This window comes from Eleutherodactylus coqui, chromosome 5 (genome assembly GCF_035609145.1).
Source record: "Eleutherodactylus coqui strain aEleCoq1 chromosome 5, aEleCoq1.hap1, whole genome shotgun sequence".
NCBI lineage: Eukaryota > Metazoa > Chordata > Amphibia > Anura > Eleutherodactylidae > Eleutherodactylus > Eleutherodactylus coqui.
Genome location: NC_089841.1, coordinates 270,738,078 through 270,810,166, shown reverse-complemented (window position 1 = coordinate 270,810,166; position 72,089 = coordinate 270,738,078).

Genomic DNA, 72,089 nt, shown 5'->3' with positions numbered 1-72,089 from the left:
CGTAAGGGTACGTCATGGGAGCGGGGTATTTCCCGCAAAATGACGTACCCTTACGTCATGGGGATAGCGCGAGATCATAGCAGATTTCGCGCTATCCCACAGCGGGAGCCGGCTGTCAGTGATAGCCGGTGTCCCGCTGCAACCGCGGGGGGCATCGGAGATGCGCCCCCCCCCCCCCCCGCTGTTATCCCCTTCCCTGCTGCGATCTAAGCCTTTTTTTAATGCTTTTTCTCATATTAGCATAAAAATTTTTTTTTTAAAAATTAAAAATCACACATATTTGGTATCGACGCATCCATAATGACGCTTACAATACATTGAACATGCTTTTTATCCTGCACGGCAAAAAGCGTTAAAAAAATGCTTTAAAAATGAGGCAAAATGCTAATTTTTAGCATTTTGCCTCACAAAAAACGCAATAAAAGGGATTAAAAAAAATGTTTGTACCAATAAAACCTACAGCTCGTCTCGCAAAAATTAAGCCCTAATAGAGCTCCGTCCATGGAAAAATAAAAAAGTTATAGGACTTTGAATGCAGTGAGTTTAGAAAATTTGTTTTTCCAAAAAAAGGGTTTTTATTGTGAAAAAACCTAAAACAAATATAACAGTTTTGGTATCGTTGTTACCGTACCGACTTGCAGATAAAGATGTAGTGTGTCATTTAAGCTGCATAATTAACGCTTTAAAAAAAAAAAAAAAAATCTGTCAGAATTGATGCGTTTTCTCTCCCTACGATCATAAAAAAAATAATAAAAGTTTTACAATATAGTCTATGTACCTAAAAATGGTACCAATAAAAACTACAGTTCGCCACGCAAAAAACAAGCCCTTATACGTCCGCGTCGACGGAAAAATAAAAAAGTTATGGCTTTTGAAAAATGGAGATGGAAAAATACCAAAAATCGTTTGGTCCTCAACACCAAAATAGGCCTCATGCTTAAGGGGTTAAAGTACCATATAATGTACTGAAAAACAAAATTCTAAGTGGAGTAAAATTTTAAAAAATGACATTCCGCCATTTTTCAGTGCGTTTTGTTTCTATCACACAAACTGCAACAAAAATGACCCGATAACTTTATTCTGTGGGTCAGTGCGATTACTGTGATACTAAACTTGCATGTTTTTTTTTTTGCTGTAGCACTTGAATTTTTTTTAAAGACATTAAATTTTTTAAAATAATTTTCTGCTGCATCTTCTGCGCGCAATAACCTTTTTATTTTTCCGTCGACACACTGGAGCAAGGGCTCACTTTTTGCGGGATGTCCTGTAGTTTACGTTAGTGCTAATTCGGAATGCATACGACTTTTTGATCACTTTTTATTGCATTTTTTCTGGGAGACAGGGTGACCGAAAAGGTGCATTTGTGGCATTCTTTTTTTTTTTTCGGACGACGTTCACCATGTGGGGTAAATAATGCATTAGTCCAAATATGTATTTTTCTTTTATGATTTAGATTTTTTTTATTATAGATATGGCAAAAGGAGGTGATTTAAACTTTTATTCCTTTTTTTTTTAAACTGTGAAAAAGTAGCGAAAACGAAAAAAAAACAACATTTTAATTGGGTATTGCCATAATCGTACCGGCCTGTAGAATGACTTTACTATATTATTTACTAGCTGATATACCCAGCTTCGCCCGAGTTAATTTGGTACTGGTGTTTATCTGGTGTTCACATGGAAAATCTTATGAAGTCGTGGTTACTTTAGAGATACTGAGGAAAAACATATGTTCACCATTTTGTATAGTTCTCTGCGTTACCCAGGAAACACCACGGGGAGGTAACCATGCGATGTTTCCTTTATATAAAATGACATCAGGAAGTGAGAGAATTAGATTCCGTACGTAAAATTTGGACGCTAATTCTTTTGCGCATAGAATTGAATAATCGAGTTGGGACCCATTAGCTTTTCCTATTTATGACATAATCAATGCTCGTGCCAAATTTCACATTTCTATGACTTTGGGAAGGGAGAGATTTAGATTAAGTACGTAAAATTTGGACCCTAATTCTTTTGCGCATAGAATTGAATAATCGAGTTGGGACCCATTAGCTTTTCCTATTTATGACATAATCAATGCTGGTGCCAAATTTCACGATTCTATGACACCGGAAAGTGAGAAAATTACATTCCGTACGTAAAATTTGGACGCTAATTCTTTTGCGCATAGAATTGAATAATCGAGTTGGGACCCATTAGCTTTTCCTATTTATGACATAATCAATGCTCCTGCCACATTTCACGTTTCTATGACACCGGAAAGTGAGAAAATTACATTCTGTACGTAAAATTTGGACGCTAATTCTTTTGCACATAGAATTGAATAATCGAGTTGGGACCCATTACCTTTCCTATTTATGACATAATCAATGCTCGTGCCAAATTTCATGTTTCTATGACACCGGAAAGTGAGAAAATTACATTCCGTACCTAAAATTTGGACGCTAATTCTTTGGTGCTTAGAATTGAATAATCGAGTTGGGACCCATTAGCTTTTCCTATTTATGACATAATCAATGCTCGTGCCAAATTTCACGTTTCTATGACACGGTGAAGTGAGAGAATTAGATTCCGTACGTAAAATTTGGACGCTAATTCTTTGGTGCTTAGAATTGAATAATCAAGTTGGGACCCATAAGCTTTTCCTATTTATGACATAATCAATGCTCATGCCAAATTTCACGTTTCTATGACACCGGAAAGTGAGAGAATTAGATTCCGTACCTAAAATTTGGACGCTAATTCTTTTGCGCATAGAATTAAAAAATCAAGTTGGGACCTATTAACTTTTCCTATTTATGACATGCAATGCTCGTGCCAAATTTTAAGTTTCTATGACATTGGGAAGTGAGAGATTTAGATTATGTACGTAAAATTTCGACACCTATTCTTTTGCGCTAGAATTGTATAATCGAGTTGGGACCAATTACTTTTCCTATTTTGGAGATAATCTATGCTTGTGCCAAATTTCATGTTTCTACGACATTAGGAAGTGAGAGATTTAGATTCCGTACGTAAAATTTGGACGCTAATTCTTTTGCGCATAGAATTGAATAATCGAGTTGGGACCCATTAGCTTTTCCTATTTATGACATAATCAATGCTCCTGCCACATTTCACGTTTCTATGACACCGGAAAGTGAGCAAATTACATTCTGTACGTAAAATTTGGACGCTAATTCTTTTGCACATAGAATTGAATAATCGAGTTGGGACCCATTAGCTTTTCCTATTTATGACATAATCAATGCTCGTGCCAAATTTCATGTTTCTATGACACCGGAAAGTGAGAAAATTACATTCCGTACCTAAAATTTGGACGCTAATTCTTTGGTGCTTAGAATTGAATAATCGAGTTGGGACCCATTAGCTTTTCCTATTGATGACATAATCAATGCTCGTGCCAAATTTCACGTTTCTATGACACGGTGAAGTGAGAGAATTAGATTCCGTACGTAAAATTTGGACGCTAATTCTTTTGCGCATAGAATTAAATAATCAAGTTGGGACCTATTAACTTTTCCTATTTATGACATATGCAATGCTCGTGCCAAATTTTAAGTTTCTATGACATTGGGAAGTGAGAGGTTTAGATTATGTAAGTAAAATTTCGACACCTATTCTTTTGCGCTAGAATTGTATAATCGAGTTGGGACCAATTACTTTATCTATTTTGGAGATAATCTATGCTTGTGCCAAATTTCATGTTTCTACGACATTGGGAAGTTGGAGAACTTTTGGCGAGTCAGTCAGTCAATCAGTCAGTCAGTCAGTGAGTCAGTCAGTGAGTCAGTCAGTCAGTGAGGGAGTGAGTGAGTCAGTGAGGGCTTTCGTCTTTATATATATAGATACTGCTCAGAGAATGCAGTGAAAAATAAAAACCTTGCCAGAATTACAGATTTTGTTAATCTTGCCACTAGAAAAATTTTACATGTTCCTAAAATTGAGGGCGTCCCGCCTCCTTTCACTGCAAATAGTGCAGAGGGGCGGAGAGGAGGCAGAGAGGGGGCAGGAGCTCAGTGCATTGCTCCCGGCTGTTCTAGCCTTCTCCCCCTGCAGAGAGAGATGCCGTATATCGGCTGGGCGTGAAAACCCAGCCGATATACAGTCGTCTGAATGCACCCTTAGATAAATGAAGACTGGAGTTCGTCCCGCAAAAAATACGGCCTTCTAGAGCGCTGGCAATGGAAAAAAAATTATACGGCTCTTGGAATGTGGCGACACAAAAGCAAACCTATAAGAAAAAAAAATGTTTTAAATGTACAAAAATAGCAAAACATAAACTTGGTATCGCCGGAATCTTGTGACTCAGAGAATAACGTTATCACACTATTTATTCTGCACGCTGAATGCCGTAAAAATGAAATCCAAAAAAGAAATGGCAGAATTTCTTTCTTTTCCCCATTCTCCCTACAATTTTTTTTACAAAAGTTATACAATACATTATATATTCCCAAAAATGACGCCATCAAAAAGTACAACTTGTCCCGCAAAAAACAAGCCCTCATATGGCCGTGTCAATGAAAAATGAAAAAGTTATGGCTCTTGGAACGCGACTGCAAAATTAGTTGAAATTAAATGATTGGCCCATTTAAAAAACCTGCCCTGGTGGGTCTGACAGGGTGGTAAGAAACCCGCCACTGAAGGGGTTAAAGAACCTGCCCTGGTGGGTCTGACAGGGGGGTAAGAAACCCGCCACTCAAGGGGTTAAAGAACCTGCCCTGGTGGGTCTGACAGGGGGGTAAGAAACCCGCCACTCAAGGGGTTAAAGAACCTGCCCTGGTGGGTCTGACAGGGGGGTAAGAAACCCGCCACTCAAAGGGGTTAAAGAACCTGCCCTGGTGGGTCTGACAGGGATGTAAGAAACCCGCCACTCAGGGGCTTAAGCGTGTCCCATCTCAAAGCATGACCTATTTCAAGAAAAGAGGATAATTGGTCAGGGATTCGATCATCCGGGCCTTTCAATTTCAACCAGAAAAGATGTAAATTCCAGTTTGGAACAATTTCCAGGTTAGGGAATTGTAAATGTAATACCACATGGCTATGGTCTGACACACCACGTAGCCCGTGTTGTAAAGAAGAGACATAAATGGCTAGCGAGTGATTGCTAAACATACAATCCAGTCTTGATAGAGATTCCTGGCCAGGAGAGTGACAGGTATACTCAGATGCGTCCAGATGGTGCAGCTGCCAGAGATCTATCCAACCCACCCCGTTGATTAACTGTCGCATTGGAGATGCTGCACCATTAGCAGTGCATGAGGTTGTCTGAAACCTGTCCTTCATATAATCCATAATCTGATTATAGTTACCTCACCTCTATGTGTATATACTGAGGAGAATCTACCTCACCTCAATGTGTATATAATGAGGAGAATCTACCTCACCTCTATGTGTATATACTAAGGAGAATCTACCCCACCTCTAGGTATATATACTAAGGTGAATCTACTTGACCCCTATGTATATATACTGAGGGGAATCTACCTCACCTCTGTGTGTATATACTGAGGAGAAACTACCCCATCCCTATGTATATATACTGAGGAGAATCTACCTCATCTCTATGTGTATATACTGTGGAGAATCTACCTCCCCTCTATGTGCATATACTGAGGAGAATCTACCTCACCTCTGTGTGTATATACTAAGGAGAAACTACCCCATCCCTATGTATATATACTGAGGAGAATCTACCTCACCTCTATGTGTATATACTTAGGAGAATCTACCTCCCCTCTATGTGTATATACTGAGGAGAATCTACTTCACCTCTGTATATACTGAGGAGAATATAATTGATCTCAATGTGTATATACTGAAGGGAATCTACCTCACCTCTATATGTATTTACTTAGAATATAAGTGATCTCTATGTGTATATACTGAGAAGAATCTACTTCACCTCTACATATATATACTGAGGTGAATCTACCTCACCTCTATGTGTATATACTGAGGAGAATCTACCACACCTCTATGTGTGTATACGGAGAAGAATCTACCTCTCCTCTATTTGTATATACTGAGGAGAATCTACCTCACCTCTATGTGTATATACTGAGGAGAATCTACCCCACCCCTATGTATATATACTAAGGTGAATCTACCTGACCCCTATGTATATATACTGAGGGGAATCTACCTCACCTACGGAAGTGACGTCAGACGCCAGGAGCAGCGCGCCGAGGCAGAGGCACGAGCGGGGGTCTGAAGGGCAGAAGGGGACATCGGAGCAGCAGAGGAGCCGATACCGGCACCCGGAGGTGACAGGAGTCCGAGGAAGAGTCGGCAGGAGGAGTGCAGAAGCGGAGCAGGTCCCGAAGCAGGAGCAGGAGGGCAGAGTGAGCGGCCGCTGGGAGAGCAGGTGACGTCACTGTGGAGGAGCTGCAACAGGAGCCAATAAGTATCTTCTGTGTGTGTGTGAATCTAAGTGTTTGTCTTCTGTGTATCTAGTGTGTCCTGGTTGTGTTTTCTGTGTGCCTAGAGTAAGTGTGTGTGTCTGTGGGTCTAAGTGTTTGTGAGGAGGGAAAAAAATAAATAAATTTTTTTGTGTGAACGGTTGAGCTGAGGGTAAGCATCAGTGTGTGAGCGGTTGCGTGCAGGCGTCAGTGAGTGAGCGGTTGCGTGCAGGCATCAGTGAGTGAGCGGTTGCGTGCAGGCGTCAGTGTGTGAGCGGTTGCGTGCAGGCGTCAGTGTGTGAGCGGTTGCGCGTGAGCGTCAGTGTGTGAGCGGTTGCGCAGAGGCGGCAGCGAGTGAGCAACTGTGCGTGAGTGGTCTTTGCAGGAGTCAGCAGGTGAGTGGCAGCGTGTGAGCGGTTGAGCAGAGGTGACAGCGTGTGAGCGGAGTGTGAACGAGTCTATCTTCACTACTTCTACAAGTAAATTGTAGATCCCCATTAGGATGAGCTCCATGCCTGGCAATGCCATCCAGTGTGCTACTTGTGAAATGTATGCGGTCCTTGATCAGCCGACCGAGGATGCATGCACGTCGCACATTTAGAAGCCCAAATCCTGGATCTAAATGGGCAACTAGCAACACTGAGAGCCATTGACATCATGGAAAAGAGTTTGGTGCTCACTGAGCAGGCACTCACTGGGGTAGAGGCGGGGGCGGGTGGTAGTACGGAAGAGCAGGGGGAGCAGGCAGTAAGCTGGGTGACAGAAAGAAGGAGGGCTAGAGGGAAGAGAACCAGGGAGGTTAGTCCTGAACTGGCACAACCCAACAAGTTTGCAAGATTGGCAGATGAGGGGGATGCCATTACAGAGCCAGCACCACTGCAGCACGACACGCCCTCTGAACGCCAGGGGGATGACTGCTCCAGTGAGATGGGGACGGGGAGCGTAGGGCAGGCTAGACAGGTCCTAGTGGTGGGGGACTCAATTATTAGGGGGACAGATAGGGCAATCTGCCATAAAGACCGGGATCGTCGAACGGTGTGTTGTCTTCCTGGGGCTCGAGTTCGACACATCGCGGATCGGATTGACAGATTACTCGGAGGGGCTGGTGAGGATCCAGCGGTCATGGTGCACGTTGGCACCAATGAACAAATTGGAGGTCAATGGAGGGCCCTCAAAAATGATTTCAGGGACCTAGGGTCCAAGCTTAGGGCGCGGACCTCCAGGGTAGTTTTCTTGGAAATACTACCTGCACCTAAAGCCCCACTGGAAAGGCAGCAGGATCTTAGGGAGGTAGACAAGTGGCTCCGGAGTTGGTGTAAGAAGGAGGGATTTGGGTTCCTGGAGAACTGGGCTGACTTTGCTGTCGGCTACAGGCTCTACCGTAGGGATGGGCTGCATCTTAATGGGGAGGGTGCAGCTGTGCTGGGGGAGAAGAAGGCTAGAAGGCTGGAGGAGTGTTTAAACTAGGGACTGGGGGGGAGGGCAAAATGAGAAATAGTGGGGTAGCCAGTGTAGCTAGCGACCTGGGTCAAAGAAATGGGAATGAGGGTCGAGCAGGGCGGGGGGTTAGTACAGTTAGAAATGTGAAGTCGGCCATTAGTACGAATAGCAACAAAACGAATTTAAAAAACAAAAATAACGATATCAATTGTATGACCACAAATGCACGAAGTCTGATTGGTAAAGTGGGTGAGCTTGAAGCAAGAATGACTAATGAGAGTTATGATATAGTTGGAATAATGGAAACATGGCTTGATGATAAGTGTGATTGGGCGGCAAATTTACAGGGGTACAATCTCTTCAGAAGAGACCGAAGGAACCAGAAAGGGGGAGGGGTATGTCTGTATGTCGAATCGAAGTTAAATCCGAGACTACAGGAGGACATAGGGGTAGGAGAAGAACAGGTGGAATCTTTGTGGGTAGAAATACAGGGAAGAAAAAATAACAAAATCCTGATAGGGGTCTTCTATAGACCACCAAAAGCAACAGAAGAAACTGAAAATGTACTATTAAGGCAGATAGAAGAGGTGTCAAAGCGCAATGAAGTAATTATAATGGGGGGCTTTAACTATCCAGATATAATATCGCAAAATGAGACCTGCAAGTCTTACAGGGGTGATAAGTTCTTGAGAGTAATTAAAGATAATTATCTGAACCAACTGGTGCAGGAACCAACAAGAGGGAGAGCCATTCTGGACCTAGTACTAACTAACAAACCGGACCGAATAAAGGGGGTACAGGTTGAGGGGCACTTGGGGAACAGTGAGCACAATATAATCAACTTCCAGCTGTCATTCAATAAGAAACCTTATCAAAATTTGATCAACCTAGAACTACTATCGGTAACATTAATTGGGACAACATCCTCAAAAATGCCAGTACGGAGGACAAATGGGAAAAGTTCAAAAGAATCCTAATCGCCTCATGTGAACAGTTCATTCCCTTTAAAAATAAAAGAATCTCAACTAAAAGGAAACCAATGTGGCTCGACAAGACGGTAAGAGGGGCTATAAACGAAAAAAAGAAAGCGTTCAAACTACTAAAGCAAGAAGGCAGCGAAGAAGCGCTAAAATCGTACAGGGAAAAAAACACAATATGCAAAGATATGATCAAAATTGCCAAGGAGGAGGCGGAAAGACTGATCGCCAAAGAGAGCAAAAACAACCCAAAACTATTTTTCAACTATATTAACAGCAAAAGGATTTGCAGGGAGAGCACTGGCCCTTTAACAAATAATGCAGGGGAAATCATTGAAGATGATGGAGGGAAGGCAAATCTATTAAATAGTTTCTTTTCAAGCGTATTCACAAACGAAAAGGAAATGCCACACGAGATACAGGGGAATAAAATAAACCTCTCGTAAAATATTTCATACCTAATGCAGGAGGAAGTGCGGAACAGGTTAAAGAAGATTAAAATCGATAAATCGCCAGGCCCAGATGGAATACACCCAAGGATACTAAGGGAACTAAGTGATGAGTTAGCTAGGCCGCTATACCTAATATTTCTAGACACCATTGGATTGGCGCATTGCCAACGTGGTTCCAATTTATAAAAAGGGGACCAAAAGTGAGCCTGACAACTACAGGCCGGTAAGTCTCACTTCAGTAACGGGAAAACTTTTCAAGGGGATTCTGAGAGACGCCATCGATGAGCACCTCAAGGAGAACAAGGGAATAACTCCTCATCAGCATGGATTCATGAAGGGTCGCTCATGTCAGACAAATCTGATCAGTTTCTATGATGAAATAAGCTCTAAGCTGGACCTGGGAGAGTCTATTGATCTCGTATATCTGGACTTCTCTAAAGCGTTTGACACCGTGCCACATAATAGGCTAATATACAAAATGAGACAGCTTGGATTGGGTGAAAACGTGTGTAATTGGGTTAAAAATTGGCTCAATGATAGAAATTGAGGGTGGTAAAAAATGGCTTATACTCCGATTGGGCCACAGTCACTAGTGGGGTGCCATAAGGTTCAGTATTGGGCCCCATTCTGTTCAATATATTTATCAATGACCTGATAGGGGGGCTGCACAGCAAAATTTCAATATTTGCAGATGACACAAAATTATACAATATAATTAATGCAACGGAGGACAATGTGCGGCTACAAACGGACCGAGATAAGCTGGGGGCTTGGGCAGAAAAATGGCAAATGAAGTTCAATGTTGATAAATGTAAGGTTATGCACATGGGCAGCAAGAATGGATGGTACCAATATTCACTTAATGGGGTACCGCTAGGGAAAAGTGATATGGAAAAAGACCTGGGGGTACTAGTGCACTATAGACTAAACTGGAGTAACCAATGCCAATCAGCTGCGGCAAAGGCAAATAAAGTTTTGGGATGCATTAAAAGAGGTATAGGGGCGAAGGAAGAGAACATTATCCTTCCATTATATAAGGCACTTGTCAGGCCTCACATGGAATACTGTGTAAAGTTCTGGTCACCGGTGCTCAGGAAAGATGTTACGGTACTGGAGGGGGTTCAAAGAAGGGCAACTAAACTAATACATGGAATGACGGGACTGAAATACCCAGAGAGACTATCCAAATTGGGACTATGTACTCAAGAAAAAAGAAGGTTAAGAGGCAACCAAATAACCATGTATAAGTACATGAGGGGACAATACAAGGATCTCGACCAGGATCTGTTTATACCCAGGACTGCAACGGTAACAAGAGGGCATCCGCTACGTTTAGAGGAAAGCAGGTTTCATCACCAACATAGAAAGGGGTTCTTTACTGTTAGAGCAGTTAGACTGTGGAACTCTCTGCCTGAGGATGTAGTGATGGCAAAATTCTTAGAGGAGTTTAAAAGGGGACTGGATGTCTTTTTGGAGAGGAAGGATATTATAGGCTATAAATTTAAGGTTATTTGTAAATCCGTGTATACAGGCAGGTAGGAACTATTAGGGGTTGATCCAGGGAACAGTCGGGAAGGAATTTTTTCCCCAAAAGGGCTGATTGGCTTCTGTTCTTGGGGTTTTTTCCCTTCCTCTGGATCAACAAAATAGGAGGCTAGAAAGGCTGGACTAGATGGACATTGCCTTTATTCAGCCTTACGAACTATGTTACTATGTTACCTCTGTGTGTATATACTAAGGAGAATCTACCCCACCCCTATGTATATATCCTGAGGAGAATCTATCTCACGTCTATGTGTATATACTGAGGGGAATCTGCCTCACCTCTGTGTGTATATACTGAGAAGAATCTACCTCATCTCTATGTGTATGTGCTGAGGAGAATCTACCTCCCCTCTATTTGTATATACTGAGGAGAATCTACCTCACCTCTATGTGTATATACTGAGGAGAATTTACCCCACCCCTATGTATATATGCTAAGGTGAATCTACCTGACCCCTACGTATATATACTGAGGGAAATCTACCTCACCTCTCTGTGTATATACTAAGAAGAATCTACCCCACCCCTATGTATATATACTGAGGTGAATCTACCTAGTCTCTCTGTGTATATACTGAGGAGAATCTACCCCACCCCTATGTATATATACTGAGGTGAATCTACCTCACCTCTATGTGTATATACTGAGGAGAATCTGCCTCACCTCTGTGTGTATATACTGAGAAGACTCTACCTCACCTCTCTGTGTATATACTCAGGAGAATCTACTTCCCCTCTATTTGAATATACTGAGGAGAATCTACCTCCCCTCTATTTGTATATACTGGAGAGAATCTACCTCACCTCTATGTGTAAATACTGAGGAGAATCTACCCCACCCCTATGTATATATCCTGAGGAGAATCTAACTCACGTCTATGTGTATAAACTGAGGGTTATCTACCTCACCTCTATGTGTATATACTGAGGAGAATCTGCCTCACCTCTGTGTGTATATACTGAGAAGAATCTACCTCACGTCTCTGTGTATATACTGAGGAGAATCTACCTCCCCTTTATTTGTATATACTGAGGAGAATATACCTCCCCTCTATTTGCATATACTGGAGAGAATCTACCTCACCTCTATGTGTATATACTGAGGAGAATCTACCTCCCGTCTATGTGTATTTACTGAGGGGAATCTACCCCACCCCTATGTATATATACTGAGGTGAATCTACCTAGTCTCTCTGTGTATATACTGAGGAGAATCTACCCCACCCCTATGTATATATACTGAGGTGAATCTACCTCACCTCTCTGTGTATATACTGAGGAGAATCTACCTCACCTCTATGTGTAAATACTGAGGAGAATCTACCCCACCCCTATGTATATATCCTGAGGAGAATCTAACTCACGTCTATGTGTATATACTGAGGGTTATCTACCTCACCTCTATGTGTATATACTGAGGAGAATCTGCCTCACCTCTGTGTGTATATACTGAGAAGAATCTACCTCACCTCTCTGTGTATATACTGAGGAGAATCTACCTCCCCTTTATTTGTATGTACTGAGGAGAATATACCTCCCCTCTATTTGCATATACTGGAGAGAATCTACCTCACCTCTATGTGTATATACTGAGGAGAATCTACCCCACCCTTATGTATATATCCTGAGGAGAATCTACCTCACGTCTATGTGTATTTACTGATGGGAATCTGTCTCATCTCTATGTGTATATACTGAGAAGAATCTACCTCACCTCTATGTGTATATACTGAGAAGAATCTACCTCACCTCTATGTGTATATACTGAGGGGCATCTGCCTCACTTCTATGTGTATATACTGAAGGGAATCTGCCTCACCACTATGTGTACAGTATATACTGAGGGGAATCTGCCTCACCTCTATGTGTATATACTGAAGAGAATCTACCGCACCTCTATGTGTATATACTCAGGAGAATCTACCTAACCTCTGTGTATGTATATACTGCGGAGAATCTACCTCTCCTATTTCTGTATATATTGAAGAGAATCTACCTCACTTCTGTGCGTATATTCTTAGAAGAATCTACCTCAGATTCATGTGTATATACTGCGGAGAATCTACCTCACCTCTATGTGTATATACTGTGGAGAATCTACCTCACCTCTATGTGTATATACTGAGGAGAATCTACCTCACCTCTATGTGTATATACTGAGCAGATTCTACCCCACTTCTATGTGTATATACTGAGGAGAATCGACCTCACTTCTGTGCGCATATACTTAGAAGAATCTACCTCAGCTTCATGTGTATATACTGAGGAGAATCTACCTCACCTCTATGTGTATATACTGAGGAGAATCTACCTCACCTCTATGTGTATATACTGAGGAGAATCTACCCCATCCCTATGTATATATCCTGAGGAGAATCTACCTCACGTCTTTGTGTATATGATGAGGGGAATCTGCCTCACCTCTATGTGTATATACTGAGGAGAATCTACCTCATCTCTATGTGTATATACTGAGGGGAATCTGCCTCACCTCTATGTGTATATACTGAGGAGAATCTACCTCATCTCTATGTGTATATACTGAGGGGAATCTACCTCCCCTCTATTTGTATATACTGGAGAGAATCTACCTCACCTCTATGTGTATAAACTGAGCAGAATCTACCCCACCCTTATGTATATATCCTGAGGAGAATCTACCTCACGTCTATGTGTATATACTGAGGGGAATCTGCCTCACCTCTATGTGTATATACTGAGGAGAATCTACCTAATCTCTATGTGTATATACTGAGGGGAATCTGCCTCACCTCTGTGTGTATATACAGAGAAGAATCTACCTCACCTCTATGTGTATATACTGAGGGGAATCTGCCTCACCTCTATGTGTATATACTGAGGAGAATCTACCTCCCCTCTATTTGTATACACTGGAGAGAATCTACCTCACCCCTATGTGTATATACTGAGGAGAATCTACCCCACCTCTATGCATATATCCTGAGGAGAATCTACCTCACGTCTATGTGTATATACTGAGGGGAATCTGCCTCACTTCTATGTGTATATACTGAGGAGAATCTACCTCATCTCTATGTGTATATACTGAGGGGAATCTGCCTCACCTCTGTGTGTATTAACTGAGAAGAATCTACCTCACCTCTATGTGTATATACTGAGAAGAATCTACCTCCCCTCTATGTGTATATACTGACAGGAATCTGCCTCACCTCTATGTGTACATACTGAGGAGAATCTGCCTCACCTCTATGTGTACATACTGAGGAGAATATGCCTCACCTCTGTGTGTATATGCTGAGAAGAATCTACCTCACCTCTCTGTGTATACACTCAGGAGAATCTACCTCCACTCTATTTGTATATACTGAGGAGAAACTACCTCCCCTCTATTTGTATATACTGGAGAGAATCTACCTCACCTCTATGTGTATATACTGAGGGGAATCTACCCCACCCCTATGTATATATCCTGAGGAGAATCTAACTCATGTCTATGTGTATATACTGAGGGGAATCTACCTCACCTCTATGTGTATATACTGAGGAGAATCTACCTCACCTCTATGTGTATATACTGAGCAGATTCTACCCCACCTCTATGTGTATATACTGAGGGGAATCTACCCCACCCCTATGTATATATCCTGAGGAGAATCTAACTCACGTCTGTGTGTATATACTGAGGGGAATCTACCTCACCTCTATGTGTATATACTGAGGAGAATCTGCCTCACATCTGTGTGTATATACTGAGAAGAATCTACCTCACCTCTCTCTGTATATACTGAGGAGAATCTACCTCCCCTTTATTTGTATATACTGAGGAGAATAAACCTCACCTCTATTTGCAATAACTGGAGAGAATCTACCTCACCTCTATGTGTATATACTGAGGAGAATCTACCCCACCCATATGTATATATCCTGAGGAGAATCTACCTCACGTCTATGTGTATATACTGAGGGGAATCTGTCTCACCTCTATGTGTATATACTGAGAAGAATCTACCTCACCTCTATGTGTATATACTGAGGAGAATCTACCTCACCTCTATGTGTATATACTGAGGGGAATCTGCCCCACTTCTATGTGTATATACTAAAGGGAATCTGCCTCACCTCTATGTTTATATACTGGAGAGAATCTACCGCACCTCTATGTGTATATACTGAGGAGAATCTACCTCACCTCTGTGTATGTATATACTGCGGAGAATCTACCTCCCCTATTTCTGTATATATTGAGGAGAATCTACCTCACTTCTGTGCGTATATACGTAGAAGAATCTACCTCAGCTTCATGTGTATATACTGAGGAGAATCTACCTCACCTCTGTGTGTATATACTGTGGAGAATCTACCTCACCTCTATGTGTATATACTGAGGAGAATCTACCTCACCTCTATGTGTATATACTGAGCAGATTCTACCCCACCTCTATGTGTATATACCGAGGAGAATCTACCTCACTTGTGTGCGCATATACTTAGAAGAATCTACCTCACCTCTATGTGTATATACTGACAGGAATCTGCCTCACCTCTATGTGTATATACTGAGGAGAATCTGCCTCACCTCTGTGTGTATATACTGAGAAGAATCTACCTCACCTCTCTGTGTATATACTCAGGAGAATCTACCTCCCCTCTATTTGTATATACTGAGGAGAATATACCTCCCCTCTATTTGCATATACTGGAGAGAATCTACCTCACCTCTATGTGTATATACTGAGGAGAATCTACCCCACCCTTATGTATATATCCTGAGGAGAATCTACCTCACGTCTATGTGTATTTACTGATGGGAATCTGTCTCATCTCTATGTGTATATACTGAGAAGAATCTACCTCACCTCTATGTGTATATACTGAGAAGAATCTACCTCACCTCTATGTGTATATACTGAGGGGCATCTGCCTCACTTCTATGTGTATATACTGAAGGGAATCTGCCTCACCACTATGTGTACAGTATATACTGAGGGGAATCTGCCTCACCTCTATGTGTATATACTATGGAGAATCTACACCACCCTTATGTATATATCCTGAGGAGAATCTACCTCACGTCTATGTGTATTTACTGAGGGGAATCTTTCTCACCTCCATGTGTATATACTGAGAAGAATCTACCTCACCTCTATGTGTATATACTGAGAATAATCTACCTCACCTCTATGTGTATATACTGAGGGGCATCTGCCTCACTTCTATGTGTATATACTGAAGGGGATCTGCCTCACCTCTATGTGTATATACTGAGGGGAATCTGCCTCACCTCTATGTGTATATACTGAAGAGAATCTACCTCAGCTTCATGTGTATATACTGAGGAGAATCTACCTCACCTCTATGTGTATATACTGTGGAGAATCTACCTCACCTCTATGTGTATATACTGAGGAGAATCTACCTCACCTCTATGTGTATATACTGAGCAGATTCTACCCCACCTCTATGTGTATATACTGAGGATAATCTGCCTCACTTCTGTGCGCATATACTTAGAAGAATCTACCTCAGCTTCATGTGTATATACTGAGGAGAATCTACCTCACCTCTATGTGTATATACTGAGGAGAATCTACCTCACCTCTATGTGTATATACTGAGGAGAATCTACCTAATGTCTATGTGTATATACTGAGGGGAATCTGCCTCACCTTCGTGTGTATATACTGAGAAGAATCTACCTCACCTCTATGTGTATATACTGAGAAGAATCTACCTCACCTCAATGTGTATATACTGAGGGGAATCTGCCTCACCTCTATGTGTATATACTGAGGAGAATCTACCTTCCCTCTATTTTTATACAGTGGAGAGAATCTACCTCACCTCTATGTGTATAGACTGAGGAGAATCTACCCCACCTCTATGCATATATCCTGAGGAGAATCTACCTCACGTCTATGTGTATATACTGAGGGGAATCTGCCTCACCTCTATGTGTATATACTGAGGAGAATCTACCTCATCTCTATGTGTATATACTGAGGGGAATCTGCCTCACCTCTGTGTGTATTAACTGAGAAGAATCTACCTCACCTCTATGTGTATATACTGAGAAGAATCTACCTCCCCTCTATGTGTATATACTGACAGGAATCTGCCTCACCTCTATGTGTACATACTGAGGAGAATCTGCCTCACCTCTATGTGTACATACTGAGGAGAATATGCCTCACCTCTGTGTGTATATGCTGAGAAGAATCTACCTCACCTCTCTGTGTATACACTCAGGAGAATCTACCTCCACTCTATTTGTATATACTGAGGAGAATCTACCTCCCCTCTATTTGTATATACTGGAGAGAATCTACCTCACCTCTATGTGTATATACTGAGGGGAATCTACCCCACCCCTATGTATATATCCTGAGGAGAATCTAACTCATGTCTATGTGTATATACTGAGGGGAATCTACCTCACCTCTATGTGTATATACTGAGGAGAATCTACCTCACCTCTATGTGTATATACTGAGCAGATTCTACCCCACCTCTATGTGTATATACTGAGGGGAATCTACCCCACCCCTATGTATATATCCTGAGGAGAATCTAACTCACGTCTGTGTGTATATACTGAGGGGAATCTACCTCACCTCTATGTGTATATACTGAGGAGAATCTGCCTCACATCTGTGTGTATATACTGAGAAGAATCTACCTCACCTCTCTCTGTATATACTGAGGAGAATCTACCTCCCCTTTATTTGTATATACTGAGGAGAATAAACCTCACCTCTATTTGCAATAACTGGAGAGAATCTACCTCACCTCTATGTGTATATACTGAGGAGAATCTACCCCACCCATATGTATATATCCTGAGGAGAATCTACCTCACGTCTATGTGTATATACTGAGGGGAATCTGTCTCACCTCTATGTGTATATACTGAGAAGAATCTACCTCACCTCTATGTGTATATACTGAGGAGAATCTACCTCACCTCTATGTGTATATACTGAGGGGAATCTGCCCCACTTCTATGTGTATATACTAAAGGGAATCTGCCTCACCTCTATGTTTATATACTGAAGAGAATCTACCGCACCTCTATGTGTATATACTGAGGCGAATCTACCTCACCTCTGTGTATGTATATACTGCGGAGAATCTACCTCCCCTATTTCTGTATATATTGAGGAGAATCTACCTCACTTCTGTGCGTATATACGTAGAAGAATCTACCTCAGCTTCATGTGTATATACTGAGGAGAATCTACCTCACCTCTGTGTGTATATACTGTGGAGAATCTACCTCACCTCTATGTGTATATACTGAGGAGAATCTACCTCACCTCTATGTGTATATACTGAGCAGATTCTACCCCACCTCTATGTGTATATACTGAGGAGAATCTACCTCACGTCTATGTGTATATACTGAGGGGAATCTGCCTCACCTCTATGTGTATATACTGAGGAGAATCTACCTAATCTCTATGTGTATATACTGAGGGGAATCTGCCTCACCTCTGTGTGTATATACAGAGAAGAATCTACCTCACCTCTATGTGTATATACTGAGGGGAATCTGCCTCACCTCTATGTGTATATACTGAGGAGAATCTACCTCCCCTCTATTTGTATACACTGGAGAGAATCTACCTCACCCCTATGTGTATATACTGAGGAGAATCTACCCCACCTCTATGCATATATCCTGAGGAGAATCTACCTCACGTCTATGTGTATATACTGAGGGGAATCTGCCTCACTTCTATGTGTATATACTGAGGAGAATCTACCTCATCTCTATGTGTATATACTGAGGGGAATCTGCCTCACCTCTGTGTGTATTAACTGAGAAGAATCTACCTCACCTCTATGTGTATATACTGAGAAGAATCTACCTCCCCTCTATGTGTATATACTGACAGGAATCTGCCTCACCTCTATGTGTACATACTGAGGAGAATCTGCCTCACCTCTATGTGTACATACTGAGGAGAATATGCCTCACCTCTGTGTGTATATGCTGAGAAGAATCTACCTCACCTCTCTGTGTATACACTCAGGAGAATCTACCTCCACTCTATTTGTATATACTGAGGAGAAACTACCTCCCCTCTATTTGTATATACTGGAGAGAATCTACCTCACCTCTATGTGTATATACTGAGGGGAATCTACCCCACCCCTATGTATATATCCTGAGGAGAATCTAACTCATGTCTATGTGTATATACTGAGGGGAATCTACCTCACCTCTATGTGTATATACTGAGGAGAATCTACCTCACCTCTATGTGTATATACTGAGGGGAATCTACCCCACCCCTATGTATATATCCTGAGGAGAATCTAACTCACGTCTGTGTGTATATACTGAGGGGAATCTACCTCACCTCTATGTGTATATACTGAGGAGAATCTGCCTCACATCTGTGTGTATATACTGAGAAGAATCTACCTCACCTCTCTCTGTATATACTGAGGAGAATCTACCTCCCCTTTATTTGTATATACTGAGGAGAATAAACCTCACCTCTATTTGCAATAACTGGAGAGAATCTACCTCACCTCTATGTGTATATACTGAGGAGAATCTACCCCACCCATATGTATATATCCTGAGGAGAATCTACCTCACGTCTATGTGTATATACTGAGGGGAATCTGTCTCACCTCTATGTGTATATACTGAGAAGAATCTACCTCACCTCTATGTGTATATACTGAGGAGAATCTACCTCACCTCTATGTGTATATACTGAGGGGAATCTGCCCCACTTCTATGTGTATATACTAAAGGGAATCTGCCTCACCTCTATGTTTATATACTGGAGAGAATCTACCGCACCTCTATGTGTATATACTGAGGAGAATCTACCTCACCTCTGTGTATGTATATACTGCGGAGAATCTACCTCCCCTATTTCTGTATATATTGAGGAGAATCTACCTCACTTCTGTGCGTATATACGTAGAAGAATCTACCTCAGCTTCATGTGTATATACTGAGGAGAATCTACCTCACCTCTGTGTGTATATACTGTGGAGAATCTACCTCACCTCTATGTGTATATACTGAGGAGAATCTACCTCACCTCTATGTGTATATACTGAGCAGATTCTACCCCACCTCTATGTGTATATACTGAGGAGAATCTACCTCACTTGTGTGCGCATATACTTAGAAGAATCTACCTCACCTCTATGTGTATATACTGACAGGAATCTGCCTCACCTCTATGTGTATATACTGAGGAGAATCTGCCTCACCTCTGTGTGTATATACTGAGAAGAATCTACCTCACCTCTCTGTGTATATACTCAGGAGAATCTACCTCCCCTCTATTTGTATATACTGAGGAGAATATACCTCCCCTCTATTTGCATATACTGGAGAGAATCTACCTCACCTCTATGTGTATATACTGAGGAGAATCTACCCCACCCTTATGTATATATCCTGAGGAGAATCTACCTCACGTCTATGTGTATTTACTGATGGGAATCTGTCTCATCTCTATGTGTATATACTGAGAAGAATCTACCTCACCTCTATGTGTATATACTGAGAAGAATCTACCTCACCTCTATGTGTATATACTGAGGGGCATCTGCCTCACTTCTATGTGTATATACTGAAGGGAATCTGCCTCACCACTATGTGTACAGTATATACTGAGGGGAATCTGCCTCACCTCTATGTGTATATACTATGGAGAATCTACACCACCCTTATGTATATATCCTGAGGAGAATCTACCTCACGTCTATGTGTATTTACTGAGGGGAATCTTTCTCACCTCCATGTGTATATACTGAGAAGAATCTACCTCACCTCTATGTGTATATACTGAGAATAATCTACCTCACCTCTATGTGTATATACTGAGGGGCATCTGCCTCACTTCTATGTGTATATACTGAAGGGGATCTGCCTCACCTCTATGTGTATATACTGAGGGGAATCTGCCTCACCTCTATGTGTATATACTGAAGAGAATCTACCTCAGCTTCATGTGTATATACTGAGGAGAATCTACCTCACCTCTATGTGTATATACTGTGGAGAATCTACCTCACCTCTATGTGTATATACTGAGGAGAATCTACCTCACCTCTATGTGTATATACTGAGCAGATTCTACCCCACCTCTATGTGTATATACTGAGGATAATCTGCCTCACTTCTGTGCGCATATACTTAGAAGAATCTACCTCAGCTTCATGTGTATATACTGAGGAGAATCTACCTCACCTCTATGTGTATATACTGAGGAGAATCTACCTCACCTCTATGTGTATATACTGAGGAGAATCTACCTAATGTCTATGTGTATATACTGAGGGGAATCTGCCTCACCTTCGTGTGTATATACTGAGAAGAATCTACCTCACCTCTATGTGTATATACTGAGAAGAATCTACCTCACCTCAATGTGTATATACTGAGGGGAATCTGCCTCACCTCTATGTGTATATACTGAGGAGAATCTACCTTCCCTCTATTTTTATACAGTGGAGAGAATCTACCTCACCTCTATGTGTATAGACTGAGGAGAATCTACCCCACCTCTATGCATATATCCTGAGGAGAATCTACCTCACGTCTATGTGTATATACTGAGGGGAATCTGCCTCACCTCTATGTGTATATACTGAGGAGAATCTACCTCATCTCTATGTGTATATACTGAGGGGAATCTGCCTCACCTCTGTGTGTATTAACTGAGAAGAATCTACCTCACCTCTATGTGTATATACTGAGAAGAATCTACCTCCCCTCTATGTGTATATACTGACAGGAATCTGCCTCACCTCTATGTGTACATACTGAGGAGAATCTGCCTCACCTCTATGTGTACATACTGAGGAGAATATGCCTCACCTCTGTGTGTATATGCTGAGAAGAATCTACCTCACCTCTCTGTGTATACACTCAGGAGAATCTACCTCCACTCTATTTGTATATACTGAGGAGAATCTACCTCCCCTCTATTTGTATATACTGGAGAGAATCTACCTCACCTCTATGTGTATATACTGAGGGGAATCTACCCCACCCCTATGTATATATCCTGAGGAGAATCTAACTCATGTCTATGTGTATATACTGAGGGGAATCTACCTCACCTCTATGTGTATATACTGAGGAGAATCTACCTCACCTCTATGTGTATATACTGAGCAGATTCTACCCCACCTCTATGTGTATATACTGAGGGGAATCTACCCCACCCCTATGTATATATCCTGAGGAGAATCTAACTCACGTCTGTGTGTATATACTGAGGGGAATCTACCTCACCTCTATGTGTATATACTGAGGAGAATCTGCCTCACATCTGTGTGTATATACTGAGAAGAATCTACCTCACCTCTCTCTGTATATACTGAGGAGAATCTACCTCCCCTTTATTTGTATATACTGAGGAGAATAAACCTCACCTCTATTTGCAATAACTGGAGAGAATCTACCTCACCTCTATGTGTATATACTGAGGAGAATCTACCCCACCCATATGTATATATCCTGAGGAGAATCTACCTCACGTCTATGTGTATATACTGAGGGGAATCTGTCTCACCTCTATGTGTATATACTGAGAAGAATCTACCTCACCTCTATGTGTATATACTGAGGAGAATCTACCTCACCTCTATGTGTATATACTGAGGGGAATCTGCCCCACTTCTATGTGTATATACTAAAGGGAATCTGCCTCACCTCTATGTTTATATACTGAAGAGAATCTACCGCACCTCTATGTGTATATACTGAGGCGAATCTACCTCACCTCTGTGTATGTATATACTGCGGAGAATCTACCTCCCCTATTTCTGTATATATTGAGGAGAATCTACCTCACTTCTGTGCGTATATACGTAGAAGAATCTACCTCAGCTTCATGTGTATATACTGAGGAGAATCTACCTCACCTCTGTGTGTATATACTGTGGAGAATCTACCTCACCTCTATGTGTATATACTGAGGAGAATCTACCTCACCTCTATGTGTATATACTGAGCAGATTCTACCCCACCTCTATGTGTATATACTGAGGAGAATCTACCTCACGTCTATGTGTATATACTGAGGGGAATCTGCCTCACCTCTATGTGTATATACTGAGGAGAATCTACCTAATCTCTATGTGTATATACTGAGGGGAATCTGCCTCACCTCTGTGTGTATATACAGAGAAGAATCTACCTCACCTCTATGTGTATATACTGAGGGGAATCTGCCTCACCTCTATGTGTATATACTGAGGAGAATCTACCTCCCCTCTATTTGTATACACTGGAGAGAATCTACCTCACCCCTATGTGTATATACTGAGGAGAATCTACCCCACCTCTATGCATATATCCTGAGGAGAATCTACCTCACGTCTATGTGTATATACTGAGGGGAATCTGCCTCACTTCTATGTGTATATACTGAGGAGAATCTACCTCATCTCTATGTGTATATACTGAGGGGAATCTGCCTCACCTCTGTGTGTATTAACTGAGAAGAATCTACCTCACCTCTATGTGTATATACTGAGAAGAATCTACCTCCCCTCTATGTGTATATACTGACAGGAATCTGCCTCACCTCTATGTGTACATACTGAGGAGAATCTGCCTCACCTCTATGTGTACATACTGAGGAGAATATGCCTCACCTCTGTGTGTATATGCTGAGAAGAATCTACCTCACCTCTCTGTGTATACACTCAGGAGAATCTACCTCCACTCTATTTGTATATACTGAGGAGAAACTACCTCCCCTCTATTTGTATATACTGGAGAGAATCTACCTCACCTCTATGTGTATATACTGAGGGGAATCTACCCCACCCCTATGTATATATCCTGAGGAGAATCTAACTCATGTCTATGTGTATATACTGAGGGGAATCTACCTCACCTCTATGTGTATATACTGAGGAGAATCTACCTCACCTCTATGTGTATATACTGAGCAGATTCTACCCCACCTCTATGTGTATATACTGAGGGGAATCTACCCCACCCCTATGTATATATCCTGAGGAGAATCTAACTCACGTCTGTGTGTATATACTGAGGGGAATCTACCTCACCTCTATGTGTATATACTGAGGAGAATCTGCCTCACATCTGTGTGTATATACTGAGAAGAATCTACCTCACCTCTCTCTGTATATACTGAGGAGAATCTACCTCCCCTTTATTTGTATATACTGAGGAGAATAAACCTCACCTCTATTTGCAATAACTGGAGAGAATCTACCTCACCTCTATGTGTATATACTGAGGAGAATCTACCCCACCCATATGTATATATCCTGAGGAGAATCTACCTCACGTCTATGTGTATATACTGAGGGGAATCTGTCTCACCTCTATGTGTATATACTGAGAAGAATCTACCTCACCTCTATGTGTATATACTGAGAATAATCTACCTCACCTCTATGTGTATATACTGAGGGGCATCTGCCTCACTTCTATGTGTATATACTGAAGGGGATCTGCCTCACCTCTATGTGTATATACTGAGGGGAATCTGCCTCACCTCTATGTGTATATACTGAAGAGAATCTACCTCAGCTTCATGTGTATATACTGAGGAGAATCTACCTCACCTCTATGTGTATATACTGTGGAGAATCTACCTCACCTCTATGTGTATATACTGAGGAGAATCTACCTCACCTCTATGTGTATATACTGAGCAGATTCTACCCCACCTCTATGTGTATATACTGAGGATAATCTGCCTCACTTCTGTGCGCATATACTTAGAAGAATCTACCTCAGCTTCATGTGTATATACTGAGGAGAATCTACCTCACCTCTATGTGTATATACTGAGGAGAATCTACCTCACCTCTATGTGTATATACTGAGGAGAATCTACCTAATGTCTATGTGTATATACTGAGGGGAATCTGCCTCACCTTCGTGTGTATATACTGAGAAGAATCTACCTCACCTCTATGTGTATATACTGAGAAGAATCTACCTCACCTCAATGTGTATATACTGAGGGGAATCTGCCTCACCTCTATGTGTATATACTGAGGAGAATCTACCTTCCCTCTATTTTTATACAGTGGAGAGAATCTACCTCACCTCTATGTGTATAGACTGAGGAGAATCTACCCCACCTCTATGCATATATCCTGAGGAGAATCTACCTCACGTCTATGTGTATATACTGAGGGGAATCTGCCTCACCTCTATGTGTATATACTGAGGAGAATCTACCTCATCTCTATGTGTATATACTGAGGGGAATCTGCCTCACCTCTGTGTGTATTAACTGAGAAGAATCTACCTCACCTCTATGTGTATATACTGAGAAGAATCTACCTCCCCTCTATGTGTATATACTGACAGGAATCTGCCTCACCTCTATGTGTACATACTGAGGAGAATCTGCCTCACCTCTATGTGTACATACTGAGGAGAATATGCCTCACCTCTGTGTGTATATGCTGAGAAGAATCTACCTCACCTCTCTGTGTATACACTCAGGAGAATCTACCTCCACTCTATTTGTATATACTGAGGAGAATCTACCTCCCCTCTATTTGTATATACTGGAGAGAATCTACCTCACCTCTATGTGTATATACTGAGGGGAATCTACCCCACCCCTATGTATATATCCTGAGGAGAATCTAACTCATGTCTATGTGTATATACTGAGGGGAATCTACCTCACCTCTATGTGTATATACTGAGGAGAATCTACCTCACCTCTATGTGTATATACTGAGCAGATTCTACCCCACCTCTATGTGTATATACTGAGGGGAATCTACCCCACCCCTATGTATATATCCTGAGGAGAATCTAACTCACGTCTGTGTGTATATACTGAGGGGAATCTACCTCACCTCTATGTGTATATACTGGGAAGAATCTGCCTCACATCTGTGTGTATATACTGAGAAGAATCTACCTCACCTCTCTCTGTATATACTGAGGAGAATCTACCTCCCCTTTATTTGTATATACTGAGGAGAATAAACCTCACCTCTATTTGCAATAACTGGAGAGAATCTACCTCACCTCTATGTGTATATACTGAGGAGAATCTACCCCACCCATATGTATATATCCTGAGGAGAATCTACCTCACGTCTATGTGTATATACTGAGGGGAATCTGTCTCACCTCTATGTGTATATACTGAGAAGAATCTACCTCACCTCTATGTGTATATACTGAGGAGAATCTACCTCACCTCTATGTGTATATACTGAGGGGAATCTGCCCCACTTCTATGTGTATATACTAAAGGGAATCTGCCTCACCTCTATGTTTATATACTGAAGAGAATCTACCGCACCTCTATGTGTATATACTGAGGCGAATCTACCTCACCTCTGTGTATGTATATACTGCGGAGAATCTACCTCCCCTATTTCTGTATATATTGAGGAGAATCTACCTCACTTCTGTGCGTATATACGTAGAAGAATCTACCTCAGCTTCATGTGTATATGCTGAGGAGAATCTACCTCACCTCTGTGTGTATATACTGTGGAGAATCTACCTCACCTCTATGTGTATATACTGAGGAGAATCTACCTCACCTCTATGTGTATATACTGAGCAGATTCTACCCCACCTCTATGTGTATATACTGAGGAGAATCTACCTCACTTGTGTGCGCATATACTTAGAAGAATCTACCTCACCTCTATGTGTATATACTGACAGGAATCTGCCTCACCTCTATGTGTATATACTGAGGAGAATCTGCCTCACCTCTGTGTGTATATACTGAGAAGAATCTACCTCACCTCTCTGTGTATATACTCAGGAGAATCTACCTCCCCTCTATTTGTATATACTGAGGAGAATATACCTCCCCTCTATTTGCATATACTGGAGAGAATCTACCTCACCTCTATGTGTATATACTGAAGAGAATCTACCCCACCCTTATGTATATATCCTGAGGAGAATCTACCTCACGTCTATGTGTATTTACTGATGGGAATCTGTCTCATCTCTATGTGTATATACTGAGAAGAATCTACCTCACCTCTATGTGTATATACTGAGAAGAATCTACCTCACCTCTATGTGTATATACTGAGGGGCATCTGCCTCACTTCTATGTGTATATACTGAAGGGAATCTGCCTCACCACTATGTGTACAGTATATTCTGAGGGGAATCTGCCGCACCTCTATGTGTATATACTATGGAGAATCTACACCACCCTTATGTATATATCCTGAGGAGAATCTACCTCACGTCTATGTGTATTTACTGAGGGGAATCTTTCTCACCTCCATGTGTATATACTGAGAAGAATCTACCTCACCTCTATGTGTATATACTGAGAATAATCTACCTCACCTCTATGTGTATATACTGAGGGGCATCTGCCTCACTTCTATGTGTATATACTGAAGGGGATCTGCCTCACCTCTATGTGTATATACTGAGGGGAATCTGCCTCACCTCTATGTGTATATACTGAAGAGAATCTACCTCAGCTTCATGTGTATATACTGAGGAGAATCTACCTCACCTCTATGTGTATATACTGTGGAGAATCTACCTCACCTCTATGTGTATATACTGAGGAGAATCTACCTCACCTCTATGTGTATATACTGAGCAGATTCTACCCCACCTCTATGTGTATATACTGAGGATAATCTGCCTCACTTCTGTGCGCATATACTTAGAAGAATCTACCTCAGCTTCATGTGTATATACTGAGGAGAATCTACCTCACCTCTATGTGTATATACTGAGGAGAATCTACCTCACCTCTATGTGTATATACTGAGGAGAATCTACCTAATGTCTATGTGTATATACTGAGGGGAATCTGCCTCACCTTCGTGTGTATATACTGAGAAGAATCTACCTCACCTCTATGTGTATATACTGAGAAGAATCTACCTCACCTCAATGTGTATATACTGAGGGGAATCTGCCTCACCTCTATGTGTATATACTGAGGAGAATCTACCTTCCCTCTATTTTTATACAGTGGAGAGAATCTACCTCACCTCTATGTGTATAGACTGAGGAGAATCTACCCCACCTCTATGCATATATCCTGAGGAGAATCTACCTCACGTCTATGTGTATATACTGAGGGGAATCTGCCTCACCTCTATGTGTATATACTGAGGAGAATCTACCTCATCTCTATGTGTATATACTGAGGGGAATCTGCCTCACCTCTGTGTGTATTAACTGAGAAGAATCTACCTCACCTCTATGTGTATATACTGAGAAGAATCTACCTCCCCTCTATGTGTATATACTGACAGGAATCTGCCTCACCTCTATGTGTACATACTGAGGAGAATCTGCCTCACCTCTGTGTGTATATGCTGAGGAGAATCTACCTCCCCTATTTTTGTATATACTGGAGAGAATCTACCTCCCCTCTATTTGTATATACTGGAGAGAATCTACCTCACCTCTATGTGTATATACTGAGGGGAATCTACCCCACCCCTATGTATATATCCTGAGGAGAATCTAACTCACGTCTATGTGTATATACTGAGGAGAATCTGCCTCACCTCTGTTTGTATATACTGAGAAGAATCAACCTCACCTCTCTGTGTATATACTGAGGAGAATCTACCTCCCCTTTATTTGTATATACTGAGGAGAATATACCTCACCTCTATTTGCATATACTGGAGAGAATCTACCTCACCTCTATGTGTATATACTGAGGAGAATCTACCCCACCCATATGTATATATCCTGAGGAGAATCTACCTCACGTCTATGTGTATATACTGAGGGGAATCTACCTCACCTCTATGTGTATATACTGAGGAGAATCTACCTCACCTCTATGTGTATATACTGAGGGGCATCTGCCTCACTTCTATGTGTATATACTGAAGGGAATCTGCCTCACCACTATGTGTACAGTATATACTGAGGGGAATCTGCCTCACCTCTATGTGTATATACTGAAGAGAATCTACCGCACCTCTATGTGTATATACTCAGGAGAATCTACCTAACCTCTGTGTATGTATATACTGCGGAGAATCTACCTCTCCTATTTCTGTATATATTGAAGAGAATCTACCTCACTTCTGTGCGTATATTCTTAGAAGAATCTACCTCAGATTCATGTGTATATACTGCGGAGAATCTACCTCACCTCTATGTGTATATACTGTGGAGAATCTACCTCACCTCTATGTGTATATACTGAGGAGAATCTACCTCACCTCTATGTGTATATACTGAGCAGATTCTACCCCACTTCTATGTGTATATACTGAGGAGAATCGACCTCACTTCTGTGCGCATATACTTAGAAGAATCTACCTCAGCTTCATGTGTATATACTGAGGAGAATCTACCTCACCTCTATGTGTATATACTGAGGAGAATCTACCTCACCTCTATGTGTATATACTGAGGAGAATCTACCCCATCCCTATGTATATATCCTGAGGAGAATCTACCTCACGTCTTTGTGTATATGATGAGGGGAATCTGCCTCACCTCTATGTGTATATACTGAGGAGAATCTACCTCATCTCTATGTGTATATACTGAGGGGAATCTGCCTCACCTCTATGTGTATATACTGAGGAGAATCTACCTCATCTCTATGTGTATATACTGAGGGGAATCTACCTCCCCTCTATTTGTATATACTGGAGAGAATCTACCTCACCTCTATGTGTATAAACTGAGCAGAATCTACCCCACCCTTATGTATATATCCTGAGGAGAATCTACCTCACGTCTATGTGTATATACTGAGGGGAATCTGCCTCACCTCTATGTGTATATACTGAGGAGAATCTACCTAATCTCTATGTGTATATACTGAGGGGAATCTGCCTCACCTCTGTGTGTATATACAGAGAAGAATCTACCTCACCTCCATGTGTATATACTGAGGGGAATCTGCCTCACCTCTATGTGTATATACTGAGGAGAATCTACCTCCCCTCTATTTGTATATACTGGAGAGAATCTACCTCACCCCTATGTGTATATACTGAGGAGAATCTACCCCACCTCTATGCATATATCCTGAGGAGAATCTACCTCACGTCTATGTGTATATACTGAGGGGAATCTGCCTCACCTCTATGTGTATATACTGAGGAGAATCTACCTCATCTCTATGTGTATATACTGAGGGGAATCTGCCTCACCTCTGTGTGTATTAACTGAGAAGAATCTACCTCACCTCTATGTGTATATACTGAGAAGAATCTACCTCCCCTCTATGTGTATATACTGACAGGAATCTGCCTCACCTCTATGTGTACATACTGAGGAGAATCTGCCTCACCTCTATGTGTACATACTGAGGAGAATATGCCTCACCTCTGTGTGTATATGCTGAGAAGAATCTACCTCACCTCTCTGTGTATACACTCAGGAGAATCTACCTCCACTCTATTTGTATATACTGAGGAGAATCTACCTCCCCTCTATTTGTATATACTGGAGAGAATCTACCTCACCTCTATGTGTATATACTGAGGGGAATCTACCCCACCCCTATGTATATATCCTGAGGAGAATCTAACTCATGTCTATGTGTATATACTGAGGGGAATCTACCTCACCTCTATGTGTATATACTGAGGAGAATCTACCTCACCTCTATGTGTATATACTGAGCAGATTCTACCCCACCTCTATGTGTATATACTGAGGGGAATCTACCCCACCCCTATGTATATATCCTGAGGAGAATCTAACTCACGTCTGTGTGTATATACTGAGGGGAATCTACCTCACCTCTATGTGTATATACTGAGGAGAATCTGCCTCACATCTGTGTGTATATACTGAGAAGAATCTACCTCACCTCTCTCTGTATATACTGAGGAGAATCTACCTCCCCTTTATTTGTATATACTGAGGAGAATAAACCTCACCTCTATTTGCAATAACTGGAGAGAATCTACCTCACCTCTATGTGTATATACTGAGGAGAATCTACCCCACCCATATGTATATATCCTGAGGAGAATCTACCTCACGTCTATGTGTATATACTGAGGGGAATCTGTCTCACCTCTATGTGTATATACTGAGAAGAATCTACCTCACCTCTATGTGTATATACTGAGGAGAATCTACCTCACCTCTATGTGTATATACTGAGGGGAATCTGCCCCACTTCTATGTGTATATACTAAAGGGAATCTGCCTCACCTCTATGTTTATATACTGAAGAGAATCTACCGCACCTCTATGTGTATATACTGAGGAGAATCTACCTCACCTCTGTGTATGTATATACTGCGGAGAATCTACCTCCCCTATTTCTGTATATACTGAGGAGAATCTACCTCACCTCTGTGTGTATATACTGTGGAGAATCTACCTCACCTCTATGTGTATATACTGAGGAGAATCTACCTCACCTCTATGTGTATATACTGAGCAGATTCTACCCCACCTCTATGTGTATATACTGAGGAGAATCTACCTCGCCTCTATGTGTATATACTGACAGGAATCTGCCTCACCTCTATGTGTATATACTGAGGAGAATCTGCCTCACCTCTGTGTGTATATACTGAGAAGAATCTACCTCACCTCTCTGTGTATATACTCAGGAGAATCTACCTCCCCTCTATTTGTATATACTGAGGAGAATATACCTCCCCTCTATTTGCATATACTGGAGAGAATCTACCTCACCTCTATGTGTATATACTGAGGAGAATCTACCCCACCCTTATGTATATATCCTGAGGAGAATCTACCTCACGTCTATGTGTATTTACTGATGGGAATCTGTCTCATCTCTATGTGTATATACTGAGAAGAATCTACCTCACCTCTATGTGTATATACTGAGAAGAATCTACCTCACCTCTATGTGTATATACTGAGGGGCATCTGCCTCACTTCTATGTGTATATACTGAAGGGAATCTGCCTCACCACTATGTGTACAGTATATACTGAGGGGAATCTGCCTCACCTCTATGTGTATATACTATGGAGAATCTACACCACCCTTATGTATATATCCTGAGGAGAATCTACCTCACGTCTATGTGTATTTACTGAGGGGAATCTTTCTCACCTCCATGTGTATATACTGAGAAGAATCTACCTCACCTCTATGTGTATATACTGAGAATAATCTACCTCACCTCTATGTGTATATACTGAGGGGCATCTGCCTCACTTCTATGTGTATATACTGAAGGGGATCTGCCTCACCTCTATGTGTATATACTGAGGGGAATCTGCCTCACCTCTATGTGTATATACTGAAGAGAATCTACCTCAGCTTCATGTGTATATACTGAGGAGAATCTACCTCACCTCTATGTGTATATACTGTGGAGAATCTACCTCACCTCTATGTGTATATACTGAGGAGAATCTACCTCACCTCTATGTGTATATACTGAGCAGATTCTACCCCACCTCTATGTGTATATACTGAGGATAATCTGCCTCACTTCTGTGCGCATATACTTAGAAGAATCTACCTCAGCTTCATGTGTATATACTGAGGAGAATCTACCTCACCTCTATGTGTATATACTGAGGAGAATCTACCTCACCTCTATGTGTATATACTGAGGAGAATCTACCTAATGTCTATGTGTATATACTGAGGGGAATCTGCCTCACCTTCGTGTGTATATACTGAGAAGAATCTACCTCACCTCTATGTGTATATACTGAGAAGAATCTACCTCACCTCAATGTGTATATACTGAGGGGAATCTGCCTCACCTCTATGTGTATATACTGAGGAGAATCTACCTTCCCTCTATTTTTATACAGTGGAGAGAATCTACCTCACCTCTATGTGTATAGACTGAGGAGAATCTACCCCACCTCTATGCATATATCCTGAGGAGAATCTACCTCACGTCTATGTGTATATACTGAGGGGAATCTGCCTCACCTCTATGTGTATATACTGAGGAGAATCTACCTCATCTCTATGTGTATATACTGAGGGGAATCTGCCTCACCTCTGTGTGTATTAACTGAGAAGAATCTACCTCACCTCTATGTGTATATACTGAGAAGAATCTACCTCCCCTCTATGTGTATATACTGACAGGAATCTGCCTCACCTCTATGTGTACATACTGAGGAGAATCTGCCTCACCTCTGTGTGTATATGCTGAGGAGAATCTACCTCCCCTATTTTTGTATATACTGGAGAGAATCTACCTCCCCTCTATTTGTATATACTGGAGAGAATCTACCTCACCTCTATGTGTATATACTGAGGGGAATCTACCCCACCCCTATGTATATATCCTGAGGAGAATCTAACTCACGTCTATGTGTATATACTGAGGGGAATCTACCTCACCTCTATGTGTATATACTGAGGAGAATCTGCCTCACCTCTGTTTGTATATACTGAGAAGAATCAACCTCACCTCTCTGTGTATATACTGAGGAGAATCTACCTCCCCTTTATTTGTATATACTGAGGAGAATATACCTCACCTCTATTTGCATATACTGGAGAGAATCTACCTCACCTCTATGTGTATATACTGAGGAGAATCTACCCCACCCATATGTATATATCCTGAGGAGAATCTACCTCACGTCTATGTGTATATACTGAGGGGAATCTACCTCACCTCTATGTGTATATACTGAGGAGAATCTACCTCACCTCTATGTGTATATACTGAGGGGCATCTGCCTCACTTCTATGTGTATATACTGAAAGGAATCTGCCTCACCTCTATGTTTATATACTGAAGAGAATCTACCGCACCTCTATGTGTATATACTGAGGAGAATCTACCTCTCCTATTTCTGTATATATTGAGGAGAATCTACCTCACTTCTGTGCGTATATACGTAGAAGAATCTACCTCAGCTTCATGTGTATATACTGAGGAGAATCTACCTCACCTTTGTGTGTATATACTGTGGAGAATCTACCTCACCTTTGTGTGTATATACTGTGGAGAATCTACCTCACCTCTATGTGTATATACTGAGGAGAATCTACCACACCTCTATGTGTATATACTGAGCAGATTCTACCCCACCTCTATGTGTATTTACTGAGGGGAATCTTTCTCACCTCCATGTGTATATACTGAGAAGAATCTACCTCACCTCTATGTGAATATACTGAGAATAATCTACCTCACCTCTATGTGTATATACTGAGGGGCATCTGCCTCACTTCTATGTGTATATACTGAAGGGGATCTGCCTCACCTCTATGTGTATATACTGAGGGGAATCTGCCTCACCTCTATGTGTATATACTGAAGAGAATCTACCTCAGCTTCATGTGTATATACTGAGGAGAATCTACCTCACCTCTATGTGTATATACTGTGGAGAATCTACCTCACCTCTATGTGTATATACTGAGGAGAATCTACCTCACCTCTATGTGTATATACTGAGCAGATTCTACCCCACCTCTATGTGTATATACTGAGGAGAATCTACCTCACTTCTGTGCGCATATACTTAGAAGAATCTACCTCAGCTTCATGTGTATATACTGAGGAGAATCTACCTCACCTCTATGTGTATATACTGAGGAGAATCTACCTCACCTCTATGTGTATATACTGAGGAGAATCTACCTAATGTCTATGTGTATATACTGAGGGGAATCTGCCTCACCTTCGTGTGTATATACTGAGAAGAATCTACCTCACCTCTATGTGTATATACTGAGAAGAATCTACCTCACCTCAATGTGTATATACTGAGGGGAATCTGCCTCACCTCTATGTGTATATACTGAGGAGAATCTACCTTCCCTCTATTTTTATACAGTGGAGAGAATCTACCTCACCTCTATGTGTATAGACTGAGGAGAATCTACCCCACCTCTATGCATATATCCTGAGGAGAATCTACCTCACGTCTATGTGTATATACTGAGGGGAATCTGCCTCACCTCTATGTGTATATACTGAGGAGAATCTACCTCATCTCTATGTGTATATACTGAGGGGAATCTGCCTCACCTCTGTGTGTATTAACTGAGAAGAATCTACCTCACCTCTATGTGTATATACTGAGAAGAATCTACCTCCCCTCTATGTGTATATACTGACAGGAATCTTCCTCACCTCTATGTGTACATACTGAGGAGAATCTGCCTCACCTCTGTGTGTATATGCTGAGGAGAATCTACCTCCCCTATTTTTGTATATACTGGAGAGAATCTACCTCCCCTCTATTTGTATATACTGGAGAGAATCTACCTCACCTCTATGTGTATATACTGAGGGGAATCTACCCCACCCCTATGTATATATCCTGAGGAGAATCTAACTCACGTCTATGTGTATATACTGAGGGGAATCTACCTCACCTCTATGTGTATATACTGAGGAGAATCTGCCTCACCTCTGTGTGTATATACTGAGAAGAATCTACCTCCCCTTTATTTGGATATACTGAGGAGAATATACCTCACCTCTATTTGCATATACTGGAGAGAATCTACCTCACCTCTATGTGTATATACTGAGGAGAATCTACCCCACCCATATGTATATATCCTGAGGAGAATCTACCTCACGTCTATGTGTATAAACTGAGGGGAATCTACCTCACCTCTATGTGTATATACTGAGGAGAATCTACCTCACCTCTATGTGTATATACTGAGGGGCATCTGCCTCACTTCTATGTGTATATACTGAAAGGAATCTGCCTCACCTCTATGTTTATATACTGAAGAGAATCTACCGCACCTCTATGTGTATATACTGAGGAGAATCTACCTCTCCTATTTCTGTATATATTGAGGAGAATCTACCTCACTTCTGTGCGTATATACGTAGAAGAATCTACCTCAGCTTCATGTGTATATACTGAGGAGAATCTACCTCACCTTTGTGTGTATATACTGTGGAGAATCTACCTCACCTTTGTGTGTATATACTGTGGAGAATCTACCTAACCTCTATGTGTATATACTGAGGAGAATCTACCACACCTCTATGTGTATATACTGAGCAGATTCTACCCCACCTCTATGTGTATATACTGAGGAGAATCTACCTCACTTGTGTGCGCATATACTTAGAAGAATCTACCTCACCTCTATGTGTATATACTGACTGGAATCTGCCTCACCTCTATGTGTATATGCTGAGGAGAATCTACCTCACCTCTGTGTGTATATACTGAGAAGAATCTACCTCACCTCTCTGTGTATATACTCAGGAGAATCTACCTCCCCTCTATTTGTATATACTGAGGATAATCTACCTCCCCTCTATTTGTATATACTGAAGAGAATCTACCTCACCTCTATGTGTATAAATTAAGGAGAATCTACCCCACCCCTATGTATATATCCTGAGGAGAATCTAACTCACGTCTATGTGTATATGCTGAGGGGAATCTGCCTCACCTCTATGTGTATATACTGAGGAGAATCTACCTCACTTCTGTGCGTATATACTGAGGAGAATCTTCCTCACCTCTATGTGTATATACTACGGAGAATCTACCTCATCTCTATGTGTATATACTGAGGAGAATATACCTCCCCTCTATGTGTATATACTGAGGGGAATCTGCCTCACCTCTATGTTTATATACTGACAGGAATCTGCCTCACCTCTATGAGTATATACTGAGGGAATCTGCCTCACCTCTGTGTGTATATACTGAGAAGAATCTACCTCACCTCTCTGTGTATATACTCAGGAGAATCTACCTCCCCTCTATGTGTATAAACTGAGGAGAATCTACCCCACCCCTATGTATATATCCTGAGGAGAATCTAACTCACAGGTCTATGTGTATATACTAAGGGGAATCTGCCTCACCTCTATGTGTATATACTGACAGGAATCTGCCTCACCTCTATGAGTATATACTGAGGAGAATCTGCCTCACCTCTGTGTGTATATACTGAGAAGAATCTACCTCACCTCTCTGTGTATATACTCAGGAGAATCTACCCCCCCCCTCTATGTGTATAAACTGAGGAGAATCTACCCCACCCCTATGTATATATCCTGAGGAGAATCTAACTCACATCTATATGTATATACTGAGGAGAATCTAACTCACATCTATATGTATATACTGAGAAGAATCTACCTCACCTCTATGTGTACATACTGAGGAGAATCTACCTCAGCTCTGTGTATATACTGAGTAGAATCTACCCCACTTCTATGTGTATATACTGAGGAGAATCTACCTCACCTCTGTGTGTATATACTTAGAAGAATCTGCCTCACCTCTATGTGTATATACTGAGGAGAATCTACCTCACCTCTCTGTGTATATAATGAGGAGAATCTAACTGACCTCTATGTGCATTTACTGAAAGGCTATAAAGTACATAAGCAAGCGGCTATGGACTGCAGGGATGGAACATGCCTTTAAGGTTAAGAATGGTTTGCAACCTCCATTATGGGGGTAAATTTGAATAAAAAGGGGCATTACCTTTAAGGGTAAAATGTGAGGAGAATGGCAGGGGTGGTACATTCAGCAGTGGGACATCAGTTCTTTGTAGTCTGAGGAGAATCATACACACCTCCATATGTATACACATTCTCTTCCTTGGTTCTGTTCCATGACTTCATAAAATTTTCCGTGCAAACAGGTACCTATACCAAATTAATTTGGGCGAAGTCGGGTATATTAGCTAGTCATCATTAGAGATGAGCGAGCGTACTCGTCCGAGCTTGATGCTCGTTCGAGTATTAGGGTGTTCAAGATGCTCGTTACTCGAGACGAGCACCACGCGGTACTCGACTCCATTACATTTCCTTCCCTGAGAAATTTGCGCGCTTTTCTGGCCAATAGAAACACAGGGAAGGCATTACAACTTCCTCCTGTGAAGTTCCAGCCCTATCCCACCTCCCTGCAGTGAGTGGCTGGGGAAATCAGGTGACACCCAAGTATTTAAATTTGCCCCGCCCGCGGCTCGCCACAGATGCATGCTGTGAGACATTAGGGTAAGTGCCGTCCTGCTGTAGCTGCTATAGGGACAGTGTTAGGCTGTTATTTTCTTCTTCAAGAACCCCAACGGTCCTTCTTAGGGCCACATCTGACCGTGTGCAGTAGTGTGGAGGCTGCTTTTAGCAGTTTTGCACAATTTTTTTTTTTTGGTATATCGGGCGTGCAGACCATAGCGTCCTCAGTCTGCAGTCATTTTACAGAGTATAGGGGCAGTACTGCTGAGGCAGGGACAGTGGTACAGGGAAAGAGATATACTGTCTACATAGGCAGTGGGCTTTTTCAAAAAAATTGGGAAAAAAAATCTTTGGGCTGCCTGTGACCGTGTTCAGTTTACTGCGTGTCTGCTGGAGGTAGTAGTCGCTAACTATTACCCAGCTAGGTGTTACTGCAGCCTTGCGCATAATTTTTTGTGGCTGCACTGTGCTTTCAATAACCACAGTCATCCTCCAAAAGGGAAATCCATATACAGGCTATATCACAGGCAGTGGGCTTTTTCCCAAAAATTGTAAAAAAATACTATATTTGGCCTGCCTGTGACCGTCTTCAGTTTACTCCGTGTGTGCTGGGGGTACTAGTCGCTCATTAATACCCAGCCTTGCGCATAATTGTTTCCTGGCTCTGCTGTGTCCGTTACATGATCGCCGTCATCCCGCCAGAGGGAAAGAGTATACATATATAAGCTGCATACGGTGTCTGTCTGGTTTTTCACCTCACCATTTTAAAAAATTGAAGCAAAATACTCAAGGCCTACCACTGGCCTTTGGCCACTTGACTGGTTCTGACCTGTGAATTCCAGCAGCTCAGTCATACGCACCTAGGTCTGATTACAGGCTTGCGCATAATTGTTTCCTGGCTCTGCTGTGTCCGTTACATAATCGCCGTCATCCCGCCAGAGGGAAAGAGTATACATATATATGCTGCATACGGTGTCTGTCTGGTTTTTCACCTCACCATTTTAAAAAATTGAAGCAAAATACTTAAGGCCTACCAGTGGCCTTTGGCCACTTGACTGGTTCTGCCCTGTGAATTCCAGCAGCTCAGTCATACACACCTAGGTCTGACTACAGGCTTGCGCATAATTGTTTCCTGGCTCTGCTGTGAGTTCCGTAAGCGAAGTCAGCCTCCAACCACAGGCCAATAAGCGGCACATTTAATTACAGCGTTCTGTTTCTGCTCTACTCGTAATACACCATGGTGAGGGGTAGGGGTAGGCCTAGGGGATGTGGACGCGGGCGAGGACGCGGAGGCCCAAGTCAGGGTGTGGGCACAGGCCGAGCTCCTGGTCCAGATGTATCGCAGCCGACTGCTGCGGGATTAGGAGAGAGGCACGTTTCTGGGGTCCCCAGATTCATCTCACAATTAATGGGTCCACGCGGTAGACCTTTATTAGAAACTGAGCAGTGTGAGCAGGTCTTGTCATGGATGGCAGAAAGTGCATCCAGCAATCTATCGACCACCCAGTCTTCTACGCCGTCCACTGCTGCAACTCTGAATCCTCTGGCTGCTGCTCCTCCTTCCTCCCAGTCTCCTCACTCCATGAAAATGACACATTCTGAGGAGCAGACAGACTCCCAGGAACTGTTCTCGGGCCCCTGCCGAGATTGGGCAGCAATGGTTCCTCTCCCACGGGAGGAGTTTGTCGTGACCGATGCCCAACCTTTGGAAAGTTCCCGGGGTCCGGGGGATGAGGCTGGGGACTTCCGGCAACTGTCTCAAGAGCTTTCAGTGGGTGAGGAGGACGATGACGATAAGACACAGTTGTCTATCAGTGAGATAGTAGTAATTTCAGTAAGTCCGAGGGAGGAGCGCACAGAGGATTCGGAGGAAGAGCAGCAGGACAATGAGGTGACTGACCCCACCTGGTTTGCTAAGCCTACTGAGGACAGGTCTTCAGAGGGGGAGGCAAGTGCAGCAGCAGGGCAGGTTGGAAGAGGCAGTGCGGTGGCCAGGGGTAGAGGCAGGGCCAGACCGAATAATCCACCAACTGTTTCCCAAAGCACCCCCTCGCGCCATGCCACCCTGCAGAGGCCGAGGTGCTCAAAGGTGTGGCAGTTTTTCACTGAGAGTGCAGACGACCGACGAACTGTGGTGTGCAAGGTTTGTCGCACCAAGATCAGCCGGGGAGCCACCACCACCAGCCTCACCACCACCAGCATGCGCAGGCATATGATGGCCAAGCACCCCACAAGGTGGGACGAAGGCCGTTCCCCGCCTCCGGTTTGCACCACTGCCTCTGCCCTTGTGCCCCAATCTGCCACTGAGATCCAACCCCCCTCTCAGGACACAGGCACGGCCGTCTCCCGGCCTGCACCCACACGCTCACCTCCGTTGTCCTTGGCCCCATCCAGCAATGTCTCTCAGCGCAGAGTCCAGCCGTCGCTAGCGCAACTGTTTGAGCGCAAGCGCAAGTACGCCGCCTCGCACCCGCACGCTCAAGCGTTAAACGTGCACATAGCCAAATCGATCAGCCTGGAGATGCTGCCGTATAGGCTTGTGGAAACGGAGGCTTTCAAAAAAATGATGGTGGCGGCGGCCCCGCGCTACTCAGTTCCCAGTCGCCATTAGTTTTCCCGATGTGCCGTCCCAGCCCTGCACGACCACGTCTCCCGCAACATTGTACGCGCCCTCACCAACGTGGTTACTGGCAAGGTGCACTTAACAACGGACACGTGGACAAGCACAGGCGGGCAAGGCCACTATATCTCCCTGATGGCACATTGGGTGAATTTAGTGGAGGCTGGGACTGAGTCAGAGCCTGGGACCGCTCACGTCCTACCCACCCCCAGAATTGCGGGCCCCAGCCCGGTGCTGGTATCTGCGGCGGTGTATGCTTCCTCCACTAAACCACCCTCCTCCTACGCAACCTCTGTCTCGCAATCAAGATGTGTCAGCAGCAGCACGTCGCCAGCAGTCGGTGTCGTGCGGCGTGGCAGCACAGCGGTGGCCAAGCGTCAGCAGGCCGTGCTGAAACTACTCAGCTTAGGAGAGAAGAGGCACACGGCCCACAAACTGCTGCAGGGTCTGACAGAGCAGACCGACCGCTGGCTTTCGCCGCTGAGCCTCCAACCGGGCATGGTCGTGTGTGACAACGGCCGTAACCTGGTGGCGACTCTGCAGCTTGGCAGCCTCACGCACGTGCCATGCCTGGCCCACGTCTTTAATTTAGTGGTTCAGCGGTTTCTGAAAATCTACCTATGCTTGTCAGACCTGCTCGGAAAGGTGCGCCGGGTAAGCGCACGTTTCTGCAAGTCCAACACAGACGCTGCCACCCTGCGGACCCTGCAACATCGGTTTAATCTGCCAGTGCACCGACTGCTGTGCGATGTGCCCACACGGTGGAACTCTACGCTCCACATGTTGGCCAGGCTCTATGAGCAGCGTAGAGCTATAGTGGAATACCAACTCCAACATGGGCGGCATAGTTGGAGTCAGCCTCCTCAATTCTTTACAGAAGAGTGGGCCTGGTTGGCAGACATCTGCCAGGTCCTTGGAAACTTTGAGGAGTCTACCCAGATGGTGAGCCGGGATGCTGCAATCATTAGCGTCACCATTCCTCTGCTATGCCACTTCAGAAGTTCCCTGCAAAGTATAAAAGCAGACGCTTTGCGCTCGGAAACGGAGGCGGGGGAAGACAATATGTCGCTGGATAGTCAGAGCACCCTCATGTCTATATCTCAGCGCGTTTTGGAGCAGGAGGAGGGGGAGGAGCATGAGGAGGAGGGAGAAGAGACAGCCGGGCCCACTGCTGAGGGTACCCATGCTGCTTGCCTGTCATCCTTTCAGCGTGTATGGCCTGAGGAGGAGGATCCTGAAAGTGATCTTCCTAGTGAGGACAGCCATGTGTTGCGTACAGGTACCCTGGCACACATGGCGGACTTCATGTTAGGATGCCTTTCTCGTGACCCTCGCGTTACACGCATTCTGGTCACTACGGATTACTGGGTGTACACACTGCTCGACCCACGGTATAAGGAGAACCTTTCCACTCTCATACCCGAAGAGGAAAGGGGTTCGAGAGTGATGCTATACCACAGGACCCTGGCAGACAAACTGATGGTAAAATTCCCATCCGACAGCGCTAGTGGCAGAAGGCGCAGTTCCGAGGGCCAGGTAGCAGGGGAGGCGTGGAGATCAGGCAGCATGTACAGCGCAGGCAGGGGAACACTCTCCAAGGCCTTTGACAGCTTTATGGCTCCCCAGCAAGACTGTGTCACCGCTCCCCAGGCAAGGCTGAGTCGGCGAGAGCACTGTAAAAGAATGGTGAGGGAGTACGTAGCCGATCGCACGACCGTCCTCCGTGACGCCTCTGCTCCCTACAACTGCTGGGTGTCGAAGCTGGACACGTGGCCTGAACTCGCGCTGTATGCCCTGGAGGTGCTTGTTTGCCCTGCGGCTAGCGTCTTGTCAGAGAGGGTGTTTAGTGCGGCTGGGGGAATCATCACGGATAAGCGTACCCACCTGTCAACTGACAGTGCCGACAGGCTTACACTCTTCTCCACCAGCGGACAGCAGCGGTACCTAAACAATACGTAGGCTGCACCCGCGGATGGAAGCATCGTTCTCTATTACCATAAAAAACGGGGACCTTTTAGCTTCATCAATCTGTGTATTATATTCATTCTCCTCCTCCTGAAACCTCACGCCGAACGGGCAATTTTTCTTAGGCCCACAAGGCTCAGTCATATTACTTTTGTAAACAATGTTTTTACGTTTCAATTCTCATTAAAACGTTGAAACTTGCACCTGAACCAATTTTTATTTTAACTGGGCTGCCTCCAGGCCTAGTTACAAATTAAGCCACAGTAACCAAAGCGATTAATGGGTTTCACCTGCCCTCTTGGTTGGGCATGGGCAATTTTTCTGAGGTACATTAGTACTGTTGGTACACCAATTTTTTTGGGCCATCTCCTACAGTGTAATCCTTTTAATTTTTATGGGCTTCGCCTGCACTCATGGTACAGCTAGGTGTGTGGGGTTGGCCTACACTTTTGCTACATAAATGTAACTGGGGCCTTGTCTATACTGCAACTACTGAAATGTGAAAGAGACTGTTATCTCCTTAAACTGCTGCAACGGGAATGTTACTGTGACCTGTCTTGACTGCTACTACTACTGAAATGGAACTAAGACTGTGCTCCCCCTATACTGCTGCTTCGAAATTGTTACTGGGGCCTGTCTTGACTGCTACTATTACTGAAATGGAACTAATACTGTGCTCCCCCTATACTGCTGCTAGTGATATGTTACTGGGGCCTGTCTTGACTGCTACTATTACTGAAATGGAACTAATACTGTGCTCCCCCTATACTGCTGCTAGTGATATGTTACTGGGGCCTGTCTAGACTGCTACTAATACTGAAATGGAACTAATACTGTGCTCCCCCTATACTGCTGCTAGTGATATGTTACTGGGGCCTGTCTTGACTGCTACTACTACTGAAATGGAACTAATACTGTGCTCCCCCTATACTGCTGCTAGTGATATGTTACTGGGGCCTGTCCCTAATGCTACCGCTGAAATGTTACTAATTCTGGGCTCTGCCTATACCGCTGCTAATGCTATGTCACTGGGGTGTGGAAACGGAGGCTTCCCAAAGACATGATGGCGAGGCCATTTCCCACCAACGTGGTCACTGTTAAGGTACATATAACCATGGACACGTGGAGAAGACACGTTGTGCCTCAAAAACATCCCCCTCCTCCTCCAACAATGAAAACATTCTTGGCAAATACCTTTGCATTGGTCCGTCTGGTGGCAGTCCAAGAATTTCACCTTTAACGACACAACAAGAGAGCCCCCCCACCATCCCCCCGCCACGGCCCACTTAATCATGGCCACATTCCGAAAACCAACTAAATAAAACCGCGCTACTAGGTCCGCAGTCACGACCACATTCCCACCAACGCGGTTACTGTTAAGGTACATATTACAAGTCTGACTGGGGCATGCACTGTGGCCGAAGCCCACCTGTATTGTATCTGACGTTAGCTGGCACTGCAATGGGATACATTTATGTACTGCCGATGGGTTCCAGGGAGCCACCCATGCTGTGAGTCCACAGGGACTTCACATTACGGATTTGTACCTGCCAGTGTCTATGTATTAAAAACCCCGGTCAGACTGGGGCATGCAGTGTGGGCCGAAGCCCACCTGCATTTAATCTGACGTTACCTCAGCTGTGCTGGGCACTGCAATGGGATTTGTTTATGTACCGCCGGTGGGTTCCAGGTAGCCACCCATGCTTTGGGTCCACACGGACTTCACATTAGGGAGTTGTACCTGCCTGTGTCTACTTATAAAAAAAACCCAGTCTGACTGGGGCATGCAGTGTGGGCCGAAGCCCACCTGCGTTTAATCTGACGTTACCTCAGCTGTGCTGGGCAATGCAATGGGATTTATTTATGTAACGTCGGTGGCTTCCTGGGACCCACCCATGCTGTCGGTCCACACGGAGTTGTACCTGCCTGTGTCTACTTATAAAGAACCCCAGTCTGACTGGAGCATGCAGTGTGGGCTGAAGCCCACCTGTATTTAATCTGACGTTAGCTCTACTATCTGGGGCACTGCATTGGGACAAACTACAGGAGCAATACAGCGCTAATGAGACGTGCACAGCTACGCTAGCATTGGAGTCCGCTGTAGGCACGCGATTGCTGAGGGTTTGTGCAGAGGCCTATGTCCTGGGTGCAGTGAAAGTCCGCTTCCAGCCTAGGATTGCTGAAGCTGTGGGCCGAGGCCTATGTCGTGGGCGCGGTGCAAGTCTGCCATGTTTGGCCGCTCAGATCAATTTTTTGTTCATATCTTGGGTTTCCTAGGACCCACCTATACTGTTGGTGCAAACTTAGTTCCCATCGCAGTGTTTGACCTGTCTGGCACAAAGGCACTGACTGACTTGGGTAGGGGGCAGAGCGCTGACGGCTTTCCCCTTGCAGTGTGGATTGAGCTATGCGACACCTTGACAGAATGAATACTGTGTGGCGCATGGATTCCCCATTGCTATGCCCACGTTTGCAGCTCCTGACGGAGGTGGCACAGGATTGGAGTTCTCATTGCTTCTGTACAGCATTGTGGGCTATCGCCCCGCCCCTTTTAAAGAGGGTCGCTGCCTGGCCCTGCCAACCCTCTGCATTGTGTGCCTCCGGTTCTTCCTCATGGCAGACGCACTTATAAATAGACATGAGGGTGGTGTGGCTATGAGGCTAGCGTGTGGCATGAGGGCAGCTGAAGGCTGCGCAGGGACACTTTGGTGTGCGCTGTGGACACTGGGTCGTGTGGGGGGGTTGGGCAGCATGTAACCCAGGAGAAGTGGCAGCGGAGTGTCATGCAGGCAGTGATTGTGCTTTGTTGGAGGTAGTGTGGTGCTTAGCTAAGGTATGCCTTGCTAATGAGGGTTTTTCAGAAGTAAAAATTGTTGGGGGGGGGGCACTCTTGGCGCTATTGTGGCTTAATAGTGGAACCTGGGAACTTGAGATGCAGCCCAACATGTAGCCTTTCGCCTGCCCTATCCGTTGCTGTGTCGTTCCCATCACTTTCTTGAATTTCCCAGATTTTCACAAATGAAAACCTTAGCGAGCATCGCAGATATACAAAAATGCTCGGGTCGCCCATTGACTTCAATGGGGTTCGTTACTGGAAACGAACCCTCGAGCATCGCGGGAAGTTCGACTCGAGTAATGAGCACCCGAGCATTTTGGTGCTCGCTCATCTCTAGTCATCATATTACAGCTCACTACAGTTTTGTTGTAACAAGAGAAATTAAACTAATGTATCACAGTTGTAAGAGAGTGAACATTTTTAGAACGTGATGCAGAGTGTTCAGGCAGCAGAAATGCAGTCCTAAGCTCTCGCTCACGACCTGAAGGTTGTGGGTTTAATCCCTACCTGGGTCAGGTATCCTGTCAAGGTGGACTCAGCCTTCCATCCTTCCAAGGTCAGTAAAATGAGTACCCAGCTTGTCTTTTGGTAAAAGATGACTGGGGAAGGCAATAGCAAACCACCCCGCAAAGACAGTCTGCTAAGAAAACGTCACAATGTGACGTCCCTCTAGGAGTCAGTCATGACTCGGTGCTTTCACCAGGGGACTTTACCTACCTAATCACATTGAACAGCTTAGTTTTCTTGCAAATCTTTGCAGCTTTTGCAAACTATTTCTCTGTGTTGGGCACAAACGAAATGATCACATGCACCGCACTGCATGGAAAACTTTTGCTCTGTGTAAAGACAAATCCTTCACTTGCTTTATTTGTCTTTTGGTGCAGGCCCGGAAGTTATTCCAGTTTTATTTTGTTACAGATCGGTACTAATATACCTAATGATGAATATCTGGACTAGAGATGAGCGAACGTACTCGTTTCGAGTAATTACTCGATCGAGCACCGCGATTTTCGAGTACTTCCGTACTCGGGTGAAAAGATTCGGGGGGCGCCTGGGGGCGGGGGGAGGCGTGGCGGAGCGGGGGGTAGCAGCGGGGAACAGGGGGGAGCCCTCTCTCCCTCTCCCCCCCATCCCCCGCTGCAACCCCCCACTCATCCACGGCGCCCCCCGAATCTTTTCGCCCGAGTATGGAAGTACTCGAAAATCGCGGCACTCAGGCGAAAAAGGGGCCTGGCCGAGTAGGTTCGCTCATTTCTAATCTGAACCCTTCCTGATTAGAAGGCCTAAGGCCTGAGGCCTGTGCATGCACAGAAAAATCACACTGAAACCTGCTGTTCAGCTAAACGAAACTTCTTTATTCTAATCAAGCTGCATTGGCTTTTATAGACAGTGGGCATGGTTAATACGAATGGTGAAGTACGAATCTGTAGCTGTTTGGTTATTATCTTATATGGGTCTCCTCCTCCAGGAGCTGACGTTCTTATCTCGGAATTCCTAGATGAAGATTGCGCCATCTTGGGTAAACTGGTAGGAACATGGTGGGAGGGGGGGGGGAGCAAGTAGTTAGTCAGCATTTAAAGAGGCAGCGTGTGTTAGTAGAAAAAGCACATATTTGCAATAGGCATTTTACTTGGTTATTACAATCCATGACAATTTCTCAGAGAATCACTGCTATGTAAAAATTGACAAAGAGAACTGCCCTGTATTCAAGTTGTGACCAGCGCAATTCCAAGGTTATAGAGATATTGGAAAGTGGGCTTTCTCACCCTCTAATAGCTTCATTGTGTCGTAAGATCCCATATGAATTCCCACAGGCCAACTGCGTGTCTTCCTGCAGCTATAGGTTTTGCACGTTGTATTGCTGTATCATTCAACAACTGCTGGCTTCTTTGTTTCCTGATTCACTTTCCACATTAACTTTGTTGACAATGAGAACATTTTTCTACTGCTTGGGATGAAATACTGAGAACTGGATTTTGGTTTGGGTGTCGAAAAGAAAGACCAACAAATCTATTGGAACTTGTTTCGTTATTAGCAGCTCCCTGGAGATTTCTGACTAGTTCCTACGCAATATTTCTACTATGGTCAGACAAAGCTGTGTCAACATGACTTTGACCAATGGAAGTGACGTGAACCAGTTGTCAGTTCTGATATTCCTCCATGATCCCTTGATTGGTGCAGTCAATTCCTCGACAAAATATTTAGCTATTGGCCTGTTTCCTGTTGCTATACACTTTCCCAAGTACGGCTTTTATACCATTACATAAAAGTTGTAAGAATCACAAAGCAGCACCAGTTTTATTCTGTACTTATCCGGTTTCTTGGAAATATACATTTTAAAAGCACAGTGGCCCCTGAAGCCCAGCAACTGTTAGTCAATTGTGCAATCAGTTCATAATATTTTAAACAGTGGGCTATGAAAGAATCCTTTACTGACTTGATTGGGGCAGATCTCTTGTTTTGTACTCTAGCAGCTATTTGTCCTGCCATCGGACCACACTGGTACCGATCTGATGACCTCATTGTCAAGTGCCAAATTGGTAGATATGGAAGCCAGTGATGAGAAGATTGCTAGTGGTATCTATGAATAACGCAAACCACTTTCATGTTATAGCAAGATGCTCTTCTCATGAGAACTCAAGAGAATTCTGTTTAATTGAAGACATTACACGTTCTTATATAGAAAGAGAGAGTTATCATACAGAGGTTACTATTACAAAGGTTACAAAGATTATTGATCATAAGGCTTATTGACATCTACAAAACAGTCTCAGAACTCTTAAGGCTCATATAGACAAGAAAATAGCTGCAGTCAAGGTATTGTTATCTCATAATAGTCTATTTCTGTTGACTATGTCTTTATGTTAAAACAGTGTAGTATTGCTATTTTCCCTGTTCTTTTCTCTTATCTTGTAATCCTTCATTGTGAGACTACATAGCATAGGTTTGAGCTTCTACGTCAGGTTCAATAGTCCAATCAAGATAGAGATACATACACTTATTGCATTCTGAAAAGTAACAGTTAATGTGCCATGACATTTCCCTCCTTTTATTTCTTATATTGATCCAGAACAACAGTAGATATTCGAAGTACTTTAGTCCATCCTAATGATGTCTCCCAGCCTTTTAATTAAGTTTCTTCACTAGATTCTTCCAGATCAATATTGTTCTGACTACAATAAGAATGATCAAAGCCGGGTGAGTTTAGGAGCTGAGCATAGATACCATTTTGTGCTATCATAGTGGGTATCACCTTTTCAGCAGTTTTTGCCAATATGCAACATATACAAGGTACTATACAATAGCCTACTATCACAAAGGCAGTTACTATAATAATTAAACAGGTGAGAAGAGAAGTGATTCAGGCACTCCATTGTCCAAAAATATCCTCCAACCATGATGTAAATGTAGCATAAACACCAGAATTTTCTGCAAGTTCGATAGATAGACTTTATAGTCTGTGCAAAGCTGTAGTTAGAGATGTAGGTGCAGCATGAATCTCCGATCATCTTGCAGACGACTCCTTATTCTGCTAAGAACATGTCCAAAGCAAGACGGTTCTGGAAGGCTATAGTGGATATGGTCCTATTTGTTCCACTAATCCTTGTATGGCATCTCTGGTGTAGTTTACAAATCTCTGTTGATTATAATATATATATATATATATATATATATATATATATATATATATATAATTAATCCAATCAATATTTTTATTAATTGTACACCAAGGACAAAAGAATGATTTGATTCCTCCTGTAATCTGGTTTCTGGCTTTAAACCCATTTTTCACTCTCCTGGGTTCCCCTATTTCATCAATATAAATACCTACATCAAAAGATCCACCTGGTAGACTATGTTGCAGTCTACGCAGAGATTCTTTATGTCCTGGTGGGGGTGTGATTGGGTGTCTTGTCCATCCAGCTGGGAACAGCTGAAAGGGGAGGAGCAATTTTGTGGGTGTGCACCAGACATCCTGCAATGGAGGTAACATATTTTCAAATTGAAACTGTAATTGCTGAGGAAAGTATAGGCCTAGATAAGGGGCCAGACCAAACAGAATCTCATAAAGACTGAGACCTGTCTGTTTGTTGGGTGTATGTCTTATTGAAAAGAGAGCCAAGGAAAGACACTCAAGTCAAGGTTTGTTCAATTCAGTCATTGCTTTCAAAATTTAGTTTTTTATGGTCCTATTCAGCCTCTCTGCTCTCCCACTTGATGATGGTAGGGTGTGTAGAATGCCTGTACTATGCCTAACATCCCTGCCATCTCAGTCATGACTGCTAGCGTAAAGAGAGTACCATGGTAACTCTCAATGGTTTCTGGGACACCAAACCTGCAGACTACTTGAGAAAGAAGCTTTTTGGCTGTATTTTTGGCAGTAGCCACAGAAATGGTGTAAGTCTGTAGTCAGAGAAGAGATTAATACATACAAGGACATATTGAAATGGTTCAGATTGAGGAAGTTGTATGTAGTTGATGTGCAACCTCTGGAAGGGGTACAAGGGCCTAGGAATGTGTTTAGAAAGAGCTTTTGAAGTCCTACCTGGGTTTGACAGTGTGCAAGTCATACATCCCTGAGTATAAGAAGCAGCAACTACTGAGAAACCGGGCGCCTACCAATATCTGGAAACAAGATCACACATTGCAGTTTTAAAGGCATGCATAGGGCCATGTGTTATGGAGGCTAGCACTGGAAACAAGGCTTCCCGTGAAGTGTCCACATACTACTGGAATCTGAAGTGGCTACTTTTGCTTGCCAACCCGACATTTCATGGGAAAATGCTTGTTTCTGAAAAAGACAAAAGGAGATGTTGTGAGACATTAAGCGATGGTCACATGTCTTCTTATTGGCAGGTTCCCAGAACTGCCTGTGTGAGGGGTGACAAGGCTGCTTCTTTTGCTGCTTGGTCTGCCAAGGCATTGGCCTTAGCTTCTGGAGACTTGGCTGAGGTATGTGCCTTGACTTTAAGGATAGCCATCTGTTTGGGTAAGAGAAGAGCAGACACTAGTTCTTGAACTTGCGTCTGGTGTTTTATTGGCTGGCCCATGGACATAATTTAGGATCTAGCTTTCCAGATTGGACTGTAGTCATGTGCAATGCCAAAGGCATATCTAGAGTCTGTGTAAATGTTGTCTGTCTTGTCTTGTGCCAGTGTACAGGCGTGTATGAGCCTGCAGTTCAGCCTGTTGGGCTGAGACGTGTGCAGGTAATGACTGTTGATGAAGGACAGTGGTCTATGTGGTGACCGCATATTCAGTGTGGAATTCTCCATCTACAGCATTCCTGGAGCCATCAAGAACAAGGTTAAGTTGGAACTAGGTAGAGGAGTGTACTTGATGGAATCAAACCCACAAGTTTCCATCTACATGAGCTGGGTGCAGTCATGAGGTCAGTGTGAGTCACTTGGTCAGTGTGATCCTGTTCCAGTAAGAGAGTAGCAGGATTCAAAATCTGACAGCGGGTGATAGTGACGTTTGCAGGCATCAGGATGGCACATTAGAGTCTCAGGTGACAGGCTGCAGACAAGTGCTTGGGCTGAACCTATGTTAGAATGGCAGAGATGTCATGTGGTGATAACACTTGTGCCTCATGATCAAGAACTAGGTTCGCTGACTTGTCCAACATCCTGGAGACTGCCGCTACTGCTTGTAGACAGTAAGGTGATCGTCTGACGACAGGGTCTAACCTGCTGGAGTACTAGGCAATGGGTCGTTGGCACCCTCCATGCTGCTGTGTAATGACTGCTGCTGAGTGTCCATTGTTCTCTTTGCAGTAGAGCCTGAAGGGTTTTTTCGCAGTTAGGCAAGCCCAAGGCTGGGGCTGCCAGGATGACTGTTTTAAGCTGATGGAAAGAGTTGATGGCTTCTTCTGTAAGTTGGAAGGGATACTTCTTGAGACAGTCATACAGTGGCTGAATCAGTTACGAGGCATTCACAATCCATAGTCTACAATAAGAAAGGTACCTTATTTAGAGACAGAAGTGGGTACCTTAATGTCCATAATGGCAGATTTACGGTCCTGGGTGAGATGATGAGCTCCTGTCGTGAGACAATGTCAAAGAAAAGTCACAGATAAACAACAGAACTGAAGCTTCTTCTTTGACACCTTACATTCTTTCTGTTCCAGGAATTGAAGAAGAGAAATCGACGTTTCTATGCATGTGGCTTTGTCTGGAGCACAGAGCAAAAGATCATCAACGTATTGTAACAAAACAACAGTCTGTGATTCAGGTTGCCAGCCTTCCAACACTTGATCCATGAGTTGTGAGAACAGGAAGGGTGAATTTTGAGCTCCCTGTGGCAACACAACCCAGGTATATTGTTTGCCTTTGTATGAGAAAGCAAACAGATACCTGCTGTCTTTTTTGCAGAGGGATAGAGAAATACACAAATGAGATCGACCACTGTATAGCAACAAGTCCTAGTGGGAATTTGTGACAACAGGGTGTGTGGGTTATGTCCAATGGGTGTGTCCAAAACAGTTGCTTTATTGACTGCTCTGAGATCCTGCACCATTCTGTATTGGCCAGGTTGTCCTTTCACAACTTTCTTTTTGACTGGAAACAGAGGGGTGTTACAAGGTGACTCCATTGGAATTACTGCCCCATTTTGCAGTGTCTTTCAGCTGACTAGAAATGTCTTCTGTTTATGGAACTGACAGTGGGTACTGAAGTATACATGGCAATGGGACTCCTGGTTTCAACCTAACCTGAACTGGTGGTACTGCTAGTCTGCCTATATACGCCATTCCCTTGCTCCAGAGGGTGACTGGAACTTGTTCTAAGCATTGCTTCAGCTTCTCCTCTGACAACAAGGTGTGCATACAGCTATAGGAGATTCTGAAGATTGACAACAAGCAGCTAGCATACGGATTTCCTGCTCTGCTAACTGACCTGTGATTTTAACTGATTCATCCTCCCTGAACTCTAAAGAGGTGTGGATTTTCTGCAGCAAATCCGCTCCTAATAGATTAAGAGGAGTGCTTTCACTAACCAACAATCAGGTAGTCAGAGAATGGTTGGGCGTGAACTTTATTTCCATGGTCTTAGACAAAGAAGTATCTTTTGGTGTTCCATCTACTTTTACACATGAAAGGCTTTGCTTACTGACGTCACTCTCTTTGAAATGTCTGCTGTGTATTACACTAGTGTCTGCTCAGGTGTCTACAAGAAATGGGAGAGGACCTTCCGAGCCTACAGTGAAAGAGACAATAGGTACTGGGCCCTGCCCGGATTTGCTAACTTGCAAAGGGCAGACATCATCAATGAGCACAGACACCGGATTACCTGTTTCCTAATGGTCAGATGAGGACAGTCTGGGTTTGGACTGTCCCTTCTGAGCCTTAGGAGGTGCCCTACATTGACTATGCATACGGCCCTGTTTTCTACAGTTGTAGCAAGTGATAGGTTTCCAGGATTCATGATTGTCCTGGTTTACAAGTACCGTGGTACAGGAGCCCAGCTCTAAACCCTGGACAACTTGGAGAAGAGCCTGAGCCTCTAGAATATGCCATTCAGGATGGGTGGCTTCCGGTTTGTCCTTCAGGTCCTTTTTGAGACCTCCCACAAAGGCTTGCATAAGAAGTTTAGCATGTGCAGGGACATTAGCACTGTATCCCAAGTCCCTCCACGCTACCAGAATCCTAGACAAAATATTTTCTGCTAATTCTGTGTTCTCCTGCATAACATCATGCAGGGTAATTCCTAACTCTGTCATACACTTCGAAGCCCAGTCTTTCAAAATCATAAGAAAGTAGCCCTCAAACCTGACACCTTAGGGTCAGATGGTGGATTAAACTCCCACATCATCAGGGCTTCTACCCACTAGCGTTTTTTTAATGCTGTGATATAGCTACATTTTTTAATGCAAATGTCAATGGGACTTTCTAATGTTAAAACCGCAGAAGCACAAACTTGCGATTTTTGTGCGATGAAATTTTAACATTAGAAAGTCCCATTGACATTTGCATTAAAAAAACGCAGCAATATTGCAGCATTAAAAAATTAGCTAGTGGGTAGAAGCCCTCAAGGGGAAGAAGAAGGGATCAGCCTTATGTCTGGACACTTCTTCTTAGTCTTTATAGCAATAGTCATAAACTCCTGCTAACTGTAGGCAAGCTCTGTAGAACCACATGGGTTGTTTCTCAGGAACTGGCATTTTATTAGTAATACTAATAATATTTTAGGGCCGCCAAGGAGCATAGTCCTTGTGGTCAGAGTCGACGTGTTGGTCAGGATCATTGGTTTTGATCCTCTGCGTAATGAGACATTTAGGAGTTTGTGCCGTGGTACCTTCCCCCTCTATTACTTCTTCTGTTACCTCTTCCTCAGGGGTGATAGGACCCTTTGACGTGGTATTATATGAGTGCATCATACATGCTATAACTTGTGGATGCAAGGGGGCAAAATTTTTTACCTTTGGGCTACATAGGATATAATCCTGTATTCCCAACAGGCTCATGGGATTTTTCTTTTAAGGCAAACTGTCTGCTGGCTCCACAAGCCAGACAGATGTCTCTCCAATTGGGGTTTTGTTGACTACAACGGTGACAAACCCAATAGGGGCCACTGCTGAGGTTATAGGGCAGGGGTACATTTTTAGACTGACACCATCATTTTCACTTCTTTCTTCTATATTTCCTTTAGCAACAAGGTGGGCACTTCTGCCCCAACCATCAGCTGTCTTTAGGAGTTTAGCATGTTTAAGACTGCCTTTATATTCTATCATTGCATTTGACCACAGACAGGGACTAAGGGTCCCATGTCTGGTGTCTTGTTTTATGATAGACATCAAAGCCTTACATTCTTTAGCTATTTCTTTACCTTCCATATTCGTTACTATGTTTTTGGCCATTATCCACTCTGAATCATCCGAGGTGGCTTTCTTAGACCATCCGTTACCCATGTTTCGCTGGTAATCTATGTGGGTTTTTAATAACCTTTTTTCCTCCTTAGTAGAGGAGAGGGTAACTCCATCTGAGGATACTATGTCCAATTATGCAAGAGATTTTTGTCACAAGTCAGACAGTTGTCCTGCAGACAACACACAGTACAAGTGTTCCCGCTGTGTGATGCTAAAAACTCAGGCTTCACAGTGCAGGACCCACCTAAACCATTGGTCCCTTGTCAGGGATCCGGAACTCGTTACCAGTAGATTGGGGAATTTAGATCATAAAATATCCACACTAGGACAATTATCCAACCTATTGATGCTATTATGGCCTTCAAGCACACTGGGGTACACATTATTTCAAACCTAGGAAATGAGACAGTTTATTTCACAGGGATCTTTGTCACATAAAATGGACTGAGTTTAGACCTTAAATTAACCACTTAATATAAGTGAACACACTTACTCAACGTTGGGCAACCAGAAGCACAGAGACACAATGAGTGATAAGAAAAGTTTCTTACCAGCCAGCTTTGTTGTCCTGATTATCGGTCTGTGCAGTCTGTCCATCTGAAAGTAAGTTGGGTCAGAGGTTCTGGTCACTCGGTCCCTATTCCAGGCACAAAGCTGTTGTCTGATCACAAAGCAGCACCAGTTTTATTGTGTAATTATCCTGTTTCTTGGAAATATACATTCAAAAACCACAATCACCCCTGAAGCCCAGCAACTTATCATCAATTGTGCAATCAGTTCATAATATTTTGAACAGTGGGCTATAAAAGAATCCTTTACTGACTTGTTTAGGGCAGATCTATTGTTTTGTACTCTAGCAGCTGTTTTATCCTGTTATTGGACCACACGGACACCGATCTGATGACCTCGTTGTCAGGTGCCAAATTGGTAGATATGAAAGCCCATGATGAAAAGATTGGTAGCGGTATCTATGAATAACGCAAAGCACTTTTATGTTATAGCAGGATGCTCTTCTCATGAGAACTCAAGAGAATTCTGTTTAATTGAAAACTTTACACGTTCGTATACAGAAAGAGAGAGGGCGTTATTATACAAAAGCTACTATTACAAAGTTTACAAAGGTTATTGATCATAATGCTTATTGACATCTACAAAACAGTCTCAAAGCTCTTAATGCTTGTCTAGACAAGGAAATAGCTGCAGTCATGGTATTGTTATCTCATTATAGTCTATGTCTGTTGACTATGTTTTTATGTTAAAACAGTGTAGTATTGCTATTTTTCCTGTTGACTTCTCTTATCTTTTAATCCTTAATTCTAAGACTACATAGCATAGGTTTTAGCTTCTATGTAAGGTTCAATAGTCCAATCAAGATAGAAATACATACACTTATTGCATTCAGAAACTTAACACTTTATGTGCCCTGACAGTCCTTATTGTCAAATCTCAGGAACCAAAATGGCTTGGTTGCTCTATACACATGGCTGCCAAGTTCAGGACTCCACAAATATATTCATCGTAAAAAAAAATTCCTCCCCTAGAAGTTGTTGGAAGCAAAATATACTTTCTCTGTGATTGTAATGCTGATATAAGTAAGTAATTACAATATCAAAGTAAAAGATAATTTATTGTGGAGAACTGAACCATGGGAGGGAGGCTCTAGTACCCTGTTGTACTGCCTCTAGCTTGGATGCAAGATGTGATACGGGGGGCATGAAGGCTCGAGTACCCTTTTGTACAGACTTTAGCTGTGATGCAAGATGTGATGCGGGCGAGCATGAAGGCTCTAGTATCCTATTGTACCACCTCTAGCTTGGATACAAGATGTAATACGGGGCCTGGAGGCTCTAGTAACTTGTTGTACCACCTCTAGCTTAAATACAAGTTGTGATACAGGCAGTGGCATAACAAGATCAGGTGGTACCCAGTGCGGATAATTTTTTTGTCACCCCTCTCCTTCCCCAATTTTGAAATAATTAAAAGAAGGAAAGACGAGATGCTTACACTTGCAAGTGTAATTTTCTGGTTTATTTATTTAACACTGTGGGTATAAACACTTAAATCATTTGTCTTCTAACTTTGTTCTCTGAAACTTTTGAAATCGCATCATCAAAGTCTAATGCTTTCGCGACTTTGTTTTCAATTGACAAGATGACTAAGTCAGAGAGCCGAGAGAGATCTTGATTAATTTTAGTTTTGAAAAACTCCTCTCACACGATGCTACTGAAACACATAATGCTAACAAGAATCTTAAGGCTAAAGTGATAGTCACAGTTCAACCCCCCTGCACAGGTCACAGTGCATGCTGAAATAGTCTCCCATAGAAATTATTAGGTCAACTTCTGTCCACTGTGTGAATGGCCCATGAGTTCTGCAGTAAAGCATCTCTCTAAATGTTGTGAACTGTAGTAAAGACAAGATGGCCACCCCATAGTTGTGTACAGGCAATAGAATAAAAAGAAAAGCCATAATGAGAAAATAAAAATAGAAAAAAAATAGAAAAATGGAATGTTTCACTATCTGGTTTTCCTTAGTGAAAAGAATACAAATGATACATTTCCTTTAAGGCTTCCCTGAACCATCAATTTTTGGGTGATCACCCCCCCCCCACACACACACACACACACACCCCCCTAAAAAAAATGTCAACAGTTTTTTAACAGACACAATAGTTTTTTACAGGTCTTTTTTGGGTGTTGATTATTTGTTAACTTATGTTTAACGTGCATTTTTTTCTGCCATTATTCATGGAGAAGTCTAAGCAAAAGCATCTAAAAAAAAGCCAAAAAGTAGACACTGACCCCCTTCGTCCCCGTAGTGGTGGGCAATATCAGGCCATAATTCACATAACACGCTCGCCCTTGTGAAGAAGCCCTAACCTGGGTATCACCGGTATATTAATATTTATGTACAACTGCTGTATATAGTGATATACCAGGTTATACCAGCATGCTCCATATCACTATATACAGGGAATGTCTAGCTTATACCAGTAGTACATAAATAATTATATACAGGAGATACCCAGGTTACAGCAGCATGCTCCATATCACTATATACAGGAGATACCTAGATTACTCCAGTATGCTACATATCACTATATATAGCAGATATACATCCCCTGTATATAGTGATGCTCATATAATCTGGATATGTCCTGTACATAATTATATGCACACCTGGTATAATGTATACCACCTAAACATACAAGATTACATGCAGCACATGGTACATACCTCATTGTACAGCATTTATTGCTCCTCTGCTCTCATCCTCGGGTCCCAGCACTGTCACTGCAGGGCTGTCCGAATATCTACCCTGACCCCCACACACACAGCTCCGCTACATCCATCCTGACCCCCATACATCACACACACAACTCCGCCACATCCATCCTGATCCCCAGACATCACACACACAGCTCTGCTACATCCATCTTGAGCCCCAGACATCACACACACAGCTCGGCTACATCCATCCTGATCCCCAGACATCACACACACACAGCTCTTACTACATCCATCCTGATCCCCAGACATCACACACACAGCTTTTCCTACATCCATCCTGATCCCCACAATTTACACACACAGCTCTGCTTCATCCATCCTGACACCCACACATCACACACACACAACTTTACTACATCCATCCTGATCCCACACATGACATACACAGCTCAGCTACATCCATCCTGATCCCCAGATATCACACACACAGCTCCACTTCATCTATCCTGATCCCACACATCACATACACAGCTCTGCTACATCATCCTGATCCTCAGATATCATACACACAGCTCCGCTACATCCATCCTCATCCCCACACACAGCTCCACTACATCCATCCTTATCCCCAGCCATCACACACACAGCTCCGCTACATTGATCCTGATCCCCAGACATCATACACACAGCTCTGCTACATCCATCCTGACCCCACACATCAAACACAGCTCTAATACATCCATACTGACCCCCAGACATCCCACACACAGCTCTGCTGCATCCATCCTGATCCCCAGACATCACACACAGAGCTCCGCTACATCCATCCTGATCCCACACATCACGTACACAGCTCTGCTAAATCCATCCTGATCCCCAGACATCATACAGACAGCTCTGCTACATCCATCCTGCCCCCTAGACATCACACACAGCTCCGCGACATCCATGCTGATCTCCACACATCACACACCGTTCCGCTACATCCATCCTGATCCCCAGACATCACACACAGAGCTCTGCTACATCCATCTTTATTCCACACATCACGTAGACAGCTCTGCTAAATCCATCCTGACCCCCAGACATCACACACACATTTCCGTGACATCAATGCTGATCCCCACATCACACACACAGCTCCGCTACAACCATCCTAAACCCCAGACATCACACAGAGCTCTACTACATCATCCTGATCCCCACACATCACACATGCAACTCTGCTACATCCACCCTCATCCCTATATGTCCCACACACCTCCGCTACATCCATCCTGATTTCCAGACATCACACCTAGCTTAGCTACATCCATCCTGATCCCCAGACAAACATAACATTTTGGAGGGGCCCTGTTAAAGGGGTTGTCCCGCGAAACAAAGTGGGTCTATACACTTCTGTATGGCCATATTAATGCACTTTGTAATGTACATTGTGCATTAATTATGAGCCATACAGAAGTTATAAGAAATTTTTCACTTACCTGTTCCGTTGCTAGCGTCCTCGTTTCCATGGAGCCGTCTAATTTTCAGCGTCTAATGGCCAAATTAGACGCGCTTGCGCAGTCCGGGTCTTCATCTTTTCTCAATGGGGCTCCGTGTAGCTCCGTGTAGCTCCGCCCTGTCACGTGCCGATTCCAGCCAATCAGGGGGCTGGAATCGGCAATGGACCGCACAGAAGAGCTGCGGTCCACCAAGGGAGAAGATCCCGGCGGCCATCTTCAGCAGGTAAGTAAGAAGTCACCGGAGCGCGGGGATTCAGGTAAGCGCTGTCCGGTGTTCTTGTTTAACCCCTGCATCGGGGTTAACCGCTGCCAAGTTGTCGCACGCCAGGACCACAGCTGACAGGCTCAGCTGTCATCCCCCTCACTGATGGCAACCAGGGCCAGACGTAGCTCCCGCACCCACCTTGCTTCGCCACTGGATACAGAGACATGGAGGCTCTTGTACTCTGTTGTACCACCTCTAGATACAATATATATCTTCCCTATATAAGGCACTTCTCAGGCCTCACATGGAATACTGTGTACAGTTCTGGACACCGGCGCTAAGGAAAGATGTTGCAGTCCTTGAAGAAGTCCAAAGAAGGGCAATTAAACTAATAGACGGAATGGGAGGACAGGAATACCCAGAGAGGCATCAAAACTGGGATTATTCACCCTAGAAAAAGACGGTTAAGGAGCAAACAAATAACTGTGTGTAAATACATGAGGGGACAATACAAGGATCTCTCCCCTGATCTCTTTATACCCAGGACTTCGGCGGTTACAAGAGGACATCCTGTAAGTTTAGAGGAAAGAAGGTTTCATTACCAACACAGAAGGGGGTTCTTTACTGTAAGAGCAGTGCGACTTTGGAACTCTGTGCCTGAGGATGTGGTGATGGAAAAATCAATGGAGGAGTTTAGGAGGGAACTACGGTAGATGTCTTTTTGGAGCGCTATGACATTACTGGATATAGACATTAAATAATCAGAAGTGTTGGTAATTCGGGGATCTTCCAACTACCAGATTTGAAGTCAGGTAGGAACCTTTCAAACATTGATCCATGCATTATTCTGACTGCCATTATAGAGTCGGGAGGGAATTCCCCCCCCCCCCCCCCCCCAATAGAGGGTAAATCAGCTTCTGCCTCAGTGGGTTTTCTTTTTTCCTTCCTCTGGATCAACAAGGGGAAGTGGAAATAGCCTGAACTGCATGGACATTGTCTTCTTTCAGCCTAGCATACTATGTTACTATGTAAGATGTGATACAGGCAGGCATGGAGGCTCTAGTACCCTATTGTACCGCCTCTAGCTATATACAAGATGTGATATGCGCAGGCATGGAGGCTCTAGTACCATGTTGTACCACTTCTAGCTTGGATACAAGATGTGATATGGACAAGCATGGAGGCTCTAGTACTCTGTTGTTCCACCTCCAGCTTGGATAAAAAAAAGGGTTCCATGTCAGTTCAACCAACGCTCCCAGTCGACCATCTCAGATTTCAATGAAACTTTGCACAAAGATAGACCCTGACCCTAAACTAAGATAGCCAGAATATTAGGCTTCAAAGTGCTTTGGTTCACGAGCTACAGGTCTTAATCTAGGGGGTTGTCATGTGATTACAGCGCGCAACCTGAAAAAAGTGGCGATTTCAATCCATTGCCAAGCCAGTTCCAATGACTCTAAAGCATTGAAACTTCACACACTAGGAGAACTTTTGGTGCTGAATCCAGCTGAGCTACTCAGACTGCCACGCTTATCATCATTCTGCCACCATTGCATGTCAAAGTAGCTGAAAAATTCCATTGCGCAAAATAAAACTAATTTTAAGCAGTAATAACTCATAATCAATGCAATCCAACTCAGCTATGAATTTATCAATGTGTACTCCATAGAGATGAGCGAGCACCAAAATGCTCGGGTGCTCGTTACCCGGGACAAAAATTTCGCGATGCTCGAGCTCGAGTAACGAACCCCATTGAAGTCAATGGGCGACTCGAGCATTTTTGTATTTCGCCGATGCTCGCTAAGGTTTCCATTTGTGAAAATCTGGGCAATTCAAGAAAGTGATGGGAACGACACAGAAACGGATAGGGCAGGCAAGGGGCTACATGTTGGGCTGCATCTCAAGTTCCCAGGTCCCACTATTAAGCCACAATAGCGGCAAGAGTGGGCCCCCCCCCTCCCAACAACTTTTACTTCTGAAAAGCCCTCATTAGCAAGGCATACCTTAGCTAAGCACCACACTACCTCCAACAAAGCACAATCACTACCTGCATGACACTCCACTTCCACTTCTCCTGGGTAACATGCTGCCCAACCCCCCCCCCCCCCCCGACCCAGTGTCCACAGCGCACACCAAAAGTGTCCCTGTGCAGCCTTCAGCTGCCCTCATGCCACACCACCCTCATGTCTATTTATAAGCGCATCTGCCATGAGGAGGAACCACAGGCACACACTGCAGAGGGTTGGCACGGCCAGGCAGCGACCCTCTTTAAAAGGGGCGGGGCGATAGCCCATAATGCTGTACAGAAGCAATGAAAAATCCGATCCTGTGCCACCTCCATCAGGAGCTGCACACGTGGGCATAGCAATAGGGAACTCATGTGCCACACACTATTCATTCTGTCAAGGTGTCTGCATGCCCCAGTCAGACCGGGGTTTTTTATAAATAGTCACAGGCAGGTACAACTACGCAATGGGAATTCCGTGTGCACCCACAGCATGGGTGGCTCCCTGGAACCCACCGGCTGTACATTAAAGTATCCCACTGCAGTGCCCTGGACAGCAGAGCTAACGTCAGATTAAATGCAGGTGGGCTTCGGCCCACACTGCATGCCCCAGTCAGACTGGGGTTCTTTAGAAGTGGACACATGCAGTTACAACTCCGTGTGGACCGACAGCATGGGTGGCTCCCTGGAACCCACCGGCAGTACATAAATAAATCCCATTGCAGTGCCCATCACAGCTGAGGTAACGTCAGGTTTAATGCAGGTGGGCTTCGGCCCACACTGCATGCCCCAGTCAGACTGGGGTTCTTTAGAAGTGGACACATGCAGTTACAACTCCGTGTGGACCGACAGCATGGGTGTGTCCCTGGAACCCACCGGCGGTACATAAATGTATCCCATTGCAGTGCCCAGCACAGCTGAGGTAATGTCAGGTTTAATGCAGTTGGGCTAAAAATTAATTGGATTACACTGTGGGCGAGGGCCCACAAAAAATTGGTGTACCAACAGTACTAATGTACCTCAGAAAAAATGCCCATGCCCAACCAAGAGGGCAGGTGAAACCCATTAATCGCTTTGGTTATTGTGGCTTAATTTGTAACTAGGCCTGGAGGCAGCCCAGTTAAAATAAAAATTGGTTCAGGTGCAAGTTTCAATGCTTTAATGAGCATTGAAACGTATAAAAATTGTTTACAAAAATTATATGACTGAGCCTTGTGGGCCTAAGAAAAATTGCCCGTTCGGCGTGATTACGTGAGGTTTCAGGAGGAGGAGCAGGAGGAGGAGGATGAATATAATACACAGATTGATGAAGCTAAAAGGTCCCTGTTTTTTATGGTGATAGAGAACGATTCTTCCATCCGTGGGTGCAGCCTACGTATTGTTTAGGTATCGCTGCTGTCCGCTGGTGGAGAAGAGAAGTCTGCGGAAATCCAGGCTTTGTTCATCTTTATGAGTATAAGCCTGTCGGCACTGTCGGTTGACAGGCGGGTACGCTTATCCGTGATGATTCCCCCAGCCGCACTAAACACCCCCTCTGACAAGACGCTAGCCGCAGGACAAGCAAGCACCTCCAGGGCATAGAGCGCGAGTTCAGGCCACGTGTCCAGCTTCGACACCCAGTAGTTGTAGGGGGCAGAGGCGTCACGGAGGACGGTCGTGCGATCGGCTACGTACTCCCTCACCATCCTTTTACACTGCTCTCGCCGACTCAGCTTTCAATGGGGAGCGGTGACACAGTCTTGCTGGGGAGCCAGAAAGCTGTCAAAGGCCTTAGAGAGTGTTCCCCTGCCTGCGCTGTACATGCTGCCTGATCTCCGCGCCTCCCCTGCTACCTGGCCCTCGGAACTGCGCCTTCTGCCACTAGCGCTGTCGGATGGGAATTTTACCATCAGTTTGTCCGCCAGGGTCCTGTGGTATAGCATCACTCTCGAACCCCTTTCCCCTTCGGGTATGAGAGTGGAAAGGTTCTCCTTATACCGTGGGTCGAGCAGTGTGTACACCCAGTAATCCGTAGTGGCCAGAATGCGTGTAATGCGAGGGTCACGAGAAAGGCATCCTAACATGAAGTCAGCCATGTGTGCCAGGGTACCTGTACGCAACACATGGCTGTCTTCACTAGGAAGATCACTTTCAGGATCCTCCTCCTCATCCTCCTCCTCCTCAGGCCATACACGCTGAAAGGATGACAGGCAAGAAGCGTGGGTACCCTCAGCAGTGGGTCAAGCTGTCTCTTCCCCCTCCTCCTCATGCTCCTCCACCTCCTCCTCCTCCTCCTCAACGCGCTGAGATATAGACAGGAGGGTGCTCTGACTATCCAGCGACATACTGTCTTCCCCCGCCTCCGTTTCCGAGCGCAAAGCGTCTGCCTTTATGCTTTGCAGGGAACTTCTCAAGAGGCATAGCAGAGGAATGGTGACGCTAATGATTGCAGCATCGCCGCTCACCATCTGGGTAGACTCCTCAAAGTTTCCAAGGATCTGGCAGATGTCTGCCAACCAGGCCCACTCTTCTGTAAAGAATTGAGGAGGCTGACTCCCACTACGCCGCCCATGTTGGAGTTGGTATTCCACTATAGCTCTACGCTGCTCATAGAGCCTGGCCAACATGTGGAGCGTAGAGTTCCACCGTGTGGGCACGTCGCACAGCAGTCGGTGCACTGGCAGATTAAACCGATGTTGCAGGGTGCGCAGGGTGGCAGCGTCCGTGTGGGACTTGCAGAAATGTGCGCTGAGCCGGCGCACCTTTCCGAGCAGGTCTGACAAGCGTGGGTAGCTTTTCAGAAAGCGCTGAACCACCAAATTAAAGACGTGGGCCAGGCATGGCACGTGCGTGAGGCTGCCGATCTGCAGAGCCGCCACCAGGTTACGGCCGTTGTCACACACGACCATGCCTGGTTGGAGGCTCAGTGGCGCAAGCCAGCGGTCGGTCTGCTCTGTCAGACCCTGCAGCAGTTTGTGGGCCGTGTGCCTCTTCTCTCCTAAGCTGAGTAGTTTCAGCACGGCCTGCTGACGCTTGGCCACCTCTGTGCCCACACGCCGCGCGACACCGACTGCTGGCGACGTGCTGCTGCTGACACATCTTGATTGCGAGACAGAGGTTGCGTAGGAGGAGGAGGGTGGTTTAGTGGAGGAAGCATACACCGCCGCAGATACCACCACCGAGCTGGGGCCCACAAATCTGCGGGTGGGTAGGACGTGAGCGGTCCCAGGCTCTGACTTGGTCCCAGCCTCCACTAAATTCACCCAATGTGCCGTCAGGAAGATATAGTGGCCCTGCCCGCCTGTGCTTGTCCACGTGTCCGTTGTTAAGTGGACCTTGGCAGTAACCGCGTTGGTGAGGGCGCGTACAATGTTGCGGGAGATGTGGTCGTGCAGGGCTGGGACGGCACATCGGCAAAAGTAGTGGCGACTGGGAACCGAGTAGCGCGGGGCCGCTGCCACCATCATGGTTTTGAAAGCCTCCGTTTCCACAAGCCAATACGGCAGTATCTCTAGGCTGATCAATTTGGCTATGTGCACGTTTAACGATAGAGCGTGCGGGTGCCTGGCGGCGTGCTTGCGCTCAAACAGTTGCGCTAGCGACGGCTGGACGGTGCGCTGAGAGACATTGCTGGATGGGGCCGAGGACAGCAGAGGTGAGCGTGTGGGTGCAGGCCAGGAGACGGTCGTGCCTGTGTCCTGAGAGGGGGGTTGGATCTCAGTGGCAGGTTGGGGCACAGGGGGAGAGGCAGTGGTGCAAACGGGAGGCGCTGAACGGCCTTCGTCCCACCTTGTGGGGTGCTTGGCCATCATATGTCTGCGCATGCTGGTGGTGGTGAGGCTGGTGGTGGGGGCTCACCGGCTGATCTTGGCGCGACACAGGTTGCACACCACTGTTCGTCGGTCGTCTGCACTCTCAGTGAAAAACTGCCACACCTTTGAGCACCTCGGCCTCTGCAGGGTGGCATGGCGCGAGAGGGCGCTTTGGGAAAAAGTTGGTGGATTATTCAGTCTGGCCCTGCCTCTACCCCTGGCCACCGCACTGCCTCTTCCAACCTGCCCTGCTGCTGCACTTGCCTCCTCCTCTGAAGACCTGTCCTCAGTAGGCTTAGCAAACCAGGTGGGGTCAGTCACCTCATCATCCTGCTGCTCTTCCTCCGAATCCTCTGTGCGCTCCTCCCTCGGACTTACTGCAATTACCACTACCTGAGTGATAGACAACTGTGTCTCATCGTCGTCGTCCTCCTCACCCACTGAAAGCTCTTGAGACAGTTGCCGGAAGTCCCCAGCCTCATCCCCCGGACCCCGGGAACTTTCCAAAGGTTGGGCATCGGTCACGACAAACTCCTCCGGTGGGATAGGAACCATTGCTGCCCATTCTGGGCAGGGGCCCGAGAACAGTTCCTGGGAGTCTGCCTGCTCCTCAGAATGTGTCATTGTAATGGAGTGAGGAGGCTGGGAGGAAGGAGGAGCAGCAGCCAGAGGATTCAGAGTTGCAGCAGTGGACGGCGCAGAACTCTGGGTGGTCGATAGATTGCTGGATGCACTTTCTGCCATCCACGACAGGACCTGCTCACACTGCTCATTTTCTAATAAAGGTCTACCGCGTGGACCCATTAATTGTGAGATTCATCTTGGGACGCCAGAAACGTGCCTCTCTCCTAATCCTGCAGCAGTCGGCTGCGATACACCTGGATCAGGAGCTCGGCCTGTGCCCACACCCTGACTTGGGCCTCCGCGTCCTCGCCCGCGTCCACGTCCTCTAGGCCTACCCCTACCCCTCAGCATGGTGTATTACTAGTAGTGCAGAAACAGAACGCTGTAATTAAATGTGCCGCTTATTGGCCTGTGGTTGGAGGCTGACTTCGCTTACGGAACGCACAGCAGAGCCAGGAAAGAATTTTGCGCAAGCCTGTAGTGAGACGTAGATGCGTATGACTGAGCTAGTGGAATTCACAGCGCAGAAGCAGTCAAGTGTCCAAAGGCCACTAGTAGGCCTCTAGTGTTTTGCTTCTATTTGTAACGGGCAACGCAGAGCCAGGAAAGAATTTCGTATTAATTAGGACTGCTACCCCCAGCAGAGACGCAGTACACTGAGGATGGTCACAGGCAGCCCAGATATTTTTTTTTTTCCCCAAATTTTTTTGAAAAAGCCCACTGCCTATATAGACAGTATATCTCTTTCACCTTTCCCACTGCCCCTGCCTCACCACTACTGGCCCTATACTATGTAAAATTACTGCAGACTGAGGACGCAATGCTCTGCACGGCCGATATACAAAAAAAAAAAAAATGTGCAACACTGCAAAAAGCAGCCTCAACAGTACTGCACACGGTCAGATGTGGCCCTAAGAAGGACCGTTGGGGTTCTTGAAGCCTAAAATAACTCCTAACACTCTCCCTATAGCAGCTCCAGCATCAGCAGCACTTTCCCTGATCTATGTCAGAATGCATCTGTGGCGAGCCGCGGGACGGGCTGATTTAAATACTCGGGTGACACCTGATCTCGCCAGCCACTCACTGCAGGGGGGTGGTATAGGGCTTGAACGTTGCAGGGGAAGTTGTAATGCCTTCCCTGTCTTTCTATTGGCCAGAAAAGCGCGCTAACGTCTCAGAGATGAAAGTGAAAGTAACTCGAACATCGCGGGGTGCTCGCCTCGAGTAACAAGCATCTCGAACACGCTAATACTCGAACGAGTATCAAGCTCGGACGAGTACGTTCGCTCATCTCTTGTACTCCATAGAAATGGTTCTCATTATTCACATTATGGACCCAAAAGGATGCATAGCTCTTAAGATACAATGAGTCAAAAATGGCAAAAAAACACTTTTATGCAAATTTTTCCCTTTTTCAAAGGCGAAAATCGGAATGTACTCCATTTTTATTTTTTTTTTCATTTTTGGTCTATTTGGAAGAGAATTTTTTGCTCTACAAGATTCTATGTTTTTCATTTTGTTCCCAGACCTTCTAGATGGGAAAATATCAATGTCAGTGAAAGTCCTATGCACTCGGGGAGGACAAATAATAAAAAAAAGTGTAAGTTTTGCATGGATGTATAATTAGTTTAGAAATCATGAGAAGGTAAATTATTTTTGGAATGAGACAACTTTTTGTGCTCAAGAAACTTATGTGATCAAAAATTGCATGGCGAGTTCAGGTGAGCCACAAGCTTTGGCCTAAGATGGTCAGAATATCATTGAGTGTTGCATAATGATTGTGGTATATTACAGTGATCACTGGGCTTATTTAGCACTCTATCCATATTGGATACTAAGATTATCTAAGGCTAGCATTTGTGGAATAAATAACTAGTTATTAGAGATCAGCGAACGTACTCGGTAAGGGCAATTTCGCAATCGAGCACCGCGATTTTCGAGTACTTCACTACTCGGGTGAAAAGTACTCGGGTGCGCCGGGGGGCGGGGAGAGGCGTGGCGGCGTGGGGGGTAGCAGCGGGGAACAGGGGGGAGCCCTCTCTCTCTCCCTCTCCCCCCCACTCCCCGCTGCAACCCCCCGCGCCGCCACGGCGACCCCCGAATTTTTTCGCCCGATCGCGGTATTCGGGCGAAAAAGGGGCGTGGCCGAGCACGTTCGCTCATCTCTACTAGTTATGTGATCAAAAATTGCATGGCGAGTTCAGGTGAGCCACAAGCTTTAGCTTAAGATGGTCAGAATATCATTGAGTGTTGCATAATGATTGTGGTATATTACAGTGATCACTGGGCTTATTTAGCACTCTATCCATATTGTTATTTATTACACAAATGCTAGCCTTAGATAATCTTAGTATCCAATATGGATAGAGTGCTAAATAAGCCCAGTGATCACTGTAATATACCACAATCATTATGCAACACTCAATGATATTCTGACCATCTTAAGCCAAAGCTTGTGGCTCACCTGAACTCGCCAGGCAATTTTTGATCACATAAGTTTCTTGAGCACAAAAAGTTGTCTCATTCCAAAAATAATTTACGTTCTCATGATTTCTAAACTAATTATACATCCATGCAAAACTTACACTTATTTTATTATTTGACCTCCGCGAGTGCATAGGACTTTCATTGACATTGATATTTTCCCATCTAGAAGGTCTGGGAACAAAATGAAAAACATCCAATCTTGTAGAGCAAAAAATTCTCTTCCAAATAGAACAAAAATGGAAAAAAATAAAAATGGAGTACATTCCGATTTTCGCCTTTGAAAAAGGGAAAAATTTGCATAACAGTGTTTTTTGCCATTTTTGACTCATTGTATCTTAAGAGCTATGCATCCTTTTGGGCCCATAATGTGAATAATGAGAAACATTTCTATGGAGTCCACATTGATACATTCAGAGCCGAGTCGGATCGCATTGATTAGGAGTTATTACTGCTTAAAATATGAGTTTTATTTTGCGCAATGGAATTTTTCAGCTCCTTTGACATGCAATGGTGGCAGAATGATGATAAGAGGGGCAGAATGATGATACGAGGGGCAGAATGATGATAAGAGGGGCAGTCTGAGGAGCTTAGCTGGATTCAGCACCAAATGTTCTCCTAGTGTGTGAAGTTTCATTTCCTAGAGTCATTGGAACTGGCTTGGCAATGGATTGAAATCGACACTTTTTTCAGGTTGCGCGCTGTAATCACATGACAACCCCCTAGATTAAGACCTGTAGGCTGTAATCACATGACAACCCCCTAGATTAGGACCTGTAGGCTGTAATCACATGACAACCCCCTAGATTAAGACCTGTAGCTCGTGAACCAAAGTACTTTGAAGCCTAATATTCTGGCTATCTTAGTTTAGGGTCAGGGTCTATCTTTGTGCAAAGTTTCATTGAAATCTGAGATGGTCGACTGGGAGCGTTGGTTGAACTGACATGGAATGACCCAAATGTGATATGCGCAGGCATGGAGGCTCTAGTACCCTGTTGTACTGCATCTAGCTTGGATACAAGATGTGATATGAGTGGCCATGGACGCATACAGGTTTTCATATGGTATCCTGTGGCATACCAGTCCACATTTGCTGCAACTGAGCCTCAAGATCATGCAAACTTGTAGACTGTTGAAGTTGGCATCCCAGATGTTCCCATACATGTTCTATTGGAGGTGTATCTGGCGACTGAGCAGCCATGGAAGTGTCACAATCTTGTGGGGGCTTCCTTCTCCTGTTGGAAATGCCTCTTGGAAGCCTCCATGAGAGCAGTACATGTGGCTGCAGGATGTCCTGAACATATCGCTGAGCTGTTCTTGTCCAGAGTTAATGGGGTCCCTCCAAAATGTTGTGTTTGTCTTGTGCAATTGTATTGTCAGTCTCTTTTATGTAGCATGCATTTGACTTGTATTGCACCTCTGCAGCACTGAATGGGTTAACATCTCAGTTTTGTCTGAGAAATGTATCATGTTGTATGTCATGTGACCTTGTGATATATATGTGTTTGCAAGGTATGAGAGAAGAGATTGATGGGAACAGTGTTCTTCTGTGTTCTGCGATAATGTTGGCCAGAGAGCATGAGTAAGCAAGTGAAGTCAGTGAGCGAGCTCCAATCCGTCTGTGTGTGTGTGTGAAGAATGGAGGAAGCTGAACGATTCCTTACTCCTTGCCCTCGAATTATTCTACCTGGGATGTGCCAGTGCTACTACTAAGCACTGAGTGAGGAAGGAATCATTGCTTGGTGGATGAAGGCACAGGAATCGTGAATGTGAACCGGTAGAGAGTTGGAGAGAGAGAAAGAGAGTCGCTGAGAGCGGGATCTCACAGATAACTATGACTGTGGATTGTCCGGATTTCCCTGAGTATTCTCCCTGTCACACTACCTTCTCCTGATGTATCTGTGCCAGATCTACTGCTGAACCGTAGATATTGTTATCAAGGTACAGTAAATGGACATTACTGACTGTTCCCGGTTTGTTCTAAAAGTTAACCCTGTGTGTGGACTAATTTATTTCTTACAACATGTTTCACCGCAGAGGACGGAACCATGGTGTCACGAGTGACAAGAAATTTTAAGGTAAACTCTGGTTTCCCTTTCCCTGTGAATTTGTCAGGGAACCGTCTCAGTTACTGCTGTCCCCAGCAATCAAGGCTGAGTTGCCTGCAAGAAATACACATAAAAGAGGACGTTAATTTTCATTCCTATGTGTCTAGAATGCGGTATCGTTTAAGAAGAAACCGTGTGGTGTTACTGGAGAACAGGAGAGAAGTCGCCAACACTGGTGAGCAAGCCTCTGGATCTGAATCTAATTGGACTCTTTGGGTAGTATGATGCAGAAATAATGGAGAGTCCATCAAATTAGTAATCCGAGAGTGAGCAAATTTACTAATTGAGATAATTTGCAATGAACACAGTGGATTACAGTGCTTGGTGGAAATACAGTTGTAATGATGACTTGGATAATTTCCCCACTAATAGATTAGACTGAAGAATTGGTTTAGATAACTGAAGGATAACTGAAGCAGAAGAATAAATGACTAGAAGACTGATCACGGTTTGACTCACTATTTCTGTAGAAGTTGATCTTGGAGAGATGTTTCTCTTCCTCTGCCGTGGGATGCCAAAGGGACAGATAAAGACCCCGTCTGTTCTGGGGACAAAACGTACTGAACTCCTCGCTCTCACTGTCTGACTTTCTCCTCCTTTCTGACTCTGACGTTGACCGACTAACTGCTCTCTCTTCCTCTGTTTATCACCTCTCTCTTTCCCTCCCACACTTTCTCCACTCCTCCTCCTGTATCAGGACTAATAGAGACTGCTTTCTTGCCCTTGAGCTCTGCACCAGTCAGATTAAACCTGACTGTCAGCCAATTAGCGACCAGCTGACATCAGAGGTGAGCTCATTGTTTAGAGCTGACGGGTGGAGACACAGGGTCTTTCCCACGGATGGCACCTTCTATATCCAAGGATGGCATACAGACAGATAAGACAGGGCCGTGTGCTGTGTATGTTTTTGTAGTGCCTGCTGGGACAATACAGCTCCCCCCTACTTAAAAACACAGCTGCCCTCGACTGTAATAAGCTGCGAGGGGCGGAAAGCCATGCCTACCAGGTATATGTGACAATACATAAGTATTTTGAGGGTTTGGATGGGTTAGGATGGAACCCTAGCTCCCAGCTTGCTATGGGGCACTTATATAGCTCTTCTCCCCAAAGACACAAAAAAATGCATAACATTTGATGCAATAAATGATATAAAAGAAATTTACTGTATGGTAAACCACCAGTAGGGAAGGGAATTTGAAGTTAGGCAGACATCACAGCATGACATTATTTTAGAGTCCTGTCAAAGTCTAGCATGTATATCCTGGAAGAAACATGCAGGAACAACAATAGATTGATACTTGCAAAACTGTTGACCGCATAACAGCCGTTAGCATGTGTGAGAGTCCATGGGAAGCATAATAAGTCCACAGGGAGGTGGGGCGGTGCACTAATACAAGCGTCTCTGGAAAGAGGGTAGAAGAAGGGTGAGCAACAAAAACAACAACAAAACTGGTAACAAACTTTAAGTAATCTCTTGAGGCACATATCTTAAACATTGCAAAACTATTGAACTTGTAGGACACTCAGGGCAATGAGCTTAGTTGTGGCAAATGTTGCAATAAGTATATACAGGTACTTCTGAATAGTTAGGATTGATAACAGGAACAAAATGTCATGAATATGTACAGAGTTTAATCCAGAAATCTGGATGATAGTTGTCCACGTGTGGACCTGGTGGATGTTCTGAGGTCTGTTGGTAATGCTGGCAATCTTCTTTGTCTGGGAGTTGGTGATACTGTTGGAGAAGCTGATGTGGAGTTGGATGAATTAGATGAGCCTGAAGAATCCGATGAAAGGGATGAAACTGAAGGAGAGGGGGATGTTTCCACAGAATTGGGCGATGGTGCTTGGTGCACGAGGCGGGAAAAAGGATTCAAATACCACAGCACTTGATTCTCTAGGTTGAAAGAAGATGGACATTCTTGGGTAGACTGGGGAGTAGGTTGGATGACTTCCTCCTCTTCTTCTGTGTCGGAACAGATTGGGCTAGGCAAATCTTGAGGTGGTTGTGGTGGACGACTTGGATCTTTTCATCAGGGTGAGTTATGTGATAGAGTCCTTTTTCTGGGGTGATAGCTGTGAGGATTGTGTGAGAGGTAAGTTCCCAACAAGTATCTAATTTTCTTGTATGGTGTTTCTTCTTCAACCAGACCTGGTCTCCAATTTGCAGGTCTGGTGCATGGACATGTTTGTCAAAAT